At 37.7% G+C, this 66,926-nt stretch overlaps 2 protein-coding genes, 1 long non-coding RNA gene and 1 pseudogene across 6 annotated transcripts in view; 2 read left to right on the top strand and 2 right to left on the bottom strand.

Moving 5' to 3' along the window:
• LOC110713577 (RNA polymerase II C-terminal domain phosphatase-like 4) overlaps nt 1-2,194 on the bottom strand; it is a 2,674-nt gene extending 480 nt beyond the window's left edge. Inside the window, exons 1-3 of the mRNA XM_021892028.1 lie at nt 2,030-2,194; nt 1,903-1,941; nt 1-225 (exon numbers count right to left, since the gene is read on the bottom strand). The exon at nt 1-225 is cut by the window's left edge and continues 480 nt beyond it. Coding sequence (XP_021747720.1) covers nt 1-225; nt 1,903-1,941; nt 2,030-2,173 — 408 coding nt within the window. The 5' untranslated portion in view covers nt 2,174-2,194. The remainder of the gene's footprint in view (nt 226-1,902; nt 1,942-2,029) is intronic.
• A 4,444-nt stretch (nt 2,195-6,638) lies between these two features.
• LOC110714735 lies at nt 6,639-8,099 on the bottom strand. Its single transcript, XM_021893277.1, has 2 exons — nt 7,282-8,099; nt 6,639-7,224 (listed from the first exon to the last, which is right to left on the bottom strand). The coding sequence occupies exons 1-2, from the start codon at nt 8,097-8,099 to the stop codon at nt 6,639-6,641; spliced, it is 1,404 nt and encodes a 467-aa protein (XP_021748969.1).
• A 4,123-nt stretch (nt 8,100-12,222) lies between these two features.
• Nucleotides 12,223-30,058, top strand: LOC110713567 (annotated as a pseudogene).
• Nucleotides 30,059-31,225: 1,167 nt separating this feature from the next.
• On the top strand, nt 31,226-43,898 carry LOC110713552. 4 transcript variants are annotated; one of them, XR_002509991.1, is made up of 7 exons: nt 31,226-32,371; nt 33,582-33,730; nt 34,050-34,135; nt 34,259-34,371; nt 34,718-34,898; nt 43,103-43,537; nt 43,619-43,898. It is a non-coding gene; the product is annotated as an uncharacterized LOC110713552 (long non-coding RNA). The 4 variants fall into 4 exon arrangements; XR_002509990.1 differs by having other exon boundaries at nt 31,271-32,371; nt 43,103-43,898; XR_002509986.1 differs by lacking the exons at nt 43,103-43,537; nt 43,619-43,898 and having other exon boundaries at nt 31,778-32,371; nt 34,718-35,134.
• Nucleotides 43,899-66,926: the final 23,028 nt, after the last annotated feature.

The following is a 66,926-nucleotide window of genomic DNA, read 5'->3' as shown; positions in this document are numbered from 1 at the left end:
GACTAAAAATTTGCCATGCTGAAGTGCCCAACGCGACTTATCTGTACCAGCATCAGTTGACACAACATGTGTAACGGAGGAATCAACTTCAATGGAGCACTTTGCTCCTAACTGTTCAGCCATCTTCCACAGATGGTGGTTTGCAGCTTGGTATTTTGTTGAAAAAACTCTACTGAATACTATCTTACAATCTTTGAGAACCTCCTTCCGTATTTGTTTCAATACCTGCACCATCAATATGATATTCACTTAATTTGATGGTGGTGAGATTCAGGTTAATAACAAAATCATATCAAAGGCGCCAGCAAAGAAGCTCAATTAAATCCTTCAGAAAAAGTCTAGAACAACATTTAAAAAGCATCATCAATGTAAATGTTACATTGTTATTCTTGATTGACACATACTCACATACAATGCACATGATCAAATAATTGAACTCTCAAATATTTAAATCCACTTACAAGAACAAAACTACGAGGGACAATCAATATATGACATTTCATTCTTAGAGGCTAAGAGGAAACTACAAACGAGACAAAAATTTGAAACCATTTTGAAGATAATAATGATGGTATTTTCTTCAGAATTGCAAGATCATATGAAATATATAATTTAGAGTAACAAGGTTAGACTAACAAAAATCGAATCATTGCAAAGATAAAGGGATGGTGAGAGTACTAAACAGGAAAATCAAATTCAAACAAGGTGAAGCCATGGTGCTGATGCACTATGAAGAGATGTGTAGACTGAGTCCAAGGTTGCCAAAAAAAGGCATACAGTGGCAGAACGCTGAACACTGGCAATAAGATTGTCTCTTGTTTATCAATTTACGCTGATGGCATTAATCTTACTCCGGTTACATTAACCAACCAGTGCCAGCCAATGCACCTCAATGATATCCCAGTAAAACAACAAGTACTGAAAATCAAACTCACTTATCTTGCCAACATCAACAGTTCAATCTCACCCTCTACTACACAATTGCAAAAAACATAAGATCCATCTTACCTCATAACACGCAAAAGGAAATGTAGAAAAGGGGAAAAAAGGGAATATTGAGTCTCACACCTATGAAACTAAAAACATTCTGACAATTCACCTGCTATTATGCCAATAAGTAGTGATGCAATCCATTCCCACATGGATTGAAGTTACTTCAACTCCAATCTGACTATACACCTTACATACAGTAAAAGATCCAACAGAATCAGAAACGATGCTCTACTATACAGCTCTACTATACATGATGCAGAGAAATAGGATACAAATGCTTCATTGCATGAAATAGTCTTTGTATTTGAGGAACGATACTAATAATCAGGTACATCATCTCATTGACTTGGCAGGGTTAAAAATCAAGCTAGGTAGTGCAATTCAGCAAGCAGCCAAGCATACTAGCAAGCTCAAGCAGATGAGCTTTTTAGCTAGCACGCACTTGATTTGTAAGTAATTTGACGCGAAGAGAGTATTAATTACTTACAACCAATATCTGCTAGGATATACTCAAAACTGAAGACAAGACAATTCATATCTCCCTCTGCACTTAAACCCCCACCCCCAAAAAAAAAAAAAAAAAAAAAAAAAAGAACCTTGTAAAGCAACATGTTTAAGCTCATTGTCAAAACAATCTACATTGACCCTAAAACCAAAAAACATATAGTTAAAGTGCAAAGTCCGCACATAATTACAACAGCTTAGGCGCTTAGCAGAATAGATCTTTGCCATGCTGCCACCACCACATGCATATGCAAGGGAGAAAAGCACAAGACAAGTAAAATTAGAAACACGAAAAGAATAATGGTTTTCACATAACAGCTTACATCAATAGCCAATTAGCATAATATATAAACCCCTGAACAAAATCAAAACAGAAGAGGCACATAACACAAAATAGGATTTCACCTGTCTCACATCCCTTGCAGCAAAGTCATCTCCATGTTCCTACAAGAAAATTACAAGATATTATGTCATTAAGCACATTCAAGTAGATAAAACAAGCAACTATAAACAGTAAAACAAAAATGCTTACAGGATCAAAGAATTTTTCATGAATGCTTTTCAGGACTCCTAGAACAGTTGCAAGTGCTCCACCTGCCTCATTCTCATCACCTTTCAACTCTGATAACGACCCAAATTGGCGACAGCTAGAGGAGAAGTAGTGATATATTTCCATCAAAATCAAATTCTCCTTGTGCTTTTGCCAAGCCTATAGATATTAAATATACCAAATTTTCAGGCTTCCAATATACACTTTCAGAATTTCCATTCTACAAGCAGTAAAATTAATTAAAGAAAAAGGAAACCAGAAGTTATGTTCACATTAGGGATGGCAATACAACAACAACAAAGCCTTAATCGCAAAATAAATTAGGGATGGCAATACAAATAACAATTGTGAATACAACATTCTGATCATTATAAATGAAGATTGTTAGTCTTTAGTACCCCTCATAACCTTATCAGACTCCAAGTTTCAAAAGAACATGGTTAGACGGACTTGGCCCAGGTTTAAATTGATAAAGCAAAATACAAAATTTTGACAACAAACTAACATTTAGCATAAGAAATGAGCATGTTGTGTTGGAAATAGAAAGTGAACAAGTATATATAGAAGATGGTTGCAAGTACAAACAATAAAAGATATTCTTAACAAATGATACTGTATATTTTCACAAGGGAGTATGTTTTATCTCTTCCATCAGTGTGGCATATGTTTTCCAGTTACAAATAAGCCGATTGATGCTCCATGAGTAGCCATTAGACAGACTACTTTAGACAAGAAACATATTATTTAGAAGAAGAAAGAAGAATACAACCAGGAGGCAAAAAGTCCTTGCAAACAATAGCAATCAAGAAAATAGAAACTCAAACCCTATTCAGTGCACTTCTATCATACTTCAAATTTTAGATACCAAGATGACTTGTTCCATATCAAAATATCCTACTCATATTCCGGGTAAAACCTATAATGTTGTCTTGAAAATATTCTGCATACAGTATAAGGGTAACTAAGGCTTTCCCAAAATGCTAAAAAGGGCCTTTGCAACCCAAGGGTATGCCCCTTCTTAACTGCAAATAAGTAAACAATGTCATTTAAAAAACACATGTTAAGAAAAATAACCTGTAAAGAATAAATAAATAAATAAGAAACAAGAGGTTTTCATCTGCATAATAAAAGAGACTTAAGGAGTTAAGGTTCTTAAAACATCATGCTCTTAAGCTATTGTGTAACAATTTATTAATAAAAAGGAATTAAAGAACATGACACAACTTATAATATGGGGACTAATTCATAATGCATAAAGCAACATCAACAAAGTTTACCAACAGATTACAATCAAAACCGTCCTTATTTCAAAGCAACAAACACATCTTTGTATTAACAATACACCTAGAGATCAATAATTTGTCTATGTCTCGACATGTCATATTTATATTTATAAGAAGGGAATTTTTCCAACAACCTAAGTACATTGAAATAATTTGCAAACCCTGCAATTCAAAATATGCACCGCTAAGCTACGATTAATTTCTCTATATACCTTAATTGCTCCAACTGCTTTATTCCTTAAAGATTCTACTTTGTTCAAAGACGTTTGCTAAAGTTGACCTCAACAAAAAATGTGTAGCTAGGCTCAATTTATGAACAAGTGAAAGGAAGATGCCCTAAAACAGCTAATATTTATGGCTATTCTTTCATTTTTAAACTGTAACTTAGTAAATATTTGAAATAGTGGAGGTGCATTGTATATTACAAGCAACTTAAAGAAAAAGAATACATGCCATAATTATGCATACCCACATAGCCAGGACACCCATGGTTCTAATTATTTAGTTTGTGCCACTTTTAAGAAGGTGCCAACATTATCAACAAAGTTTACCAACAGATTACAATAAAAGTGTTTCTAAGGCTAGCGAAAATAAAACTAATGAAAAACTTACTTTAAACTAATGATAACAATGGGTATTTATACCCACAAAAGATAGAATTTCGGAAAACTATCAAATTACACGTTCTTGAGCATTGCCCGGTCTGCCCGGGCGGACCTCGCCTGATCGGGCGGAGGAAGGCTGCGTAAAGTACGGCGCTTTTCCTTCTTTGCCCGATCAGACCGGGGAATCTCGCCCGGTCGGGCGCGCGTAGCACATTTCTAGAATTGCAATCTTCAAGACTTTGATTTCTTGCTCTTCATTGCCCGGGCGAACCTCGCCCGGTCGGGCGGATTTTGCCCGGGCGAACCTTGGACATTGCCCGGTCTGACCGGGCGAAGAAGAAAAATTGCATTTCTCGGCTATCAACTCTTCCGAATCTACTGAAAACACGTCCGATTGCCTAGAAACGCTTCACATTCCTGAAAAGCTTACTAAAACAACCAAATACACTAAAGAAGAGATTGTTAGCAAGAAATGGCTCCGTAGAGCTCAAAACCAAATAAAATCACTTAGTAAAACCGGGGAAAAACATAGCATAAAACATGTATATCAAATTCCCCCAAGCTAACTTCTTGCTTGTCCTCAAGCAAGGCAATCAAAAACAACAAATAACTGGGCAACATACTTCACCCCATGATGCATTTTTAAAACAACGAACTCAAAGTCGAAATCAAACAAACATGCATCCTATCTAACCAATCAAATCATTTAAACCATCTATCAACCTAAGAAGTTGTCAAACCAAATCAACCATGCATAACTCAAGAATCAATGACTAGAATATCTCTCTTGGTGGTCACTCCGCACAATTTTATGTGGCAAGCTTAAGATGAGCTCGATCTCTCTCCATCCCCACCAATAATCAAGAACCCCCCATCTCATAACACTCGCGTGTTTAAAGGGTCATATTAACGCTCAACCTAGTCAAATGTCGACTCGAAATGCGATAAATATTCCAGCATTTTGACAAAAGACTCAATTCACATATACACAATACCATGCACGAAGATCGGAAGGTCTTTTTCAAGCTTGTAACGTAGGCCGGGTAAAAGTGGGTAGGATATAAATTTGGGGAATGTAGGTAATCAAAAGTCTAACCGGGAAGCTATCAAACATAGTTAAACAACATCCACAATCTATCTTTCATCAACAATGAGAACAAAATCCCAAACACAACTTAAAACACACTTCTACTTCTCAATTTGTTGTTCTTCTTTTCATTTTTCAAAGAGAGTTCATGCTTTCAATTTTCTGCATTTTCAGAATTTTTCTTTAAATTTCCTCTCTTTTTTTTCGTTCTTTTTTTTCATTAACCTTCATTTTTTATGAATCCTTCTTTCTCAAACCATTTTCGTGGCTCTCCACATCGAAAACCAATTTTTGATCTTTTTTCTCTTTTTCATAAAACAACAAATCAACACCAACATAATCAAAGCTCCCCCAAGCTAGGATTGGGAAAAATAACCAAATTGAGGTCAAGGGGTTAATTTATGACTTTCATGAAAAATATGGTCAAGGCTACAACATGGGTGAGCAAGAAAGGAACAAATGTTTCTAAAAGCATCTGAAGGCTACCTTAAGAACATGGCCTTCGTCCTTTCCAACGTACATGTGCAATGTATTATGACACACTACTTAGAAGTCTAAAGCCAAAACTAAGAATCAATATCACACCAGGAACTAAACACTCATGAAAAACAATTAAGGCTTAAGCCTCACAGCTAACACAGTCAAGTTCCAAATTCATGCATGATCAACAAAGTCGACTTCTAATAGATATCAAGACAATTTAAAATCAAATCATGGTCATCTAGATTGCAATGTAAGCTTTTCATTCAAAATCAAGCCAAAAACCTTTTACATCAAGGATAAGGGCACAAGGAAGTAGTTTACTGGCCATTCATTATCATGATTCTCGTATTCTTATTTTTTTTGAAAGCATTGAAATAAACCTAGAAAGCAATAAAATCTATACTATGAAAGTAAAAAAACTAAACTAAAACACATCAAAAACAAAAGGAGAGAGAAAAGAAAGATGCCTTAATCCAAAAATCTCCCCCAAGCCAAAATCAGACAATGTCCTCATTGTCTTAAAGGGAAACTAGTAGTCAATGGTGACTACTACTCATCATCATCACCACATCAATGTCACCAAAGCCTAGAGGGTTGCAATGCATCTCTTTGGAACAAATTTTGGGCAAGAATGAAACAGAGTGTTAGTGGGAAAAAGATAAAAAGGTGAGTCATGTGCACTATTCTGATCATAACTTTTGATTTATAAATGATAATGAAATGATTCTAATTGGGTTAGAAAGTAGACTTGAAGATCTTTCCAACGATAGGTCACACACAAAAATCCGATAAGAAAAGCAAAGTTACGGCCTGTCGAACTTGAGCAGTTTTGCTGATCCGTACGCGCGCCCGATCGGGCGAGCTCTGCCCGAGCGAACCCGAATACAATCCAGCTTTCTTCTCCTTTTAAATCGAAACCTTTCTAGATCAAAACCTACACAAATAGAAACTCCCACTAGCATAAGATATACTCTCCTTACCTCTCTAAAATAAAAAAAAATAAAAAAATAAAAAAATAATAAAAAAAATTTAAAATTTAGAAAAGACTAAATAATAAAAAAAAACAATAAAATACGGGTAGCCTCCCGCGAAGCGCTTTTTTAAAGTCTTAATCTTGACCTTCTTTTATTAGCTCAACCTGGGTCACCACACAAAGAAGAAACTCCGCGATGTTGCCCATGAAAATATCCCCCTCCAACTGACTCCTTCATTTTATATTTGACATGCTTTGTATCCGAACTTACTTTCATGTAGCTAAACACATCATTTGGTGGAATATTGTCCTCGTTTCTCACAAGAATTATATCAAATACACACTTATCAACCAAAGGGTTAGTAGCATCGATTCTTAAACAAGTACCACCATCAAATATAAAATTATGTTCATTAAAGAGCTTAAACACTACTTGTTTATCCTGGGCCCTAATGGTCACTTGTCTTTTAGGAAAATCTATTAGAGCTTGACTTGTGGCAAGGAATGGACGGCCAAATATAATCGGGATCTTATGGTCTTCTTTCATATCCATAACGACAAAATCAACAGGAAAAACAAGTTCACCAACTTTAACTAATACATCTTCAACCACACCCTTAGGGAGTCTAGCAGTCCTATCAGCCATTTGAAGAGAAATAGGGGAAGGTTTAAGTTTTTGCAAACCTAATTTTTCATATAATGAATAAGGCATTAAATTAACACTAGCACCTAAATCACACAAAACCCTATCGAAATATATTTCGTTTATCATACAGGGAATAGTAAAAATACCAGGATCTTACAGCTTAGATGGTAGGCTATCACGTAAAAGAGTAGAGCATTTCTCATTTACTACTTCCTTATCATCATGTTGATCTTTAATTTCCTTCACAAATTTTGCGAATTGAGGCATTTGAATTAAAAGATCAGAAAAAGGAATTGAAGCATATACCTTCTTAAGAGTTTCGCAATATTTCCCAAAATGTTTATCGAGCACGGCTTTTGACAACCTTTGTGGGAAGGGCATCGGTTCCTCATAGGCCAGTGGAGCAACATATTTGGAACTTTTTTCATTTTCACATTTTTCACCTTTTATTGACTCCACACTGCACACTTTCTCATCTATTTTCCTCGAAAATAATTCATCTCTTCTCAAGAAAACTGCATTGCATTGTTCCTTTTGGACTTTTGCTTGATCATGAAGAGTTGATAAATGACTCACTTGTTGTGAAAGTTGATAAAGGTGAGTTTCTATCCTCTTGTTTTGAGCAATAAGCATTTGAATCGAGCTTTCAAAGTGTTCATTTTGCTTTGCTTGTAGCTCAAATTGCTTTGTCATAAGCTCTTGCTGTCGAAGTTGGGAAGTAGTGAAAGTCTCCATAAATGAATCAAGATCGTATTTTGAAGTTTGCGATGGCAGTTGGTGATTCATGGGTTGGTGATTAAAAGATTCCCTTGCTTGAAAGGTAGGTGGTGGTGACGGAGAATTCAATTGAGCTTGAGTGTTCTTGTAAGAGAGGTTCGGATGATTTCTCCACCCTTCATTGTATGTGTTTGAATGAGGATCATATAGCCTTTTAGGTGCCGTAGTATAGAAGGAATTTACTTGCTCGATTGACATTTCGTCAGAGGGAGGTTGACATTGTGATGCAATGTGGCCTTGAATACCACATAATTGACATGTTTCGAATGAAGTGGAAGAGGATCCAGCTTGGAGTTTATCAAACTTGCTTGTTAATGCTTGTACAGAACTTGTCAAGAGAGTTAAAGCATCAACATCAAATTTTCCTCTAGTCTTCACAGTATTTCTGCCCCTGGATGATAATTATCATTGGCTGCCATCTTCTCAATTAGCTCTTTGGCTTCAGTTGGGTTCTTAGTCATGATAGAACCCCCGGATGCGGCATCAATGTATATGCGGAACTCGTGGGTTAGACCATTGTAGAATGTTTGGATCAATATCCACTCTAGGATACCGTGATGAGGGCATTGTCTCTGTAAGCGCTTGAATCTTCTCCATGCCTCATATAAAGACTCATCATCAGATTGACGAAAAGTAGCTAGCGCGTTCCTTAACCTTGCAGTCTTCTCTTGCCCTAAAAATCTTACTAAGAAAGCTTTGGCAAGCTTATCCCATGTATCAAAGGAACCTATACCTTCGTCTCGGAACCATTCTTTCGCTCTATCCCGTAGTGAAAAAGGGAATAAACGAAGTCTGATAGCATCATCAGGAACACCGTTGAGCTTTATGGTGTCACACTTCTCCAAGAAACTGTCTATGTGACTAACAGGGCATTCATGAGGTGTGCCTGCAAATGAGTCATTGGAGATGAATTGTATGAATTGAGGTTTTAATTCAAAGCTCTGAGCGGTAATAGGTGGTCTGACAATGCTAGATAGGAGCCCGGTTGTGGTATCAGGAATGCCGTACTCCAATAAAGATTTGATTCTTTCGGTCATTTTACTTGTATTTTGATATCTCCTTCTTCTACCTCTTCGTTTCCTTGCAGTAGCTATTTAAACCTGAATGTCGAGTTTGCATACAACAAAGAACTAAAAAGAGGAGATAAAAAATACAAGGGACAATAGCCGAAGCAACAAATCAAAAGCTTAGTAAAAACGAATCACGAATAATTAAAATGAAACCGTTAGTCCCCGGCGGCGGCGCCAAAATTTGATAGGCTTATCGCGTACCTAACAAAAATAACCTAACTATTCAATCTAACTATGTAGCAGGGCAAGTAAGGATCGAATCCCAAGAGACTATGGTTCACTCAATTAATCAGACTCAAGTAATCAATAAGCACGTGACCAATCAATAATGGATGATAATAATCAACTAAGATATTAAATAACGTAATTAAACTATCAAAGATGTAATCAATAGACTAAGACATCCAAGATCAAGCATCACCACGTTTATGATCGATAACTAATAAATCTACCCCCAATATATAAATCAATTGACAAGAAGAAAGGCAATCCCTAATAATACCAAAGGTCTCTTCCGAGTTATCAATGGCTTCCCAAATTAACAATCAAACCTACTTCCGTGTAATCAAGCGAATAAGGGACATTAAACACCACGCCTAGATTCCTAATTATTCAATCATCTACTTCTGTGATGATCTTCAAACCCTTAATTGAAATAATCTAATCTCGTTATCACCCAACTTCCGTTGATCTAATAACAATGGGATAATAACAATACTAATTATCCCTAATCTAGCATTGGCATGAACACAATCAATTAAGCATGTCAATTGGGATTATTATTGGGGAATTTAAAGATCTACTTTATACATCAATCATAATCGGGCTTAGCAAGATCCCGGATTAAGGAACTACTCACACATAATAACGAAATCGAAATCAAGATCAAGAAACAATAAAGAAAACATAATTAAAGAACAATGAATAATAAAGAGAAAGAGATAAAATAAATATCAAATACTCCAATTGAAGAACTTGAATTCTTGAAGAACAATTAACAAATCTAGGATAAGAATTAAAATGCCTAAATAAAATAAACTAGGGTTTAAAAGTGTTTCTAAGGCTAGGGAAAATAAAACTAATGAAAAACTTACTTTAAACTAATGATAACAATGGGTATTTATACCCACAAAAGATAGAATTTCGGAAAACTATCAAATTACACGTTCTTGAGCATTGCCCGGTCTGCCCGGGCGGACCTCGCCTGATCGGGCGGAGGAAGGCTGCGTAAAGTACGACGCTTTTCCTTCTTTACCCGATCAGACCGGGCGAACCTCACCCGGTCGGGCGCGCGTAGCACATTTCTAGAATTGCAATCTTCAAGACTTTGATTTCTTGCTCTTCATTGCCCGGGCGAACCTCGCCCGGTCGGGCGGATTTTGCCCGGGCGAACCTTGGACATTGCCCGATCTGACCGGGCGAAGAAGAAAAATTGCATTTCTCAGCTATCAACTCTTCCGAATCTACTGAAAACACGTCCGATTGCCTAGAAACGCTTCACATTCCTGAAAAGCTTACTAAAACAACCAAATACACTAAAGAAGAGATTGTTAGCAAGAAATGGCTCCATAGAGCTCAAAACCAAATAAAATCACTTAGTAAAACCGGGGAAAAACATAGCATAAAACATGTATATCACCTAACCTTAAATAATTAACTAATTAATTAACCTAACCTTAAATAAGCCAACCCTCAAATTCCATTTTCTTCTTCCACCAAACCAACCCTAAACCTTGAATAAGCTCTAATAATGGACTTTAAAACTTGGTTTATTAATTTAATTACATTGATTAGGGTATATGGTCCATGCCGCTAAAATTGCAGTCAATGCTAGAAAACTCGCCTGGGGTTTTATCTTGCAAAAAAGTCTAAGTTTAAGGTTTCATCTCGCAAAAAAAAAATATTTATAAGGTGTTGTTTTCTCACAAAATAAAAAATTTATATGGTTTTTTCTGATAAATTTTCGTGTCCTTTCGTGATTTGTTTAAAAGGTATGGGTATATATTACCTGAATCATTTGCCCCTCAAAAAGACAATTATGCCCATGTGCTAAGGGAAAATGGGCTTTTGACTCAATCCCTTTCTTCATTAGGTAGCAGTTTCTAGCTGACATTTCCACAACAAACATTTTAACGATCTAACAGTTATGGGCTCGCGATTTCGGCATTTCGATTTAAGACCTCTAATTTAAGGAAAAATGAACTTTCATTTTTCAAATTCTAAGAAGATCGGGATTTATATCACGAAAAACTTTCGTGAAGGAATCACCCTAAAACCTTAAACAATCTACGTAGTAGAAGATATGGGCTCGTAATGGCGCCATTTTGATTTAGGACCTACAAAGTATACTTTAAGGAAAAATCAACTTTGTTTTTTCAAATTAAAAAATCCCTAGTTTTATATCATGAACCCTAAACCCTGAACCCTAAAGCCTAAAGCCTAAAGCCCTGAACCCTAAACCTTAAACCCACACTACGATAAAAAAATATACTTCATTTGTATTTTAATGAGTGATACACTTACGAAATATGACTGTATTTTAACAAGTGTTTCACTTTATTTTTGGCAAAAAACTACATTTTAATATATACTTTTGTCCTTTTTTTTGTCCCCACTCAAATCCACTATTACTTTTTTATTATTTCTTTTCTCTTGTAAGCATTAATTTTTCAATAATGTATCAACCCTACTATTTTTTTTTTAACTATTTTTGATACTCCAACCACCCCATTTAAGTACCTCTTAATTTATTTAAGTCAATTAAATTACCGAAAATTATATGCCAGTTTAAGTGTAATATGTATAAAAACGCAGATGGAGAGACAGAGCAAAACCATACAGCTAAAATGAAAATTTGTGAGTAGTTAAAACTTAAAAAGTACGTCGTATACAAACATGTTATGGCCAAAAAAAAAAAATGTTGGCTTCACTTCACCTACCCATCCCCATCCAGTGACGGACCCACATGTAGTCATTGTGGGGTTCAGAACATAGTGTTATTTTAACTATTTTTTGATACTCCAACCACTCCATTTAAGTACCTCTTAATTTATTTAAGTTAATTAAATTACCGAAAATTATATATCAGTTTTAGTGTAATACGTATAAAAACACAGAAGGAGAGAGAGCAAAATCATACAACTAAAATGAAAATTTGTGAGTAGTTAAAACTTAAAAAATACGTCGTATACAAACATGTTCTGGCAAAAAAAAAAAAAAAAAAAAAAAAGTTGGCTTCACTTCACCGACTCATCTCCACCCAGTGATGGACCCACATGTAGTTATTGTGGGGTCCAGGACACAGTGTTATTTTATTAAAAAAAAAAAATTTACTAACGGACACAGAATTCCTGATCTTATTTTCTTTTTTCCCCTTTAGATCTATTTCACGCTTTGCGCTTTCTCGCTGTACTCCTCCTTCTCTCTCTCCTCCATTGAAGCGTACTCGAAATTCTCCGGCTTCTGAGCTTTCTCTCCTCCATTAAAGCAGTCTCTAAGGTTAGATGCTTCTTTTTCTTTAATCATCTAATATTAATTTTGACAATCTAGTGTTAATCGTGTATTTAATTGTCAGTATATACTCAATTTAGGGTTCTTCGAAGTTGGATAATTGAACTATTGGTTATTGGTCAATTGAGATTTGTGAATTGTAGTTTATTTATTTTATTTATAGGAAAAACACAAATTCACAAATTCCGAGGGGTGGGGTTTCAGGGGTAGGGGTTTCGAGTCTACGGCGGTTTCGGGTCAGGGAAAGGGGTGGGGGTTTCGGGTGGGGAAAGGGATGGGAGTTTAGGGTGGTATCGGGTTGGGCAATTCAAGTTTTGGGCGGTTTCGTTGGTGGGGCTGGGGCGGGGGGTGTATTGCGCTCATGTGGCTCTGGAAGGAGGGTGGTTTCGGTGGTGGTGCAGGGGGAGGGGGTGGCTGTCGGGGCTGGGCTGGGGAGTGGCTGTCGGGCTGGGTGGGGAATTGTTTGATTAATTTTTTTGATTTTAGGGTTTTTGAATTTTAATTAGATAATTGAAATTATTTTAGATTTTGGGGTTTCATTGTTGTATTATCGAAGTTAATATGTTGGATTTTAGGGATTTTTGAATTCAAATCAAATGAGTAAGCAATTTAATTTTTATTTTGAATTTAAATTTTATTTATTTGTAATTTTATGTAATTGAGATTGGATGAAATCAGTTTTTTAGTGGTAATTCGATGAAATTAGGATGAAATCAGTTTTGGGAGTTGATGTTCGAGTTGTTATTGTTGGGGTATTGTTTACTTGTTGTTGTTAGAATTGGTGTTTGGATGTTGTTTATTTGTTGTTTGAGTTGTTGTACGGGTGGGTATGTTGTTTACTTGTTGTTATTCGAATTGGTGTTGGGTTGTTGTTTACTTGTTGTTCGAATTGGTTTTGAGGTGTTATTGGATTGTTGTTGTTCGAATTGTTGTTTGAATTGGTCTTGGTATTGTTGTTGTACTTGGATTGAATTGAATTGTTTGAGTTGGATTGAATTGAATTGTTTGAGTTGGATTAATTTGATAAAAATTGTACTACTTTTGGATTGTAATATAAATTTTTAAGTACTATTTGGTTGCAACATATATTCATGTGTTCTATTGTACTGTAATATGAATTTTTAAAATTTTTGGAATAAAATCAATTAAGAACTAGACCCTAAAATTTTTTGGTGACCCACCATCCTAGCAACCACTGTCCCCACCAACCCACACTACGATAAAAACATAACAGAGCAAAACTGTATAGCTAAAAAGAAAACATATAAGTTATACTATTTAAAAAGCACTCCGTAATCCGTATACAAACATATTCTGGCCACACGCACAATCAATTGGTACCTACTTCCATCAATATTTCCCAATACATATCCACCACCATACATGTTATAGTAGACAACAAATCCAGAAACAAACACCCCAGAAAAAAGTTTATCAAATTTTTCATCCAATTTAAGTCTAATGTATTTTTAACAATTACATAACAATTTATACATAAGATTAAACAATAAGGGGAAAAGGACTACGTTAGTAAAGTCACGCTTCACATAGCAATCCCAATTTCGATTTCATAAAAATTGAAATTGCTAGTGTAATCAAACGCATACACAACTAATTACTTGCTCCACTTTACTTGCTCCATTTCCTTTTTTTTTTTTTTTTTTTTTGGAAACTTCAAACAATATTTTACTATTTTCATCCCTACTTGGGATATACGAAGTACGAAGTAATCAATTACATTATACTAAAAGCGAAATTTAGAAGGACACTTGGCAACATGATGTAAAAAGTTTTTCCTTCAAAATTACTTACTAAAAAAAACTTATTGTTATACTTCGTACAAAAGTAAGGTTTGTATCCAAATTATGACTTTTAGTTTGTACAAAATCTAAAAAAAACTTCCTTAAATTTCAAATTGCCCATTTTAATGATTACATGTTTTTTTTTTCTTTGACATATACTTCATCATTTTTAATATTGAGTCTATTTATAGTACTTTATATTAATTTTTTTGATTCTGTCAAAAGAAAAAATATTAATTTTTTTGGTAAAATTTATTGTCATCATAATTTTTTAACAAACGCATATTGCATGGGAGTTTAATCTAATTTTCAATCTGTACTCATACTTGAAAAAGCCATCCTGGTGGTTTAATTATGTTTACATGGATTGCCAGTGTGTAAGTATCAAAGGCGTTAGGTTAATTCCATGCATCACCAATCAGATCTTCATAGCCTCTTCGCTCTTGAAAATCACGCCTTTTTTTATTAATTTTATCCCCCTCTCTCTATTCTGTCACTTTACTTTCTCTCTGAGTCTCCTCCCCTCTTCCTGTTTCCTTTTTGATTTTAAACTATGAACTAATTAATCCTTTTCTTGAGTTTACAAAAATTTAAAACCAAACCAAAACTTAGAAAACTCTCAATATTTTTCACCCCCCACGCCAATAGTCCCAAACCCAGACTCCATTTTGCTTGCAAAAGCTTCGATTAAACCTTCTCACCGGATTTGATTTCTGGTCCTCTCAATTTTTCTCATATTCTTCGCTCCACCATTTCAGAGGCCCACTCGGAGCTTGTTGATACTTGATAGGGTAAGTTAGGTTTTGGTATAGAATTTACCAGATTAGTAGTTTCTATCCAATCCGTTCCTAAAATTTTGTTCAATTTTTGAGTTGGAGAGTCAGTTTCTGCAAGAGTTCGCCCAGACTTTGGAGAGGGAGGAGGGAGAGGAGGAAGACGAGCACCTTTCGCCTCGCCATTACCGCCAGAAAATCGGAGCTTATCGCCGTGCTTTGGTGTTGTTGCCTGATGTTACTGCTATTTCTGGTGAGATTGATGGTTCAGTGTTCTACCTTTTGGCTATCGAAAATTTTGGTATTTCTAGTGATTATGATGGTTCCGAATGCGTATTAGTGTTTTTTCCTGTTAAAGTACTACTGTTGATGCAATTTACTCTCCTCTCGTGGTTTTTTATTTTTATTTTAATTTTTTTTATTTTATTTAATTTATTTATTTTTTTGCGGAGATTTTGGTACTATGTTGTGAGTTTAATGGAGTCTTGCTGTAATTAGTTGTGTATGCGTTTGATTACACTTGCAATTTCAATTTTTATGAAATAGAAAGTGGGATTGCTATGTGAAGCGTGACTTTACTAACGTAGTCTTTTTCCCCAAATTGTTTAATCTTATGTATAAATTGTTATGTAATTGTTAAAAATACATTAGACTTGAATTGGATGAAAATTTTGATAAACTTTTTTCTGGGGTGTTTGTTTCTGGATTTGTTGTCTACTGTAACATGTATGGTGGTGGATATGTATTGGATAATATTGATGGAAGTAGGTACCAATTGATTGTGCGTGTGGCCAAAATATGTTTGTATACGGATTACAGAATGCTTTTTAAATAGTATAACTTATATGTTTTCTTTTTAGCTATACGGTATTGCTCTGTTATGTTTTTATCGTAGTTATGTTTTTATCGTAGTGTGGGTTGGTGGGGATGGGTCAATGAAGTGAAGCCATCTTTTTCCATGTTTGTATACGACGTACTTTTTAAGTTTTAACTACTCACTAAGTTTTCATTTTAGCGGATGGTTTTGATCCGTCTCTCCTTCTGCGTTTTTATACGTATTACACTTAAACTAGCATATAATTTTCGGTAATTTAATTGACCTAAATAAATTAAGAGGTACTTAAATGGGGTGGTTGGAGTATCAAAAAATAGTAAAAAAAAAGATAGTGGGGTTGATACTTTATTGAAAAGTAATGCTTACGAGAAAAAAGAAATAATAAAAAAGTAATAGTAGATTTGAGTGGGGACAAAAAAAGGACAAAAGTATAATATTAAAATGTAGTTTTTTGCAAAAAAAAAAAAAGTGAAACATTTGTTATAATATAGCCATATTTTGTAAGTGTATCACTCATTAAAATACGAATGAAGTATGTTTATTTTATCGTAGTTAGGGGTTAGGGTTTAGGGTTTTAGGGTTTAGGGTTCATGATATAAAGGTAGGGATTTTTTTAATTTGAAAAAAAAAGTTGATTTTTTCTTAAAATATACTTTGTAGGTCCTAAATCAAATTGGCGCCATTACGAGCCCATATCTTCTACTACGTAGATTGTTCAAGGTTTTAGGGTGATTCCTTCACAAAAGTTTATATACTTTCGTGATGTAAATCCCGGTCTTCTTAGATTTGAAAAGAAAAGTTCATTTTTCCTTAAATTAGAGGTCTTAAATCGAAATGCCGAAATCGCGAGCCCATAACTGTTAGATCGTTAATAATTTTAGGGTGATTCTTTCACGAAATTCTCTTGATGGGGTTTTTTTTTTTTTTTTTTTTTTTTTTTGAAAGTAAATTAACAGAAATTGAAGATTGAGATTTGGAGTGTTGTGGTTTAAATTGGAAAAGTGGCTCTTAAATTATATAATAGATACCACTAAGTGCTTGTTGTCTTCACCGTATAAAAATAAGTTTCAAGTTTAAGTCAGACTAATTCAAATAAGTTCAGACCAGTTCAAATAAGTTCAGATTAGTTACAATAAGGTCCAATAAGTTTAATAAGGTTTTATAAAATCAATAAGATCTTATAAGTCTCAATAAGGTGTAATAAGTTCCAATAAATTAAATAAGGTCTAATAAGTTCCAATAAGTTTAATTAGGTTTAATAAGTTCAATAAGGTCTTATCAGTTCAGATAAGTTAAGATAACTTCAGGTCCAATAAGATGAAAGAATGCACCCTAACTGCTGAAGCTTATGAAACATCGAAGCTAATTTTGTAATAACCAAACGACCAAAGTTTTCTGAGGTGGTGGAGTAGTGACATCGCTCCCACCTCGTATCCCCGAGGTCTAGGAATCAATCTTCACATGACTCATTTAAGAGATTTTCCTTATCTCCCCCCTCCTCAAATGAGCCCCTTCTTCTTACCATCTATCTATTTATACCTAGTATTTAAAAACACAAACCATTTTGTGGAACAATGTCACATGTCATCTCATTTACCCTATTCTTTTTATCCCCTCCTAACATTTAATAAATAAAAATAAAAAAAATGCCTTAATTCAATACATATACGAAGTATAAAAATGTTGTTTACTTCATTTTCCCTTAATTATATTTCTTTCAATTTTATTCAATTTCCATCTCTTCTTCTCCATTATAAGCTATTTATTTTCCATTAAATTAAACACATATTATAAAACAACAAATTATTCTCCCTCCGTCCCAATATATATTTCTTGTTTGTGTTTTTTCACGGTATTTAAGAAATGGGAGGAAAAAGTGGATGAAGTACATTAAAAAAAGGTGAAAAGTACAATTATAGACAAAAGTTAAAGAAGAGAAAGTGAATCAAGTTCATAAACAAAAAGGTGAAAAGTACAATTATAGACAAATGTTATTAAGAGAAAGTGAAAAAAAGTACAAAGCAAGTAGAAAATTCGATTTAAGGGTAATTTAAGAAGTATAATGAATAGAGTTAAAAAAAATAAGGGTATAATGGTCTTTATATACTATTCAAAAATGAAAACAGAAACAACATTTTGGTTCTCCAAAATAAGAAAACAAGAAGTATAATACGGGACGGAGAGAGTATTATATACAAATGACCAACCTAAAAAAACGACCAAAGTTTTCATACCATCGAATCGAAAGCACTGCAATTCTCTCAATTCACCATTATCCAAGACCCCATCAATAAAATTCGCCGCCAACCACCACTTGAACTTGTAAATTTTACTGCCTACCATCACTAACCACGTATTCAAAGCGCAATTTCCATTGCAAATCATTGCCATAACCGTCAGGTTAGGGTTAAGGGTTTTACGGCTTTGTTTGATTGTATGAATTCATATTTTTCTAATTCTATGATTTAGGGTTTATTAGCATTCATGGAAAAAAATGCATTTGTTGTTCAGAATATTTGATGGAGAATTTGTTCTAAAATACATATGCAAGATGCTTATGTTAATAGATTAAAATCTTTGATTTTGATTCTAAATTTGTTAAATTTGTGTGCTTGCTTATTCTTGGAAATGTTTCGTCGAAGAGTTTAGGGTGGTTTTAGGGAGATATCATTGGCTTAGAAATTTTACTTTCCATTAGTTATTTATTTTATTTTGTGATAATTTGGTGAGTAGTTTTAATTGTAATTGCAAATTTGCCTTTATTGTGATTTGAATGTGTTGATAACTCATTGAATTTGTATTCGAAGAACTTCAGTGGCAATTGATTGTCATACATCAAGGAGTTCAATGTTATTTTTTGATATCATTATTTTTTTCCTCTTTGTAATGAAATAAACGGAGTACACTTGCTGCAATTGCTAACTTACTAAAAATTCAGTTTCAATTAAGCACTTAGTCTATGGACCTTTACTTTAAGATAACATTGTATCTACCATCCTTCTGTGCTAGTTAATCCTGGGCACCGTGCGCCACGGGCTGGTTCGTGCCGTGCCCGTCGTGCCGGCGGGCCCAGGATTTTGTGCCGTGCCGTGCCGACCATTTTCACACGCCAGCCCACGGCACGGCACGGCCCTCGTGCCTGTGGGCTGGTGCAGTTTTCAAATTTTATTTATTTATTTTTTTTTTTTATATGACAACATTATAAATTAATAAGTTTATAATGTATATAAGTTATAAAATTATAATTATAAGTTTTATAAGGTTATAACTTATAAGTTTATAACTTATAAGTTATAAGTTATTAAGTTATGAATTTTATAATTATAAGTTGAATATTTATGTTTTATAATTTGTATATTTACTTTATACTATTACTTTAAAATTTAATGTTTATGATTTATTAGTAATTGGTATAATTTTTTTTTTTTTCTAATATGAATTTACAAATTGTAACAAAACGGGGAAAAAAGGCAAATTGGACTTTGGATGTGAATAATGCGTACTTTATATTATTATTACTTGAGTTGAGAAAATTGTACAATGATAACAATGATAAAAATCATACAATGATGGTATTAAACAAAAATTGGAAAATGATAAAATTGATATTTTTAAAATCGTACAATATACAATAATCGTCTATTCTTCTTCTCCTTCTTCTTGCTCGTCTTCGTCTTCGTCTTCGCCTTCGCCTTCAAGGTCATCGGCTAGTTGCATAGATTGGGAACTAGCCGAACCCGAACCGGAAGCGGAGGTTCCTTCTTCGTTGTCGTTGTGGTCGTAAGAACGGTCTTGTGAGCGATTTTCCGCATCCAACCAATCTTTGAAACACACGCACATTTCTAGTGTTTCGGGTTTTAGACTTGTTCTTCTATCGTCTAAAACCCTTCCGGATGCGCTGAAAGCTCGTTCGGAGGCGACGGAGGAAACTTGGATAGCAAGAATGTCTCGTGCCATTGCCGCCAAAGTTGGATGCTTCGAGCTTTGTTGTTTCCACCATGCAAGGAGGTCGAGGCTGTTTATCTCATCGTCGTCCATGCCTTTGGTGAAGTCGTAACTCAGGTACATCTGCAACTCCGAGACGTGCTTTGCGTTCTCCTGATTGATGAATCACCTGAAAACCTTGAAATCAAGTTAGTAGCTTGTGAAAATAAATGTTTGGCCTTCTTACTTACGTTTTTGGATGGTTGGGAAGGCCCTGAGCGAGGAACGGTGCCATATTTGGCTTCATAGACTCTATATAAAGCAAAAAACTGATCCTTCACATTAGTCTTATAGTTTTCTACATCATCGTCAAGAAACATGCACTGAAAGTAAATGTCAACTAACATAAATGTGTTTTCATACTTTTGCCTAGGATCTAATATGGAAGCAAAAATATAAATCAAAGGAATCTCACTATAATATTTACGCCACTTTTTTTCCATTGCTGGAAGATACTGATCATAATCACTTTGATGGCGATGATCAGCGAAAAGTTGGGCGAGTAAGCATGCATTAGAAAGAAAGTTTTTTGCACAAGGATTGTAAACAGTAGAAAAACAATACGTCATGTTATATAATAACTGTAAAAATTGCATATGTCTTTCACAGTTTTTCCAATCATCATCATACAAAGCATTTTGTGGAAATTTTTGGTTGTAAAATAATGTTAACGGGCCCTTGTACTCAATTGCCTTTGTTAACATGTCATAGGTGGAATTCCACCTAGTTGGGCAATCGGTTCTAATTTTTATTACCCTTATCTTTTGTTGTTTTAGAAAACTCTTCCATTCTTGGTATCTCATGTTAGAGCTATTAATAGACATAATAGCATCTCTGATATTGCTGTAGTATGGGCCAATTGCCCGAACTCCATCCTGTACACATAAGTTAAGTACATGGCAAACACATCTAGTATGAAGAGCTTCACCGTCTAATAGTACATCGGTTAAATTTTGTTTGATAAGATTAGCTGTGTATGTCATAGAGGTTGCATTATCAAAAGTCATAGACATCATTTTATCTCGAAGGTTGTATTCGTCTATTGCTTGCATTAAATGGTGAGCAATGTTAATGCCGGTGTGTGGGTATTCCAGCATTTTGAAATGTATTATTCTTTTTTGGGCTGGGTTGGATCACTAGCTGGTTTTGCACAAACTTTCATGTGTCTAGATAAGTGTCCCGTCCCGTTTTTGGTAACTGCCGTGAATACACTATTACATGTTTTACATTTTGCCCATTGTTCACCATCTTTACTTAGGACAAAATAACGCCATACCTCACTCCTTCGGTTTTTCAAAAGTAGCATCTCAGTTTCGGTTAACCATTCATGATGTGTGTGATGGTTAGTAGTGGGACTAGTGGGAGTGGCTGTAGAAGGGGTAGAACCGGAGGGAATTCGGGTACTTTCTTGGCTACCTTGGCTAGAACAATAGTTTTGTTGATCACCGATATAATTAGGTGGAAATTGGTATGGTGGTAGTGGAAATTGGTTTAGTGGTGGTGCTGGAAATCCCGACGTATTATATGGCTCATAGCCCGGGGGGAAGTAAATGGGGTCATTGGTTTGACTCGTAATTTGGGGGCTCGTTGTATTTGGTGGTTCCCTAGAACTACTACTACGGATAAGTCGGCCTTTCCCCCTAGACCTAGATGATGGGTTGTTCGATGCCATAATTAACAATTAATTTTTTAATAAAAAGTGGTTAACTATAATAATAATAATTAATAACAACAATTTTAACAATAAAAATATCAATAATATTAATTAATAACAACAACTATAACAATAACAATAACAACAAAAATAAATAATAACAACAATTGTAACAATAATAATAATTAATAACAACAATTATAACAACAACAATAATAATTAAACAAGATTATTCTAATAATAACAATAAAACAATAATAAATTTAAGATTAGTTTAGATCTTACAACCGTGCTTCAACGCTCCACTAATTACGATTACGAACTTTTTAATTTTTTCCGATATTAGGAAAATAATTAGAGAATTTAAGAGAATAATTAGAGAATTTAAGAAAATAAGGATTATTAGAGATTTTTAGAGAATATAAGAGATAAGAAGAAGAGATTGTGATTTTGTGATTTGGGAATGAAATGGAGGTGAGTATTTATAGAATTTTTGGGGAGCAAATTGGCAAAAAACTAGCCGTTTTTTAGCCGTTTTTTTGGCTTATTAAGGAGCTAGAATAAACGGTAACATTACCGTTGGCCCGCGGGCCGGCACGACGGGCCAGCACGGCGGGCCATGCCTGTGCTCGTGCCGGGCCGTGCCTGGGAATTCTCAACCCTGTCCGTGGCACGGGAGTTGAACTTCGTGCCGTGCCGGGCTGCGCCGAACAGCGGGCCGTGCCGGGCGGCACGCGGGCCAACCCGGCCCGTGCCCAGGTTTAGTGCTAGTGAAGGTTATCTAGATATTAGCTTGTCTCAATTTAGTAACAAAGCACTTAATCTTTGGATTTCTTTAATTCAATTAAGGTTGTTGGATTGCTTGGGCTTCTACCATGAAAATATAAGGTAACTTCTGATTAAGTTTGAGCATATAGGAAAATGTCTGTTGTGGAAATATCAGCTAGAAACCACTGCCTAATGAAGAAAGGGATTGAGTCGGAAGCCCATTTTCCCTTAGCGCAGGGGCATAATTGTCCTTTTGAGGGGCAAATGATTCGGGTAATATATACCCATACGTTTTAAGCAAATCACGAAAGGACATGAAAATTTATCAGAAAAAAACCTTATAAAATTTTCATTTTGTGAGCAAACAACACCTTATAAATTTTTTTTGTTCGGTTTAACTCCTTCTTAGGTTTTGTTCGTCGATATAATTTTGGGTTTTTTTTGTTCGTCGAAATACAAATATTTTTGGATTTTTCGTAATTGCTAATTCGGCTCAGTCATCAGTATTTTTTGGTAAACTAGCATAATAATTGTTAATTCGGCTCAGATTATCAATTGATTTTTGGCATTAAATCATTTTCGTTGCAATTGTGAATGTTGCAGATGAGTGTTGCAACTGATTCTCCTGTGAATTCATTAAGTAGTGATGACTTTTTGGCAATTCTTGATGCTGAGTTAGACTCTGCCTCCTCTGATCAATCCCCAGATCAAGATATTGATGCTAATGAAGATAATGACGCCGAGATAGAAAGGTAATATGATGTATACTATTTGCATCATCTTTTGTTCCCCTTTTTAATTGAATTTTACTCTAGATTTTATTTTTAGACAATCTGAAATCAAATTATGAAACTTTTCTTCTTTATTCTTTCTTTCTTTCTTTTTTTCTTTCTTTTTTTTTTCTGCCATATATTTTTAGGTATAATTAGTTTGATTGATTGCTCTTATGATACTATGAATTTGGGTAAGCATTTTTTGTCAGAGTTGTTATTCTATTACTTTCTATCAATCTGCAATTAGTTTAAATTTCTATTGAATGATTTAATTATTAGGATCAAAAGGCGCAAAGTGTCGGAAATCGAAAATGGAGAGGAGGTGCAAAGTTCAAGTTCCTATGTGGTGGCTGAAGAAGAGATAGGTCTGTTTTAAAGTCTAGAATTAATTGATAATAAAGCTTTTTTTTTAACAGAGTTTTCTTTGTATATATATTGAATTTTATTGTTGAATTTTAATTTTCTATATACTGAATCACTTATCCAGATGAAGATGTAAAAGATTCATGTCCACATCCGGGTTTCCTGAGAGATATGTGCATTTGTTGTGGAAAGAGAATGGAGGACAGTACTGGTGTTGCATTCGGATACATTCACAAGGTATATCACTACTCCGATCAATTTGAACACACACAAGCGAGGTTGATCACATGTACCAAGAAACTGAAAACCACAATGATACAAAACTTTTGGCTTGTAATGTAACCTACATATATTGAATTCACGATAAATCATTGTAGAGCTATGTTTATAAAAGTATAAAGAATTAAAGAATATATTGGATTTGATCTCTGTCCTTTGTTACATTTTGTTCCTGCTCATTGTCATTGCAGTGTACTGTAGTGCTATGGTATTACTATTAGAAAGCCTTTATTTGTTTATTTTGTTGAATTATATCTTGAAAAGTTTATTGTAGTATATTGAGATCCTTAGAAATTGCAACTGCAGGACTTGAGACTTGGATCTCACGGTTACGCAATGCTGATGTGAGGGCTTTGCTTCGCCGTAAGAAACTGTATTTAGTACTTGATTTGGATCACACATTGCTGAATTCAACTCGATTAGAAGATATAAATGCAGAAGAGGAGTATTTAAAGGGTCAGACAGACTCCTTTCAAGGTTGGTCCGTTTACACTCTTTCTGTGTTACTGTCTTAGTTTCACTAATGGAAAATATTGGCAATGGGCCCCTTTTGCTAAAAATTGACCGCCTTTGGTTAGAAAAACATGTACAATCCAAGACACTTGGTTGAACCAAGGTCATACAATTAAAGCAGGTCATAGCATGGCCTATTTACACCTGTAGCACATAACTAACAATGTAACGATTTATCGATCGTCTCCATTATTCTGTGATCTTCTCTGTCCTGTAAGTTGTCTAATTCTAATGTTTGATGCTGTATTAGATTTTTTTTGTACAGTGGAAGCCACAGTTCTGATTGATTCCAGCCAAACGGCTTCATAGCTCACACAATTTAAAGTTGTGTATACACAGTTTTCCAATCTTGCTCTTGTTGTAGTTTGTTCTGACATGCAAAATATTGACTTCAAGTTTCTCATTTGGCGCATTCACAAGCTATATTATGCGAGTTTCTTTTGAGTCTGACTTTAGTTATATAGCGTCAGGCCGTCAGCTATCTTTTCTGGGGCATGAGATATGTATCCTCGTTTCTTTATTATTTTAATAGAAGATACATGTACATGTGTTGTATTGTTGACTCTATTTTACAAGTCTTCTTTAAGATGGATTTGTTTAGACAAAAAAATCATCAATTCAAATTTTACTTTTATCGAGATTGCACATCTCATGTAGGCTTGAGACTTGTGCTTTTGGGCCTCTCTACTTCCCTGTTGAGAAATGTAAATGGCCAAATGGGCATAGTATTAGTTGCTTTGCAGATTCTGATTAACTGGAGGATGTCTTTTAGGCCTTGGTGTTGATATTGTGAGCTATCATTTGTAGGATAATTTGCTTGTTATTTCAGTTTTTTGTGGTCGTGGTGGTGCTATTACTGCCGTTACTGCTAGTTGTTTATTTGGTCTTATTGTCTACAAGGCATACTTATAATTTTCTTGCCTATTCAGGTATATTGCCCTCCTCATTTCCTCATTTCCTCTTTTCCCCCACCTTCCAGTCTTCCCGTCTCATTATTTTCTCCCATCTTGTCCAAAAAACCATCTTAGTGGTCCTTTTGAGTTTGTCCTTCCTTATCTAATGTGCATACTTCACGTCTGATAGATATCTCAAAGGGCAGTTTATTTCGACTCGATATGATGCGCATGATGACGAAGCTAAGACCATTTGTTCGTACTTTTCTGCAAGAAGCAAGTAACTTGTTTGAAATGTATATTTATACCATGGGTGAGCGCCCTTATGCGATAGAAATGGCAAAGCTTCTTGATCCCGGGAGTGTATATTTTAATTCAAGAGTTATTTCTCAAGCTGATTGCACTCAAAGACATCAAAAGGGGTTGGATGTGGTATTAGGTCAAGAGAGTGCTGTTTTGATACTTGATGATACAGAAGCTGGAAGTGCCTGTGTGTTCTCTTCCATTAAATTTATTGCTCAGTTGGTAGTATCTTGTTCTTCACACCTTATCGTATTGTTCTGTATATATTTATAAATTGTCTCCACAGTATTTTTTGACGTTAATAGTGCTATTGTTGTCTTATCATATCACTTCATGAGTTTCCCTGTTGTTTTGGTTGTTGTCAGTATAAATTGGATTTATTATAATGGCCAATACAAATTTTCATTTTTTTTTCCTTTTCATGTGTGGAATAATGTTTGCACCTTCTTAAAGTGGCACAAACTAAATAATTAGAACCATGGGTGTCCTGGCTATGTGGGTATGCATAATTCTGGCATGTATTCTTGTTCTTTAAGTTGCTTGTAATTTACAATGCACCCCCACTATTTCAAATATTTACAAAGTTACAGTTTAAAAATGAATGAATAGCCATAAATATTAGCTGTTTTAGGGCATCTTCCTTTCACTTGTTCATAAATTGAGCCTAGCTACACATTTTTTGTTGAGATCAACTTTAGGAGAATGTCTTTGAACAAAGTAGAATCTTTTAGGAATAAAGCGGTTGGAGCAATTAAGGTATATAGAGAAATTAATCGTAGCTTAGCGGTGCATATTTTGAATTGCGGGGTTTGCAAATTATTTCAATGTACTTAGGTTGTTGGAAAACTTCCCTTATTATAAACTTAAATATGACATGTCGAGACATAGACAAATTATTGATCTCTAGGTGTATTGTTAATACAAAGATGTGTTTGTTGCTTTGAAATAAGGATGGTTTTGATTGTAATCTGTTGGTAATCTTTGTTGATGTTGTTTTATGCATTACGAATTAGTCCCCATATTATAAGTTGTGTAGACCCTGTGTCATGTTATTTAATTCCTTTTTATTAATAAATTGGTACACAATAGCTTAAGAGCATGATTTTTGTAGAACCTTAAGTCTCTTTTATTATGCAGATGAAATCCTCTTGTTTCTTTTTTATTTATTTATTTATTCTTTACAGGTTATTTTTCTTAACATGTGCTTTTTAAATGACATTGTTTACTTATTTGCAGTTAGGAAGGCGCATACCCTTGGGTTGCAAAGGCCCTTTTTAGCATTTTGGGAAAGCCTTAGTTACCCTTATACCGTATGCAGAATATTTTAAAGACAACATTACAGGTTTTACCTGGAATAAGAGTAGGATATTATGATGTGGAACAAGTCATCTTGATTTCTAAAATTTGAAGTATGATAGAAGTGCATTGAATAGGGTTTGAGGTTCTATTTTCTTGATTGCTATTGTTTGCAAGGACTTTTTGCCTCCTGGTTGTATTCTTCTTTCTTCTTCTAAATAATATGTTTCTTGTCTAAAGTAGTCTGTCTGATGGCTACTCATGGAGCATCAATCGGCTTATTTGTAACTAGAAAACATATGCCACACTGATGGAAGAGATAAAACATACTCCCTTGTGAAAATATACAGTATCATACGGAAGAGATAAAACATACTCCCTTGTGAACATATACAGCATCATTTGTTAAGAATATCTTTTATTGTTTGTACTTGCAACCATCTTCTATATATACTTGTTCACTTTCTTTTTCCAAAATAACATGCTCATTTCTTATGCTAAATGTTAGTTTGTTGTCAAAATTTTGTATTTTGCTTTGTCAATTTAAACCCGGGCCGAGTCCGTCTAACCATGTTCTTTTGAAACTTGGAGTCTGATAAGGTTATGAGGGGTACTAAAGACTAACAATCTTCATTTATAATGATCAGAATGTTGTATTCACAATTGTTAATTGTATTGCCATCCCTAATTTTTTTTGCGATTAAGGCTTTGGTGTTGTTGTATTGCCTTCCCTAATGTGAACATAATTTCTGGTTTCCGTTTTCTTTAATTAATTTTACTGCTTGTAGAATGGAAATTCTGAAAGTGTATATTGGAAGCCTGAAAATTTGGTATATTTAATATCTATAGGTTTGGCAAAAGCACAAGGAGAATTTGATTTTGATGGAAAGATATCACTACTTCTCCTCTAGTTGTCGCCAATTTGGCTTTAATTGTAAGTCGTTATCAGAGTTGAAAGGTGATGAGAATGAGGCAGATGGAGCACTTGCAACTGTTCTAGGAGTCCTGAAAAGCATTCATGAAAAATTCTTTGATCCTGTAAGCATTTTTGTTTTACTGTTTATAGTTGCTTGTTTTATCTACTTGAATGTGCTTAATGACATAGTATCTTGTAATTTTCTTGTAGGAAAATGGAGATGACTTTGCTGCAAGGGATGTGAGACAGGTGAAATCCTATTTTGTGTTATGTGCCTCTTCTGTTTTGATTTTGTTCAGGGGTTTATATATTATGCTAATTGGCTATTGATGTAAGCTGTTATGTGAAAACCATTATTCTTTTCGTGTTTCTTATTTTACTTGTCTTGTGCTTTTCTCCCTTGCATATGCATGTGGTGGTGGCAGCATGGCAAAGATCTATTCTGCTAAGCGCCTAAGCTGTTGTAATTATGTGCGGACTTTGCACTTTAACTATATGTTTTTTGGTTTTAGGGTCAATGTAGATTGTTTTGACAATGAGCTTAAACATGTTGCTTTACAAGGTTTTTTTTTTTTTTTTTTTTTTTTTTTTTTGGGGGTGGGGGTTTAAGTGCAGAGGGAGATATGAATTGTCTTGTCTTCAGTTTTGAGTATATCCTAGCAGATATTGGTTGTAAGTAATTAATACTCTCTCCGCGTCAAATTACTTACAAATCAAGTGCATGCTAGCTAAAAAGCTCATCTGCTTGAGCTTGCTAGTATGCTTGGCTGCTTGCTGAATTGCACTACCTAGCTTGATTTTTAACCCTGCCAAGTCAATGAGATGATGTACCTGATTATTAGTATCGTTCCTCAAATACAAAGACTATTTCATGCAATGAAGCATTTGTATCCTATTTCTCTGCATCATGTATAGTAGAGCTGTATAGTAGAGCGTCGTTTCTGATTCTGTTGGATCTTTTACTGTATGTAAGGTGTATAGTCAGATTGGAGTTGAAGTAACTTCAATCCATGTGGGAATGGATTGCATCACTACTTATTGGCATAATAGCAGGTGAATTGTCAGAATGTTTTTAGTTTCATAGGTGTGAGACTCAATATTCCCTTTTTTCCCCTTTTCTACATTTCCTTTTGCGTGTTATGAGGTAAGATGGATCTTATGTTTTTTGCAATTGTGTAGTAGAGGGTGAGATTGAACTGTTGATGTTGGCAAGATAAGTGAGTTTGATTTTCAGTACTTGTTGTTTTACTGGGATATCATTGAGGTGCATTGGCTGGCACTGGTTGGTTAATGTAACCGGAGTAAGATTAATGCCATCAGCGTAAATTGATAAACAAGAGACAATCTTATTGCCAGTGTTCAGCGTTCTGCCACTGTATGCCTTTTTTTGGCAACCTTGGACTCAGTCTACACATCTCTTCATAGTGCATCAGCACCATGGCTTCACCTTGTTTGAATTTGATTTTCCTGTTTAGTACTCTCACCATCCCTTTATCTTTGCGATGATTCGATTTTTGTTAGTCTAACCTTGTTACTCTAAATTATATATTTCATATGATCTTGCAATTCTGAAGAAAATACCATCATTATTATCTTCAAAATGGTTTCAAATTTTTGTCTCGTTTGTAGTTTCCTCTTAGCCTCTAAGAATGAAATGTCATATATTGATTGTCCCTCGTAGTTTTGTTCTTGTAAGTGGATTTAAATATTTGAGAGTTCAATTATTTGATCATGTGCATTGTATGTGAGTATGTGTCAATCAAGAATAACAATGTAACATTTACATTGATGATGCTTTTTAAATGTTGTGCTAGACTTTTTCTGAAGGATTTAATTGAGCTTCTTTGCTGGCGCCTTTGATATGATTTTGTTATTAACCTGAATCTCACCACCATCAAATTAAGTGAATATCATATTGATGGTGCAGGTATTGAAACAAATACGGAAGGAGGTTCTCAAAGATTGTAAGATAGTATTCAGTAGAGTTTTTTCAACAAAATACCAAGCTGCAAACCACCATCTGTGGAAGATGGCTGAACAGTTAGGAGCAAAGTGCTCCATTGAAGTTGATTCCTCCGTTACACATGTTGTGTCAACTGATGCTGGTACAGATAAGTCGCGTTGGGCACTTCAGCATGGCAAATTTTTAGTCCATCCAAGGTGGCTTGAAGCTGCAAACTATATGTGGAATAGAAAATCAGAAGATGAGTTTCCGGTTAGTCTAACAAAGAGCAAATGACTTTTGTAGCTGTTTTTGTAGGACTTGAGGTCGTATAATATGTGGTGTACATGTAATAGGTTTTGCTGGCTGACATAGGATTTCCTACCTCTTTTGAATTTTGTTGGGAGATGTGTAGGAATCATCCATACAGTGATACGGGTATTTATGAAGATCTCTATACGTTGACAAATTAGGATTTACTTATTGTAGGCGTCAAATGAAGCTTGCGTACCTAAGTATGTGGTGAATATGTATGGCAATCATAGAAAGTAAGATTTGACATTATACGATAAGGAAAAAAAAAAGTAGGGAGTATCTAATAAGTTTGTAAGGAGCTTGTAAACTGTTCATGAATCATTAAAGACAATCACGAAAGGAACAAAATCGAAAGGTAACATTGATTTGATCCAAGAAGGTTACATCCTATTCATAATTCATGAGATTACTAACTCCATATAGCTACAAACTACGAATGAAGGAATAGGGATGTTGGTAAGTAATGAAGTCACAGAAGTAAACTTCGTCCGTATTAGCCTGTACTCAATTGTTATTGTAAAAAGTATTTCTTGCGATTTGAAGACATATAAACAAAAGATTTAATTTGCACCAAACATAGGATTTTGGGAATTTGGGTTTAGGGTTCATGATATAAAGCTAGGGATTTTTTTAATTTGAAAAAACAAAGTTGATTTTTCCTTAATATATACTTTGTAGGTCCTAAATCAAAATGGCGCCATTACGAGCCCATATCTTCTAATACGTAGATTGTTTAAGGTTTTAGGGTGGTTCCTTCACGAAACTTTATATACTTTTGTAATATAAATCCCGGTCTTCTTAGAATTTGAAAAATGAAACTTCATTTTTCCTTAAATTAGAGGTCTTAAATCAAAATGCCGAAATCGCGAGCCCATAACTGTTAGATCGTTAATAATTTTAGGGTGATTCTTTCATGAAATTCTCTTGATTGTTTTTTTATTTTTTTATTTTATTTTTTTTAACGTAAATTAACAGAAATTGAAGATTGAGATGTGGAGTGTTGTGGTTTAAAGTTTGAAAAGTGGCTCTTAAATTCTATATTAGATACCACTAAGGGCTTGTTGTCTTCACTGTATAAAAATAAGTTTTAGGTTTAATAAGTTCAGATAAGTTAGAGACCAGTTCAAATAAGTTCAGACCAGTCCAGATTAGCTACTATAAGTTTAATAAGCTTTAATAAGGTCTTATAAGTTCAATAAGGTGTAATAAGTTCCAATAAATTAAATAAGGTCTAATAAGTTCCAATATGCTCTAATAAGTTCAATTAGGTTTAATAAGTTCAATAAGGTCTAATAAGTTCAATAAGGTCTTATCAGTTCAGATAAGTTAAGATAAGTTCAGGTCCAATAAGATGAAAGAATACACCCTAACTATTGAAGCTTACCAAATATCGAAGCTAATTTCGTAATATCCAAACGACCAAAGTTTTCAGAGGTTGAGGTGGTGGAGTAGTGACATCGCTCCCGCCACGTATCCCTGAGGTCTAGGAATCAATCTTCACGTAACTCATTTAAGAGATTTTCCTTATCTCCGCCCTCCTCAAATGAGCCCCTTTTTCTTACCACCTATCTATCTATACCTAGAATTTAAAAACACAACCCATCTTGTGGAACAATGCCACATGTCATCTCATTTACCCTATTCTTTTTATCCCTCCTGACATTTAATAAATAAAAATAAAAACAATGCCTTAATTCAATACATATACGAAGTATAAGAATGTTGTTTACTTCATTTTCCCTTAATTATATTTCTTTCAATTTTATTCAATTTCCACCTCTTCTTCACCATTATAAGCTATTTATTTTCTATTAAATTAAAAAAAACAAAAATTATACTCCCTCCGTCCCAATATATAGTTCATGTTTGTGTTTTTCACGGTATTTAAGAAATGGGAGGAAAAAGTGGATGAAGTACATTAAAAAAAAGTAAAACGTACAATTATACACAAAAGTTAAAGAAGAGATAGTGAATGAAGTTCATAAAAAAAAGGTGAAAAGTACAATTATAACAAAAGTTAAAGAAGAGAAAGCGAATGAGGTTCATAAAAAAAAGGTGAAAAGTACAATTATAGCAAAAGTTAGAAAGAGAAAGTGAAAAAAAATACAAAGCAAGTGGAAAATTCGATTCAAGGGTAATTTAAGAATTATAATGAATAAAGAAAAAAAATAAGAGTATTATGATCTTTATATACTATTCAAAATGAAAACAGAAACAGCATTTTGGTTCTCCAAAATAAGAACACTATAACACGGGAAGAAGAGTGTATTATATACATATGACCAACCTTGAAAAACGACCAAAGTTTTCACTACCATCGAATCGAAAGCACTGCAATTCTCTCAATTCACCATTATCCAAGACCCCACCAATACAGTTCGCCGCCAACCACCACTTGAACTTGTAAATTCGACTGCCTACCATCACTAACCACCTATTCAAAGCGCAATTTCCATTGCAAATCATTGCCATAACCGTCAGGTTAGGGTTAAGGGTTATACGGCTTTGTTTGATTGTATGAATTCATATTTTTCTAATTCTATGATTTAGGGTTTAATAGCATTCATGGAAAAATATTGCATTTGTTGTTCAGAATCTTTGATGGAAAATTTGTTTCTAAAATACATATGCAAGATGCTTATGTTAATAGATTAAAATCTTTGATTTTGATTCTAAATTTGTTAAATTTGTGTGCTTGCTTATTCTTGGAAATGTTTCGTCGAAGAGTTTAGGGTGGTTTTAGGGAGATATCATTGGCTTAGAAATTTTACTTTCCATTAGTTATTTATTTTATTTTGTGATAATTTGGTGAGTAGTTTTAATTGTAATTGCAAATTTGTCTTTATTGTGATTTGAATGTGTTGATAACTCATTGAATTTGTATTCGAAGAACTTCAGTGGCAATTGATTGTCATACATCAAGGAGTTCAATGTTATTTTTTGATATCATTATTTTTTTCCTCTTTGTAATGAAATAAACGGAGTACACTTGCTGCAATTGCTAACTTACTAAAAATTCAGTTTCAATTAAGCACTTAGTCTATGGACCTTTACTTTAAGATAACATTGTATCTACCATCCTTCTGTGCTAGTGAAGGTTATCTAGATATTAGCTTGTCTCAATTTAGTTACAAAGCACTTAATCTTTGGATTTCTTTAATTCAATTAAGGTTGTTGGATTGCTTGGGCTTCTACCATGAAAATATAAGGTTGCTTCTGATTAAGTTTGAGCATATAGGAAAATGTCCGTTGTGGAAATATCAGCTAGAAACCGCTGCCTAATGAAGAAAGGGATTGAGTCAGAAGCCCATTTTCCCTTAGCGCAGGGGCATAATTGTCCTTTTGAGGGGCAAATGATTCGGGTAATATATACCCATACGTTTTAAGCAAATCACGAAAGGACACGAAAATTTATCAGAAAAAAACCTTATAAAATGTTCATTTTGTGAGCAAACAACACCTTATAATTTTTTTTGTTCGGTTTAACTCCTTCTTAGGTTTTGTTCGTCGATATAATTTTGGGTTTTTTTTGTTCGTCGAAATACAAATATTTTTGGATTTTTCGTAATTGCTAATTCGGCTCAGTCATCAGTATTTTTAGGTAAACTAGCATAATAATTGTTAATTCGGCTTAGATTATCAATTGATTTTTGGCATTAAATCATTTTCGTTGCAATTGTGAATGTTGCAGACGAGTGTTGCAACTGATTCTCCTGTGAATTCATTAAGTAGTGATGACTTTTTGGCAATTCTTGATGCTGAGTTAGACTCTGCCTCCTCTGATCAATCCCCAGATCAAGACATTGATGCTAATGAAGATAATGACGTCGAGATTGAAAGGTAATATCATGTATACTATTTGCATCATCTTTTGTTCCCCTTTTTAATTGAATTTTACTCTAGATTTAATTTTTAGACAATCTGAAATCAAATTATGAAACTTTTCTTCTTCTTCCTTTCTTTCTTTCTTTTTTTTTTTTTTTTTTTTTTCTTTTTTTTTTCCGCCATATATTTTTAGGTATAATTAGTTTGATTGATTGCTCTTATGATACTATGAATTTGGGTAAGCATTTTTTGTCAAGAGTTGTTATTCTATTACTTTCTATCAATCTGCAATTAGTTTAAATTTCTAATTTCTATTGAATGCTTTAATTATTAGGATCAAAAGGCGCAAAGTGTCGGAAATCGAAAATGGAGAGGAGGTGCAAAGTTCAAGTTCCTTTGTGGTGGCTGAAGAAGAGATAGGTCTGTTTTAAAGTCTAGAATTAATTGATAATAAAGCTTTTTTTTTTAAAAGAGTTTTCTTTGTATATATATTGAATTTTATTGTTGAATTTTAATTTTCTATATACTGAATCACTTATCCAGATGAAGATGTAAAAGATTCATGTCCACATCCGGGTTTCCTGAGAGATATGTGCATTTGTTGTGGAAAGAGAATGGAGGACAGTGCTGGTGTTGCATTCGGATACATTCACAAGGTATATCACTACTCCGATCAATTTGTACACACACAAGCGAGGTTGATCACATGTACCAAGAAACTGAAAACCACAATGATACAAAACTTTTGGCTTGTAATGTAACCTACATATTGAATTCACGATAAATCATTGTAGAGCTATGTTTATAAAAGTATAAAGAATTAAAGAATATATTGGATTTGATCTCTGTCCTTTGTTACATTTTGTTCCTGCTCATTGTCATTGCAGTGTACTGTAGTGCTATGGTATTACTATTGGAAAGCCTTTATTTGTTTATTTTGTTGAATTATATCTTGAAAAGTTTATTGTAGTATATTGAGATCCTTAGAAATTGCAACTGCAGGACTTGAGACTTGGTAGTGATGAGATCTCACGGTTACGCAATGCTGATGTGAGGGCTTTGCTTCGCGGTAAGAAACTGTATTTAGTACTTGATTTGGATCAAACATTGCTGAATTCAACTCGATTAGAAGATATAAATGCAGAAGAGGAGTATTTAAAGGGTCAGACAGACTCCTTTCAAGGTTGGTCCGTTTACACTCTTTCTGTGTTACTGTCTTAGTTTCACTAATGGAAAATATTGGCAATGGGCCCCTTTTGCTAAAATTGACCGCCTTTGATTAGAAAAACATGTACAATCCAAGACACTTGGTTGAACCAAGGTCATACAATTAAAGCAGGTCATAGCATGGCCTATTTACACCTGTAGCACATAACTAACAATGTAACGATTTATCGATCGTCTCCATTATTCTGTGTTCTTCTCTGTCCTGTAAGTTGTCTAATTCTAATGTTTGATGCTGTATTAGATTTTTTTTGTACAGTGGAAGCCACAGTTCTGATTGATTCCAGCCAAACGGCTTCATAGCTGACCTTCCAAATCTTTTAGACAGACACTATGGGCTGCCCATTGCCATTGCTACGTTTTTTTCCCCCTCCTAAAGCTGGTTCCTATAAAGCTCCTTTACTGTTGCATCCAGACAGCTACTTGATGAATTTTTCTTTTGTTTGAAATAAAACCATTGTGTCAACATGATCATACGTTTCATATGGCCATCACAAAGATAAAACAAATTCTTCAACGTTTCATTTGCATTTATAGAAATGGGACACAATTTATAGCTGTGTATATACACAGTTTTCCAATCTTGCTCTTGTTGTAGTTTGTTCTGACATGCAAAATATTGACTTCAAGTTTCTCATTTGGCGCATTCACAAGCTATATTATGCGAGTTTCTTTTGAGTCTGACTTTAGTTATATAGCGTCAGGCCGTCAGCTATCTTTTCTGGGGCATGAGATATGTATCCTCGTTTCTTTATTATTTTAATAGAAGATACATGTAAATGTGTTGTATTGTTGACTCTATTTTACAAGTCTTCTTTAAGATGGATTTGTTTAGACAAACAAATCATCAATTCAAATTTTGCCTTTATCGAGATTGCACATCTCATGTATGTTGAGAAGTGTAAATGGCCAAATGGGCATAGTATTAGTTGCTTTGCAGATTCTGATTAACTGGAGGATGTCTTTTACTTTATCTGGAGGAGACTCAGAGATAAAGTAAAAGGACAGAAGTACAGAACAGAGAGGGGGATATAAAAAAAATTATAAAAAAAAGGCGTGATTTTCAAGAGTGGAGAGGCTATTAAGATCTGAGTGGTGATGCATGGAATTGATCTAACGGCTTTGATACTTGCTGGCAATCCGTGTAAACATAATTAAACCACTAGGATGGCTTTTTCAAGTAGGAGTATAGATTGAAGATAAGATTAAACTCCCATGCAACACACGTTTGTTAAATAATTATTATGATAATAAATTTTATCAAAAAAATATTTTTTTTTTTTAGAGAAAATACAAGTTTCTCAACATGAGAAACATGTCATGTATCTCAACTGAACAAATTCGTCATTTTCTGTCTTTAAGTTGGGGTAATTTTGGAATTTTGTATAAAAAACTGAATTTTCAAGGAAAAACAAATCCAAGGTTTCAATGGAAACTGAAGAACGCTAATGTAGAAACAAGGAAACTTTAATGGAAAAATTGAACATGACAAGGTCCGTCAATGGAGTAGGATGGTATCATTACTCTTTGGGGTTAACTTTACCATTTTTCTTAGGGTTTTAGTTCGCCGTCGAAAATATGACGGTAGAATTAGTGATTCACGAAAGGAAAGCTTGAGCAGCTTCAAGGGAGGTGGTCATGGGTTGGGATTGGAGGTAGAAGATGGAGGTTGGTTGGTTATGGTTGGAGATCTAAGGTAGAAGACGAAATAGGAGGAAGAAGGAAATGGAAAAAAGTCAAAATATAGTACACTATGTAGTACGTGTCTCGCATGCCTCGTCTACTGTTCATGCTGAGAAACATCTAATGTTTCTCATCTTGAGAAACCGCGACAATCTCTTTTTTTGACGGAACCAAAAAAATTAATATAAAGTACTAAAAATAGACTCAATATTAAAAATTACGAAGTATGAATTATGTGTGAAAGAAAATAATTAAACATGTAATAGTTATAATGGGCAATTTGATATTTAAGGAAGTATTTTAGGTTTTGTACAAACTAAAAGTCATAATTTGGATACAAACCTTACTTTTATACGGAGTATAACAATAAGTTTTTTTTAGTAAGTAATTTTGGAGGAAAAACTTTTAACATTATGTTGCCAAGTGTCCCTCTAAATTTCGTTTTTAGTATAATGTAATTGATTACTTCGTATGTGCTAAACAACAATTACACTAGTGGGGATGAAAATAGTAATGTATTGTTTAAAGTTTTCAGAAAAAAAGAAATAAAGCAAGTAATAAAATACGAATGCAAAAGTAAAGTGGAGCAAGTAATAATGTCTCGGTTGGTATGGAGCCACAAGCTACTCTTTCTTGAGTTTTCGCTCAACCCATACATAACTGAAACCACTCGTCGGAATACGAATGAAATCAAAAAGGCCATCAATAAGGGGAACAATGCAACAGCTTCACCCTGCTGCGTGCTTTTCTATGGGCTTCCGTCTCCTCTTATGTAACCCCCCGACTAGTCCATAATCATTGGAGGATTCTCACAGTATGCCCAGCAAAAGCGTTGACAACACTCAAACCGCCAACACCAACAATGAAAGTCACTACATAGGGGCTCACACCACTTTAAAGATTGATTGGATCCAGCCAAAAGTTTGAATATTGTACATTAAATTTTTCACAATTTTGATTAAAAATCTTTTGACAACCTTTTACCCAATAAAATTATACTCTTTTTTACGGAGTATTGTTTTATATAGCTCTTTTTCTTTTATTATTATATTCGTGCATCACACGAAAATTGAATTTTTAGTTCCTTTTCTTCTAGTTTCATTGTTTCATTATACATAGTAAAAAAAAATTATAAAAATAATCTACTTTTCAGTATGTTTTGTTATATTATATATAGTACTTTGTATTGTTGTTTTCAAATTATATATTTAATTAATTTTTCTAACTAGTGCATTTTCCTAAATACTAGTGGACTTAGAGGTGTCAAAATCACACCAGACTCGACCCGATCTGAAATCGACTTAAAAATATTTGATTCAAATTTCGACTCGCATGGACATAATAATTTAACATGACTCAATTTTTAAAATTGACCCGACCCAATCAGACCTTATTCAACTCGATCCAAACATCTGAATTGACACCTTTAACTGGAATTGTGTTTAAAGTTGTCGTTTTTCATCATTAAAAAAAAAAAAAAGAAATAAAAAGTACGTGGTTGAGCTTTTAAGGCCCACGAAAGTAGCTCCAAGAGTCGAGGGAAGGATAAAACCACATCAAACAATTGTCAAATTTCATATTCATACAATCATACCATATAGAGTAGATAGAACCTCTACATCGCCACCTCTCTTTCAACACCCAATTTTTTTTTTTTCGTTCTTATTACAATAAAATAGTTTAAACTCCAATGGAGAAATCATCCATATACATGTCAAAGTGCTTAAAGTCTCCTTCATGTTGCATACCAAGACATGAAGAGTACTCCCGCCTTCCGCCGCCGCCACCACCCTTAAACGGAGCAAACCGAAACAACAGTACGAACAGCAATAGAAACTGGTGCCGCCGCCGCCTCTGGAGGAGGGTGCTATGGAGATTAATGAGAGAAAGTAACAAGTGTATAAATGGAAGTGGTAGTAGTAACAGTAATAAAATGAGGCCTCCTGCCTTAACGTTTGAATATGATGCTGTTAGTTATTCTCAAAACTTTGATGAAGGCTGTCATACTGAAGATTGTCAATATTTCCAGAGGCTTTCCCCTGTTATCATCAAATGAGGGTTAGATTTTTTTTTTTTTTAATTAATTACTCCCTCTGTCTCTATAATCTAAATTTGAGATAATCATTGTCCACACAATAAATCTTTTTAGAGACTGAACTTCTTAAGACGAAAGGAATATTTTTTTTCTCTTATTTTGTTTTGGTTGTGTCTGAGGTATGAAATCATTTTGGGGTAAATCTCAGGGATACCCAAATCTTACTCCAGGAAAATCTTAATCATGTTTTTCCTAATGTATCCCTTATTTATAAGTTTGGAAAATCACAAAATGTCCAAGTGTAGGTGTAGTAGGTCTGCAATATGAAACTTGGTATTGGAATTGGAAAATATTTGACAATCTTAATCTAGGGAAATTTCAAGGATATTTGCTCTAAAATTATTAAGATTGTTTGATTTGTTTCACTAGAGGATTACTTTGAATGGTAAATACAATGTATTTCATTAAAAGAATAATTTGTGTATTTATTTACAATTTTTTTAAGAGATACATTAAAACTGTCCGGTTATTAATGTCGTTATTAAAGTCTTAACCAATCAAGATTGTTAAAATGTTTAACATAGCTCCATAGCTTCAAGAAATCCTACTTTGGATGTCATAGTTAATTTTCATTTTGATAAGCCAAAAATGAATTTGAGTAATCATTATTATGATTAGATAGTGCATCAATAGTTATGTATACCACTAGAACTCAGTCATGGATTATCAAACATGGTATCAGAGACAGTCACAAATTACACCTTATTCACCATGGTCCGTAATATAGTGGTAGGAAAAAAAGAAAAAGAGGGGGAGGGGGGGGGGGTGGTCTTACTTGTATGATACCTGTGCTAACTCGTACTCCGTTACTAGGTAACTCCTAAGATCTGTTTTATATTTATTTACTTAATCATAAAAACTAATCTGTGTACAGTATTTTTGGCAGCATGTACGGAGAAAATATTCGTTTTGAAAATACCACATGACTTGTGTGACTGTGTCGATACTTTAACTGACCTATTGGCCCATGGTGGTCTCAATCATTATTTTTTTTTTTTTTTTTTAAGGAAAACGCTCCAAAGAGTACTAGTTAGTAGTTATCATTTATAGGGAGATCAAAATATCAATTGATTGTTGGTGTAATGGTGATTGAAGCTGTATTAGGAAGGATTGCGCGTTCGATCCCATAATAATAATTGGTGGGTGGGTGGGGGGAATGAAACCTAATTAACCACTCAAAACTGAACCCTAAATTCATTTTAGTCCAAAAGGTGAAAAAGATAAAAACACCCAAAATTTAAAATAAAAAATAGAGAAATCAAGGTTCGAGCAATACATAACGGAAAATCCGACACATACTGATACCTACATTCCATGGCAAGCCATGATAACCAAATAGTTGTTGAAATTATAATGGCGAGTGAAATTATAAATGTTGGCTGTCTTTTCATTCAATACAAAGTTTTATATATATAATCGTCTTACCATTATAAATATGTATCTGTTGTGATTTGTGATATGTCTTTTTATCAATATTAATACAAAGTTGTTAATATAACCGTCTTACCATTATATGTATCTGTTTCAAATAGTGATCCAATAATAAAGCTAATGTTGATAACATAATTTGTTGCTTAATCAACTTTTCAAAATACATGTACATAGAAAGAATTGAAATTTGAAAATTGACTTAACAATTGCAAAACGTCATCCAAGCAAATGGGCTCTGATCCATTGACAATGAGGATGACACTACAAAAGATAAATGATGTGTAAGTTTTCTCATTCTATAAATACATTAGTTTTATTATATTCTATAGTTTGGAGCAAATCAAACCATTACATAGAGGAAGAGCTTCCGCAATTAGAGGACATCAGGGCAATAGTTTTAAGACTAGAGTATCTTCAATAGTTAGCTAATTGTTAAAAAGAATATATTGGTTACGGACTATCGTACGAAAATTTGCATGCGGCAGACTTGGCTGATATATTATACGTTGCTAAACATCGTCTGCAAATCTCTACATAAAGCCCACAAATTTTAAGTGAATTGACATTTTTGTCCACAAACTAAAAAAACACACTCTCATCTTCTCTCTACTGTTTACTCTCATTTTCTCTCTCTAAAAAAAAAATTTCAAACTACAATGTCAAGGCGGCAAGGCAAGGAAGTGGCGGCACCAGAGGAGGAGGGAGGGCGGTCACGCGGTGGGAAGGTATTTTTTTTTAAATAACAAAAAAAAATTTTAAAAAAAAAACCGATGCGGCAGCGGCGCCCTAGCCAGACGCCTAGCCCATGGCAGCGGCGGCTGGGCGAGAAGCCAGGGCCACGGTGGTGGCGTCTTGCGTGGGTGCCTCCACCGTGGCCAAGGCGTCCTGCCCACGCGCCGCCGCCGTGGGCCTAGCGTCTGGCTAGGGTGCCACCACCTTTCTTGGATTTTTTTTTTAGAATTACTGTATTTTTTTTTTGTTTTTGTTTTTTTTTTTTTTTTTGTTTAATTTTTTGTTTATATTTTTTTTATGTTTATATTTTTGATTTTTTTGTTTTTGTTTATATTGTTGATTTTTTTGTTTTTGTTTAGATTTTTTGTTTTTTGTTTTTGTTTATATTTTTTTGTTTTTGTTTATATTGTTTTGTTTGTTTTTATATTTATTTTTTCAAATTTGTTATTTTTTTTGGTATGTTTATATTTATTTTTCAATTACTTGTATATTGTTTTGTTTATTAGTTTTTTTCCAATGTTGTTATATTTTTTTTATGTTTATATTTATTTTGTATGTTTTGGTATTTTTTTTTTATTTTTGTGTGTATTTTTTTTTGTTTATATTTTTTTTTCAGTATTGTGTACCTTTTTTTTTATGTCAATTTGTTAGTATTTTTTTTGTTTATTTGATATATTTTTTGGTTAAATATTTCTAATTTTTGTTGTTGGTACTTAAAAATTTAGATTATTAATATAAATAATAATAACAATTGCTATTATTATTTTTCGTTATTTAAATGGAGTTAGGTATCGCATTTTCGACCTGGTGCGGGGAAGAGTATGGATGTTATTAAAAGTAGAATCTATTCAATGGAGAGCTTGGGGTTCAAACACGTTAGATCCCGTGGTATTTCGGCCTCGGCTCGCAGAGAACGGGTTCACCATCCTGAGGAGTATATGAAGATGATGACGGTGATGAGGAAGAGGAGGAGGAGGAGGACGCAGATGAGGATGTGGTGCTTGGGATGGACGATTAGAGTGGACCATATGATGATTACGGTCCATTCAGTCAGAGGGTTGATGATATGTATGAGACGCATAGGGTAGATGTGCGTAAGGGTAGAGATGGTAGATTTGTTAGTAGATCTGGCACATCATCTACGTTCACTATGTCTGCGGGAATCAAAAAACGGTCGAGGGGCGTTAATGATTCTTGGGTGGTAAGGGGTGAGGTGGCTGGGGGACCTGTAGACGGGAGTGTGATTCCTAGCTTTCTAGGACACATAGCTACCCGTATATGGGAGGACCAGGGAGGGCTTTGGATACGGGCATTTTGAAATGCCAAACCCGGGAAAAGACTTGTAACTTTTTGCGTAGTTGGGCTGAGGCTTGGCCGGAGGAGAGCGAGATGCTCGGCCGATTGAGGGGCACTAGAGTGAGTTACCTTCCTGCCACCATGCACGATAGGATTGACTCAACGCTGATCACGACTTTCGTTGAGCGATGGCAGCCGGATACGAACTATTTCCACCTTCCGTTCGGTGAGATGAATATCATGTTGCATGACATCGAGACCATCCTTGGGACTCCCGCAGAGGGAAAACGACTTTCTGTTGTGACTGATGCGCATCAGACAAATTTACTAGCGGAGTTGTTGGCGGTGGACAGGGGTGCGCTGTACACCGCGGGGGCTTGGTGTTTGGGATCACAGCGATGTGAAGATCGCAGTCGTTTTGCGGCGATGTTTACACCCTACTGCACGTAGGACGCATGACACACAACTGGCTGCATATGTTTTTCTTCTCCTCGAGTGTACCTTGTTTCCGGATAAGAGCGAAAACAAGCTCAGGCCACGTGACATAGTTGACGCGTGTGAGCCTGACGGAGTAGGCCAGTATTCTTGGGGGTCGGCTACGTTGGCATATCTGTATCGCCAGTTAGGATTCTCGAGTCGGGCTGACGCGACAGGTATCATTGGATGTCTGACATAATTACAAACCTGGATATACGAGTATTTTCCTGCGTTCAACCACATCGCGACCCGGTTCCTATTGGGGATGGGATGGCACGTGTCTCTGCGTGGAGTCCGTGGTTCGAGAAGAAGTCCGTTGACTGCCTCCGATCGATACGGTTATTGCTTGACAGGATGTCCCCCTTAGAGGTAAAGTGTATAAATTATTTCTAATTTTATATTTTGATGCATTTATTATATGAATCTTACTGATTTGAAAAAATGTGCAGGTGAACTGGATGCCTTTCGGCCAGAACCCTAGTAATAGGGTACCCAAGACCCTTTACACGGGACTGATTCAGTATCGTGAGATCGTAGAGGCTTACATGCCCCAGCGCTGTCTTTGCCAGCTTGAATTTGTCGAAGTTGTCCCTCCTTCGCCAGCATGACCCAGTAAGGCGGTCCGATCTGCGTCGTCGAAGGAGTACGTCGTCCAATGGCCGGAAAGCATGGTTGCCACGTGGGAGCATTTTTCGATGATTGCCCGCCTATGGACTGCGGAGCTGCAGCGGCCTCCAACTAGGGTGACTGACATGTGTGACCAGCACTACATGGAATGGTACAGCTAGTATTCGCATCCGAGGTTGATCAGAGACCTCCACCATGACGACGACATCGATGATGATGTGCCACTGCCCACTGCCGTGGATGCGATATGTCTCATAGTAACATTTATTGTTGTATTTTTTTTTTCTTTTTTTATATATTACATCGATGTTGAATTTTATGTCTGCCTTTGTGTGTAGTGGATGGAAAAGATGATGCATCTGGGACAAAGACTCTTTCAGGAGAGGGACAACATGACGACTGCATCAGGAAGAGCTGTTATTGATGATCTGGAACGGGCCCTTGAGCAGTGGCAATGGGTGTCACAGAGGGATTACTGATCTGTAGACAGTTTATTTATAGAACATTTTGTACATTATCATAGTAGTTTGTAATATTTGACAATATCTTTTTAGTTTGTACCATTTGACATTATTATTTTAAGTTTTTAAAATTTGACATTATCTTTTTAGTTTGTAACGCACAAGTACTAATTAGTTTGCATGAAAGATATAAATTTAGTCAAAATTAGAGTACGAAATATAAATATATGGAATAAAAATATAATAAAAATACAAGGTTACATAGAAAAGGTAGGTATACACGTGAAAAACTAAAATGCAGCTAGGTTGTTCCAATTCTGCATCCGGCTATAATACAGCGCATCCCAACCCTCTACGCTTGTTCTGCAAATGGTGTACCACTGAGGTATGATCGGTGGCACCGGAAAATGGGATGACAGGTCCAATCGGATGAAATGTTTGTATGACGACCCCAGAAATGCAATAGCTAACTCTTTTACCGGTGCGGTGACGGTTGCACGCGAACACCAAGGGAGAACCGTGGTACATGGATAATAAGCTCGACTATGCAAACCAAGCCCAAAATGCATGACTGCACACTTGTAGATGTTTGCAACGACAAACAGATTAAGTGGCGCGTCGAACCAATGATTTTGACCGCAAGGTCCTCCTCCCCACCAGATACGCTGCAGAGAACTATCCAAGTATTGGTCGTACACATGGTGATAAACATCTCGGTTTGAGGCGATTTCACTGTACATCAACTGACGCACTAAACCGTAGTTGTCTTCACCCATCTGAAACACATCAGCCACGACCCAGAATCTGCAGCTACCATCTGCAACCACATCATTCCACCAGTCCAAGTATGCCATGATGATGTTAGGGATCCTGTTCTTATATGGAAACTGATCGATATCCATTCTTCCTATTGCACATATCAATAAACACAATTAACAAGTCAGCAGCAAACTAAACAAACATTCTAAAAAGTAAATTACAGTAAAGTACTATACCGGTGCCGGGCATATTCACCGACGAAGAAGATTGGCTACAACTAGATGACGATGAACGACTACGGCCACGACCACGACCAAGAATGTACTCAAACGCACTCCTGTTCCGCCGTTCTTGTTGACCTCTAGGTCGCTCGACCCATTCAGGTTCCTCATGATCCAAGTATGACGTGTTGAACATGTCATGAAGTACGTGGGTAGCATCACGAATGATTGAAGGGTGACTAGAGGACACTCGGTCAAACATCGAACGAAAGTGCCCCAACTCCTCTTGTTCACGGTGGACCGTCTGTGGAACAACATGCTCTCCAATAATGAGCGTCCGCCAGAATGGATGAACTTGATCAACATGTAACGACGCCCTATCTTGCGTAATTACGCGCTGAATGGTGCATGCACAAGGTAGTCCATGAGTCACTGATATAGCACATCCGCACCGAATTTCCACTTCATAACCCAAGTCCTTCATCCTATTGTGCTCGCTCAGAATCAACCCCAAGCAGTAGTGTGACACACGACCATGGAGAATCTTAAATATGAGATGACAATACATCATGCCATGGCGCCGTCTAGAGTCCTCGAGAGAGTTCTTGATGCCGTTCTTTTGAGTATCAATAGCCTTGTTTATTCTCTCGAACAGTGTATCTAGAGCAGAGGTGGAAGAATCAATCAAGTCCTTCAAAGCTCTATGAGCGCTCTCAGCTCTACATGTTGTAGTGTTTCCAAAATGAAGAACTTAGTTTGTCCAATATTTGACAAACTTTTCCTTCTGAGGTATCCACTGCTGCATACATAGTTTACCATTGCCGGACACCATTGGTATGCATCCTTCAAGTTATCCAAGGTTTGATCGTACTCTGCCTCTGTGGTAGCTTGCAGGATCCTCTGCCACTTACCATTTACCAATCCCTCTGCTGAATCCAAAGTCTTGTTGAAAAAGTTGTAGGCTTTGACTTTCACACAGTTGTTGATGTGCCATGTGCACAGTAAATGCTTCGACTCTGGAAACAGCTCCGCTATAGGGGCAAAGAGACCTCCCTCACAATAACTGACGATGGCTGATGGCTGAACATTAGGGCCGATGTAGTTTCTCAACTTCTCCAACACCCAATAATAACTCGCAGCCGTCTCATCCTTAATGACTGCATAACTAATCAGAAAGTTCTGGTTTGTTGGAGCCATCTCAACCATCTCAACTAGTGGGAACTTGTACTTGTTTGTCTTGTATGTTGAATTGATCAAAATCACAGATGGTCAAGACTTGATCATATCAGCACAATCAGGATGTATAAGGAATAAATGAGTCACCTCCGATGTCTCTTCATCAGAATCAAACCAGAATAGGTAACCACGTGCTTGTGCCTGATGCAGAAGCTGCTGAATAAGGTTCCGTCCCTCTGACCGTTCAAACCTCAGTTTCTGTCTAACGTTGTAGATGTGTCTTCTGTTCGGCTGGTCTTCAGGAAATTTCTCTAACACAGATGCTAATATTTTAGCAGGCTTCACTTGAGCATCACTCATTTGTTTGACAACTAGTTTTGCAACAGGACTTAGGCCGCTTAATTGTCGATGACCCACTTCATATACTATTATCTCATGGTTGTTGTTTCGGGGTTTTTTATGTGTCCTGCGGGAGAGTTACAATTCCGAGACTGGCTTGCTGGCCGGCTGTGTACCTGCAAAACAACGAAACTCCGGTTGGGTGGAGTTCCGCCTCCGACGATCAAATTAGAATTCGTTCGAAGTGAATAGTGCGGAATTAAATGGTTTTTTCTCTGATTCAGAGAGAATAAGTGCTAGTTTGGTTTTTGTGTTTTTTGTGTTTTAAATTTCTGAATACCCAATAAATGAGGTATTTTCCTCTATTTATAGGGTTGGGGAACTGTGTCCCTACCAGTAAGGGTGTGCCACGTGTCAGCCTGGGATTGGCTCCCACTTGCCCTCTCTGGGACTGACACGTGGCACTCTTTGATTGGGCCACGTGGCGTGCCACGTGGCATCTGTGACATGGCATGCCACGTAACATCAACGTGACAGTTGTCACAATGTTGGGAAGGGGATGGTTGGTCTCCTTCCCTCCATTTTTTTTTTCCGGAAAGGGGAGGTGACGGTTCGTCATCCTCCAAAATTTTGAATTTTGAACCAGGGAGATGGCGATTCGCCTTCCCTGATCCCTATATAAGGAATCCCTCCTTAATCATTTGCAACATTTGCAAATTTCAAAAAATCGAGAAGAGCTCTGATACCGGCTAAGTGTAAACACAAATCATTCCTTTTTCTTCACATCCGGCTTTGCTTCCTTTCCTGACTCAAGACGCCTGCTATTTTTCGGCTGAGGTAACTTTCAAACCTCTTTGCATATTCATCCGGTGATCCTTGGAAAACTTGTTATATCTTCTCAATAGACCCCCATCCGGTATAAACCGCATGGGGTGCTGTCGAGTAATTTCTGGGTTGCTTCTCACAGCTCTCAAAGGACCCCCATCCGGTTAGGACCGGCTGAGGGATCTTTGACCCCATTTTTTCCAAGGCTCCTCAATGTACCCCCAACCGGTTTTAGCCGTCTGGGGGGCATTTGAGTAGATAAAGGACTTTCATAAGACCCTTTAATAAGCCCCCATCCGGTTTTAACCGTCTGGGGCGCTTTTGGGTGAAATCTAATTCTTCCCAAAAGCTTTCAATTGACCTCCATCCGGTTTTAACCGTCCGGGGTGCTTTTAGGTGAATTCTGATTTTTCCCAAAAGCTTTCAATAGACCCCCATCCGGTTTTAACCGTCTGGGATGCTTTTGGGTGAATTCTGAATTTTTCCAAAAGCTTTCAATAAACCCCCATCCGGTTTTAACCGTCTGGGGTGCTTTTGAGTCATTTTATTTTTCCCAAAAGCTTTCAATAAACCCCCATCCGGTTTTAACCGTCTGGGGTGCTTTTGAGTAAGTTTGACCAAAGACGTTGACCAAAACCGGATGGGGTGTTTTTGGGTAAGTTTGACCAAAAACGTTGACCAAATCCGGATGGGGTGTTTTTGGGTAAGTTTGACCAAAAACGTTGACCAAAACTGGATGGGGTGTTTTTGGGTAAGTTTGACCAAGAACGTTGACCAAAACCGGATGGGGTGTTTTTGGGTAAGTTTGACCAAAAACGTTGACCAAACCCGGATGGGGTGTTTTTGGGTAAGTTTCTGAATTCTGATTACTTGATAATTTTTGCAGATATTTGTTGAGACCGTCTGCAGTACTACCAATTAGCCTTCAACTTTCAACTTTCAATTTAGTACCAAGGTACCGCCTGTATTTCTTACATTCTTTGTCAATTTTCCGGCTGAATAGGTAGTTAAAATGGACTCACCCAACACACACTTGGCACAACCTAGAACTGATGTCAACCGGTCACCAAGTACGGCTAAGTCTAGGACTGGGGATGCCGCCTGGAAGTGTTTGGTCCATCCTTGTGATAAAAATCCGACCATCTCTGCTCATGTGCAGGACAGAATGGCCCGCACAAGATGGACGGCGGTCGATCCTGAATACCAGTCCGAAGGTTCAGTCGGACCTCCGGTTGAAGACATTCCATACGACCGACCGGGTAACCCTAGTACACCCGGGGACCATATATTAGAGGAGCCAGAGAGCTCCGGGGCAGAAGGACCTGCCCAGTCATCCGGCTCAGAATCAGCCGGGGTACCGAATGCCCCAATTGAGGACGAAGAGGCCTACAGATGGCCATCAGTAAATAACCCCCAGGATGCGTCCGTCAGCGCGCGGGACCAGGTCACCCTAAACGCCACCTTCCCGGCATTTTTGGCGAAGCTCCGGTAAGGGACGGATAGGAAGTGATTGTTCCGCCAGCAAACTCAACCGTCGTTTGGGACGACTTGATCCCCCATGCGGAAAACTACTTCGACTGCTACGAGGCAACATTTAAGGCAGGCCTCCGGTTTCCCTTACACTGGGCCATCCGGGCTATCTTGAGGGGGTATGACCTGGGAGTATGGCAGTTGACACCCAACTCCTAGGTCAACATTCTTGGGTTCATCGCCGCCTGCGAGATGCAGGCAGTTACGCCTAGCTGGGAGGCGTTTGCCCACATGCATTATCTCAGCCGGGCTCCTGGCGGATGGAATGCGTGGTACACTCTCACCACGCATCCGGAGTTCCTAATGACGCTTGACAAGCCGTCAAAATGGAGCAATTGGAAGAGCAAGTTCTACTTGGTCTCGTCTCCCTCTCTTCCGATGAATCGCCGGCTGAGATTCTACAATAAGAATCCGGCACTTCTGGGGAGGAAGTGTGCCTTACCAAGGGTCCCGGCAGACGCCTGGAACCAAATAATGGAGCCGGGTCTTTTTAAGAAGACAACGGTGCCCCTGGCTGATGGAACCGAAGCCATTGTACCCAGCCGGTGGGTACCGCATCCGGAATGGCTAAAGGATGACGCCTTCTTGTCCACCTGCGGCCTGAGTACCATGTTTAGCAGACGTAGGTTTATTTACAACCGGCCTCTTTTTAACCGTCTGTATCACTCCTGCATATTAACTTATTCTCTTCTTTTTTGCAGAGAAAGGTCTAGACATGGTGCCTCCAGAAAAAACACCAGTTAAACCAGCATGGGAAGTCCGCAAGGATTTCCTGGAGAAAAAGAAGGCCGAGCTGGCGGCCAAAAATGATGGGGTAAGCATCGGCTAAGTATTTCCGTTTGCATGCATTTTTAACAAACACCGGATGTGTATCTTTGAAACAAATGCCGGATGTATATCCTTTTAGAAAATGCCGGATGTATATCCTTTAAGCAAATGCCGGATGTATATCCTTTTAGCAAATGCCGGATGTATATCCTTTTAGCAGTTACAATTTCATCTTTTGTTGGCTCAATACTAACTGTATACTTTATTTTTGCAGTCGGGGAGTCAGACTGTTCCCCGTTCTTTAAGGGTTCTGATGAAGAGGCCGGCTGAGGTCTCAATGCCACCGCCTCCGAAAAGTAGACGGGTTGAGACCCCCGCCTTGCCTCCTGCCCAACCCTCAGCCGGGAGGCCAACAATAGGTGGAAAATACCTGTCTGCCACTCCCGGTTCAAACACCGGGTCTTCTGGCCGGATGGTTGCTGTGGCATCCGGTTCTGGTGCGGCTGGGGGGGTTTCAGCCCCTCCACCTGAAAATCAAGGTATGGACTTTGCCTTTGAACCCCCCTGGCCGCTTGGACCTGCTAGAGTCAAGTCCCAAGCTACCTAGTCCGGGGACCCTCCTGTCAGCCGGCAGAACGTAGGAGGCGCTTATGCTCAATACTTAACCCATACGTCTCTTAATGCAGATGTCTCTCGTTGGCCGGATCTTCAAGGATACACCAAACGGATGGTGAGGACCATTACCCGGTCCGAGAAGGAGGCGGTACCGGGTATAAACCAGGTCAACATTGACAGGATCAATGCCCTGGTTGCTGAGGTAAATACCGGATGGGGTATTTCCTTGCAATTGTTGCTTCTGCCTAATTTGATTATGCAAATTGTCTAACATTTTTGCCGGGTGCATTGCAGGTCCTACTAAGGGTTGATGGACTCCGTACCCCTCTTCGAAAGAAGCAGGACGAGGTAAGGGATGCCTAGAAGAGGGCAGCTGACCTTATTGATGTCCATCAATACAATACACTTATGTTTGACCTTGAGATTAAACGCCGGGAGTTAAAACAGGAGGAGATTGTCACCCAACTAACGGCTGCTGCTGATGCCGCGAACAAAAGAGCTGATGAGGCCGCCCTCAAGATAACTGAGCTGGAAACAGCCGTTAATGACTTGAAGGAGGCTGCCAGGGAGTGGGATCACCTCAAGGCTGAGGTTGACCGGGTGAAGGAGGAGGCGGCTAGAGCCAAAGCTCAAGCCCAGGCGGAGTTCAGCTAGCAGCTGACGGCTGAGAAGATACGGCTGATCGCTGAGAATGAGCATGACAACGAAGAGCGCTTGAAGATCGCATGGTCGCTGGTCCATCCGGAGCTCGACTTTGCTTATTTTGATCTGAGGTACAAGTATGCCTCAGAACTCTTCGATGCTCAAGCTCATGGCTTGGAGAAGCCGGCTCCTTTCGAGGAGTGGGCAGGCTTGGGGGATGATCAGGTAGAAGACCTGACAACGGACGAAGCTGAAGTCCACGTCCTTGATGAACAAGTGCCTCCCCCAACCGTAGCAGCTCAACCGGCCCTAGCCCAGCAACAGCAGCAGCAGCATTAACCTTAGTTTTCTCCTCTTTTTTCTCTCTTCTTTGAACAACCGGCCTGCGTGCCGTGTAGCTATTGCATTTTTTCCAGGACATGGGTCTGGTTAACAATTTGATGGTTAATATATTTACAGGTTGTGCCGGGTTTCTGTGATATCTGTTTCATTTTTTGCATTTTACTTTAATTTTGCAAGTATAACGAGTAGTTTTCCGGATGCATAGGGTCTGCTGCCCCTGGACGGGTGCTTGGATGAAGTAAATCCAACTTCAATCATGCAGCCGTCCACATAACCATCCATTTGTCTGATCCGGATGCAATAACATCTGTAGGGCCTTTAGATAAAGACCGACCACATAGGATCTCAGAAAGTTGAACCGTCAGTATTGCTCTTGGGCAAAGATCAGGTGTGATAAGAGCCGCCTGTATTACCTTTGGGTAATAGGCGCCTGTATCTTGAATTTGAAGGATCATTCAACTGGCGTTGAGTTATGATCGCCAGAACAATGTGCCACCCAGATGGGACATTTCTTCGACGACTGAAACTAAATTCAAATCGCCGAATGTCTGTCTTTGTGGACAGAAGGTTTAAAAAGTTGGGCAAATTATGCGCTTACCCCCGTAGGACTTTTTCTTGAAAGCCGGCTACTTTTGGGGCTTCAAGATTTTAGACGCCGCCTATATCAGCTTTGGGTAATAGGCTCCTGTATCTTGAATTCGAAGGATCATTCAACTGGCATTGAGTTATGATCGCCAGAACAATGTGCCACCCAGATGGGAGATGTTCTCTTCGACGACTGAAGCTAAATTTTAAATCACCGGATGCCTGCCTTTTTGGACAGACGGTTTAAAGTAGTTAGGGAACTTATGCGCATGCCCCTGTAGGGCTTTCTTTGAAAGCCGGCTACGTTGGGGGCTCCAAGATTTAAAGCGCTGTCTGTATTACCTTTGGGTAATAGACGACTGTATCTTGAATTTGGGAGATCATTCAACTGGACTTTGAGTTATGATCCTAGAACAATGTACCACCCGGATGGGAGATGTTCTCTTCGACGACTGAAGCTAAATTCAAGTCGCCGGATGCCTGCCTTTTTGGACAGACTGGTTAATTTTATAAATGCCCGGATGCGTATTACGCATGGGACTTGATCATAACGAGTGGATGAGTATCCGGCTGTGCTTTGCACAGTTACAAACGAATATATACAAGTATTGAAACAAATAAGTGCCGGCTGTGCATTGCACAACTGGGACATGATAAAAATTGAAAATAAAGCTTTTTATTAATACTTTATTACAAATCATCAGAAGTAGTACTTTTTTAAGTTATCTACATTCCAAGTTTTGGGTAGTTGTCTACCGTCTGGAGTTTCCAGACGGTAGGTGCCACCTCTAACTTCTTTGGTAATCCGGTAGGGCCCTTCCCAATTTGGGGTTAGTTTTCCTTGCTCATTTGCCCTACCGGTTGCCTCCATTTTTCGTAGAACAAAGTCACCCACTTTGAGAGGCCGCTTGTACACCCGTTTGTTGTAGGCTCTCGTCATTCTCAGACAGTATATCTCATGACGCAAGGCAGCATTGCCCCTGCGCTCCGGGAGAGAATCCAATGCTAGCCGCATGGCCTCCAATTAGCCTCTTCGTCATAAAGCATGACTCGAAGTGTTGGCTGATATAATTCAATCGGCAGGACGGCTTCAGTGCCGTATGTCATAAGGAACGGGGTTTCACCGGTTGCCCCTTTCTCAGTTGTTCTGATGGCCCATAGAACATGTGGCAATTCGTCTGCCCATAGACCACCAGCCTTTTCTATCTTCTTTTTTATGCCGTCTGAGATGAGTTTGTTAAAGGCCTCAACTTGGTCGTTTGCTTGAGGACGGCCTACTGATGCAAAACAGTGGGTGATTCCTTGATCCCCTAGCCAGCTCTTGAGCATAGAAGTTTCAAACTGAGGACCGTTGTCAAAGACCATGGACAGAGGCACCCCAAACTGGGTGATGACGTTTCTCCAGATGAAGGAGATGACGTCCTTTGTCTTAATTCCCTTGACCGCCTCTGCTTCCACCCACTTGGTGAAGTAATCTACAGCCACCAAGATGTACCTACGCCCGCCTGGGGCTGGCGTGTATGGTCCTAAGATGTCCATGCCCCACTTTAAAAATGGGACCGGGCTGTAGATGGCCGTCAGGTCTGTTGCCGGACGGTGGATGAGCCAGCCAAATTTCTGGCACTTGTCACACCTTTTCACCAAATCCATGGCATCTGATTCAAGATTCGGCCAAAAATATCCCTGCCGCCTGGCTTTGTTGGCTAGGGATCTGCCGCCTATGTGTGATGCACAAAACCCTGAGTGCAGATCATCCAAGACTTTCTTTCCCTTTTCAGGAGTTACGCATTTTAAGAGCGGCTGGAGATAACCTCTCCGGAAGAGTTCTCCCTGGAATATTTCAAAACTGGCGGCCCATTTTTTCAACAAAGCCGCCTCAACAGGAGCTTCCGGCAGAGTGCCGTGTGCTAAAAAATCCCGGATGGGGTCCATCCAGGTAGAGCTTCGGTCCAAAACTCCAATGGGATCATGCTCAATACTTCTTTTTTCCATGACTTTCCAGAAGACTAACCTAGGCGCATCAGATGTGGCGGATGATGCCAGTTTGGACAATGCATCCGCCTGATTGTTTTCTGACCGGGGCACCTGACTTAGTTTGAATTCGTCAAGTGTCCCAACCTCTTCTTTTACCGCCTGCAAGTATTTGATCATTTCCGGATGGGTGGCTTCGAAGTCACCATTGAATTGGCTGACGATCAATTGAGAATCCGAGCAGGCGTCAATCTTTCTTGCCCCTGCTGCCTTACACATGCGGATACCGGCTAGCAGGGCTTCACATTCTGCCTCGTTATTCGAGGCTTGAAATTTGAACCGCAGTGCGTATTCATAAGTATCCCCTTCCGGGGATTTGAAAATTACGCCTGCACCACAGCCGTTCATTGTAGAGCTCCCGTCTACATGCACCTTCCAGACCTGATCTATTTTATCCGGCTGGGGTGGCCTTGTCATTTCCACAATGAAATCGGCAAACGACTGACCCTTCACTGCCTTTCTTGGCTCGAAGGTGATTTCTAAGCTTTGAATGGTGATTGCCCATTTCAGAAGCCTACCGGATGAGTCTAGGGTTGTCATTGGCCGTTTGAGGGGTTGGTCGGTAAAGACCACCACCGGATGTGCCAAGAAGTATGGTTTTAACTTTTTGACAGCCATGAAAAGAGCAACGCCAAACTTTTCAACCATGGGATATCGGAGTTCTGCATTCCGGAGGACATAGCTTATGAAGTAGACCGGGAGCTGCATGCGGTCTCGTTCAGCTAGGAGAACGGCACTGAGGGCATGATCCGAGGCGGCTAAGTACATGTAGAGCACTTCACCGGTTAAGGGACTAACCAGCCGGGGTAACGAGTGAAGGTGTTCCTTTACTTTCTGAAATGCCGCCTCGGCATTCTCCCCCCATTCAAATTTGGTCTTCTTCTTGATAGCTTGATAGAAGTAAAGGCATTTGTCACCCGACCGGCTTAGGAATCTTCCCAAGGCAGCCAGGCAACCGGTAAGTTTTTGGACTTCCTTGACGGTACGGGGTGACTTCATGTCAATCACCGCCTGTACCTTGTCCGGATTTGCCTATATTCCCCTTTGATCAATCAAGAAACCGAGAAACTTTCCAGAATCAACACCAAAGACGCATTTCTTGGGATTTAACATCACTTTATGCCGCCTCAGCGTTGAGAAAGTCTCCCGGAGGTCAGCGAGGTGATCCGCCTGTTGCTTGGATTTGACTATCATGTCATCAATGTACGCCTCCACATTCCTCCCGATTTGATTAATGAAGACCGTATTAATCATCCGTTGGAAGGTGGCAGGCGCATTTTTAACCCAAATGGCATCACCGTATAACAGAACAACCCTTGATCAGTGACGAAAGCCGTCTTTTCTTGATCTTTTTTCCACAAGGGTATCTGATGGAAGCCGGAGTAGGCATCCATGAAGCTCATAAAGGCATGACCTGCTGTTGAGTCCACCAGACTGTCAATCTTAGGAAGTGGATAGCTATCCTTCGGACATGCCTTGTTAAGATCTGTGTAATCTACACACATCCGCCAGGTACCATTCGACTTCTTAACAAGGACAACGTTTGCTACCCAATCCGGGTAATAGCATTGCCGAATGAACCGGGCATCAAGGAGCTTCTTGACCTCGGCGGCTGCCGCCTGAGATCTTTCCTCGCCGTGGTTCCTTTTCTTTTGCCTAACCGGATTTTTCTTTGGATCCACGGCGAGCTTGTGAACAGCAAGATCCGGATGTATACCCGGCATCTCGTCCACTTCAAAGGCAAAGATGTCTTTGAATTCTTTGAGAAGTTGGTGCAATGCTACGCCGAACTCCCCTAAGGCAACCGTCCCCACCTTGACGGTTCTCTCTGGACGGCTGACATCCAGGATGAGGTCAGTGTTTTCACCAGCCGATTGGGGACGGAACTCATTTGATCGCTCCCCAATCAGTGATTGCTATTTCTTGCCTTTTTTGGCGGCCAAAGGATGGTCCGCCTTTCTTTTCTAGCCGGTTGTCATGGGAGCAGTCCCGTCTTCCAGGCTATCTCCAACGAGGGTGGGTTCCTCATTCATACCGGCTGAGTGTACAGTCTGTTTGACGGCTGTGAGGTAGCACTCTCTTGCCGTCTTCTGATCACCGCTCATGGAACCCACCGTCCCGTCATCCCTCTCAAATTTGATCAACATGAGAGAGGGAATGATGACTGCCTTGGACTCATTGAGGGTTGGACGGTCCAAGATTATGTTGTAGGCGGTCAGCTCTTCAACCACAAGGAACCTGACCACCATATTCCGTCCTTCCCCCTTCTCGCCCATCCGGATGGGTAGGTCAATCCTCCCCACCGGATGCACCACTCCTCCCCCAAAGCTAACCAGGGGGTGAGGAGCCGGCTGCATGCTACTAGGCTTGTATTTCAGCTTTGCTAGGCCCTGGTAGCTGATGAGATCAGACGAGCTCCCGGTATCTATAAGGATACGACCCACTCGCGGATTGGCGACCTTGCACTCTACGACCAGGGGATCGTCATGAGGCCGCCTGACCTTGCCCCGGTCCCTCTCAGAAACGAGGACTTCGAGGAAGGTATCCGGCGACGCCTGGCCCTCATCAACTAAGTTGACCAGACGCCGAATGTTGTTTTTAGCCCCCCGGATGGTTGGACCCCCTCCGGCGAAGCCGCCTGCTATGGTGAAGATTTGTTCTTCATCCGTGTCAGAGCTGGCAGCCGGCTTCTTGGACGGATGCCCTTTGCTTTGCTTGGCTCCGCCCTTGGGCTTCACTACATAGGACCTCAAAGCTCCCTCATCAGCCAGACGGTTCAGTTGCCGCCTGAGGGTATAGCAGTCACTGGTGTCATGGCCAATGTCCTCGTGGAATTGGCAATACTTGCTCTTGTCCCGGCTGCTGACGGGACTTTTCATAGGAGTCGGCTTCTCAATGGTCATCCGGTTCCTGACCTCCACAAGGATGGAGGATGGGTCTTTGTTGAACTCGTACTTTGGGACGTACGGTTTCAACTCTCTCGCTTTCTTCTGGGACGGCTGACCAGTACGGTCGGCTGCCCAGACTTCCTTTCTCTTGCCCTTATCTTTGGCAGCCGGCTAGGCAGGCCGGCTGTCTTTTCTGTCGAACTTTTTAGAGTTAGACGGCTTCCTGATGGAGCACAGCTCTGTCGCCTGTATATAGGCTTCAGCCTCCATCAGGGCTTCTTGAAGGGTAGCAACCCTTTTTCGGACGAGGTCAAACTTGAAAACTGACCCGTCCTTTAGACCCTTGAAGAAGTTTGTATATGCAACCTCATCCGTCAGGCCGGCTATCTGAATTCGTGTCAGATTGAACCGCCTGACGTAGGACCGAAGTCCTTCCTTTTCCCCCTGTTGTACTACCCCTGGATCGAGGCTAGTTTTCTTGGCGGGAATGTTTATGGAGAAGTTGGACGTAAAGAGATACGCCAACGTTCTGAAGTAGTTGATGCACCCGGCTGGGAGGTTGCCAAACCACCTCTGGGCTATGCCCTTGAGGGTAGCCGGGAAGCACTTGCACCAGACGGCATCGTCCAACCCCTGCAAGTACATGAGGTTGGTATATGCCATAAGATGGTCTTCCGGGTTGGTGGTACCGTCGAAGTTACCAACCAACACGTTCTTAACCTTGGCCGGCTGAGCCGCCTCGGCTATTTCTCGAGAGAAGGCTGACGGCTGCTCACCTAGGTTGAGCAGCCGAAGCTGCCAGTCGGCTTACTGGATGGGTGCCGCCTGACCTCCGAAGAGACCCGGCTGCATGTATGGGGATCCATAGGGCATGTATGGCGGCTGGGGCGCATACAGTGCCGGCTGGATCACTTGAGGGCCAGTGCGCGCGGACACTCCGAGCGACTGACTTCCTCGATTTGTCTCTGAATGCTTCATTGAAGTATTACGGAAGCTGTCAGGGAAGGTCGACGTGGAAGCCGACCCAGACAGCTGCTGACTTCTCCTTTCCTGGATTAAAATCCGGGCGTCGGAGTAAGTCTTCTTGGACCCATCCGGCTGTACTTGCCGGATGGCTTTCCGTTGCCCTGATTCAGGGAAACGGAGTCTTGAAAGATCGATTTGTGGCCCGTCCACCCCCTTCAGCTTAGGGTGCGGAGTAGGCACCCGGTCTTTTACTTGCTTCTTCCCGGAGGGAGAAGCTTTCTTTGCCGCCTGCCCCCTCTTTGAGGGAGAAGGCTTCTTGTCCGCCTGACCCCTGTTGGAGCCAGTAGACCTTTTGATGATGTCCGTGATCTCCCCCTTGAAACTAGTCATGAATTTCATGAGTTCGTCTCGGGTGATGGGGGCTGAGCCCTCCGCCGCCTGGGGTACCCAAGCAGGCTGGCCGGCTGGGGGGTCATGGACTGCATCCAATCCTCGTTCCCTTATTTCTCGAGAACGGGTGTGTCGCGACCTGAATGACCCGTCTGGGGCCATATAGGTGTCGACATCATTATCGTCACCACTGCTTGGGTCCGTGTAGACCTCGGCTTCGACCATAGGCCGTTTGCCATCAGCAGGCGGTACATAGTCGGAAGTCATCTTGGAAGTACTCTCCCCACAGACGGCGCCAAATGTTTCGGGGTTTTTTATGTGTCCTGCGGGAGAGTTACAATTCCGAGACTGGCTTGCTGGCCGGCTGTGTACCTGCAAAACAACGAAACTCCGGTTGGGTGGAGTTCCGCCTCCGACGATCAAATTAGAATTCGTTCGAAGTGAATAGTGCGGAATTAAATGGTTTTCTCTCTGATTCAGAGAGAATAAGTGCTAGTTTGGTTTTTGTGTTTTAAATTTTTGAATACCCAATAAATGAGGTATTTTCCTCTATTTATAGGGTTGGGGAACTGTGTCCCTACCAGTAAGGGTGCGCCACGTGTCAGCCTGGGATTGGCTCCCACTTGCCCTCTCTGAGACTGACACGTGGCACTCTTTGATTGGGCCACGTGGCTAGGGTATTTTTACCCTAATCAGTTGTGATACCCCCATTTAGAGTAACCGTACCCTTCACTTCCCAACCGTCACGACTTTGGTGTTGTCGAATGATGAGTGACATTTATGTTACCCTTAGGGGTAGTGTATTGGTCTCTTTTCTCCTGTTTTTCTTAGGTTTTCTACCTCTTTTCTCCTCTTATGGCTTCCTTTTCTTTTATGGATGAAAAGTATGCTTATTTGCGCTTGTTTTGATAATCTTTATGCATAATTTTATCATCCCCATGCTCTCGTGATCTTTGCTATCTTTTGCAGGTTCCATGACGGTCCTAAGCACGGTAGGAGGCCCCTTGGCCAAGTATGGAGGCATGGACAAAGACAAGAGGAGCAAAAGGGAAGAAGAGGAAGCAAGAAGAGGAAGTTCAAGAGGAGGTGTGGCCGAACCTCTAAGAGGTTCGGTCGAACCAAGGTGTGGTCAAACTTTTGAAAAGTTCGACCGAACCTCCAAGGCAGTTTCAACCAAGTTTTCAGCATGTTTACAAGAGGGGTCGAACCAGGAAAGTTCGACCAAACAAGGATCAGGGAGGTTTGACCGAACCTACCCTGAGTTCGGCCGAACCTACCCTGAGTCCGACCGAACCTACACAGAGTTCGACCAAACAAGGCAGTTTCAACCAAGTTTTCAGCATGTTTACAAGAGGGGTCGAACCAGGAAAGTTCGACCAAACAAGGATCAGGGAGGTTTGACCGAACCTACCCTGAGTTCGGCCGAACCTACCCTGAGTCCGACCGAACCTACACAGAGTTCGGTCGGACCTTTTCCCGTTTCAGCTGACTTTTTTGCGGAGCTTCCTAAGCAATTTTGTAAGGGGTATAAATAGATTTTTTTGCTCATTAAATAAAAAAAAGATTTTTCAGTTTAGAATAGTTTTTAGGTTAGTTTTAAGTTTTTAGAGAGAGAAACTCTCAAATTTTGGAGAGAGAAAGTGAGGAGCACAATGGTTTTCATGGATTTTGGATAATCAAAGGAGGAATTTGATGATTTGAAGATCTCCATTTTATATCAATGAGCATTTCTTACTCTCTTCTCTCTTTATGCTTTATTAATTGCTTTGTTAATCATGTTTGAGTAGATTTCCTTCTACTAGGTGTTGAGTGAAGCTTTGTTATGGTTAATTGAGTTATTTGAGATAAATTTGATGATAATGGTGTGATTAAATTGATTGAATTGATGATGGCATGTTGTTTGTTTTAGATTGGATTGATCTCCCAAGATAGCAAACTTAATTGCATGTTAGTTCTAGTTTGACAAGGGATTGTGAATTAGAATTTATATTTTTGATTGCATTTTGGGTAAATTTCTTCTATGCACCTAGTCAATGAGGGATCTAGGCTAGGAATTTGAGAGATTGCTCTTGATGGTAATTAATTCCCATTTTAATTCTTTCTTTGCATGATTGATTATCAAATTGATTCCCATTAACTTGTTAATTGTTCAAAGTGGATCTTTGCCCCTAGTAGACTTTGTAATATCTTGATCTTTATATGTGTGTTAGTGCAGTTGTAGTGTCCACTATCCATAAACCGACTTCGGCGTAGCTTAAGCATTAGATCGAGAACAATCCAACATTACCGTTCCTTGTGGTTCGACTCCGAACTTACCACTAGACTTGTTTAGGGGTTAGTTTAGGATTATAATAAATTTTGTTTGGTCGTGAGGAGGTTAGTCAACGACATAATTTCCCCGCGCTCATCGAACCTTTACTCTGAACTCACACCCACAACCTTTCTGCTTTGTATCAAACCGAATCGCTGTACTGAAATTTCGTTCCTCCCTTTTGCGATAATGGTCGCATCTCAAAATGCGATCCATTCTACCATCCCGCTGAGATTTATGAGATACTACTACTAAGCAAAAACCAGATTTAATTGCAACCTGTTTTGCCCAATCAATCGCTTGTTGAGCATTTTCGAAGGGACCATTACGTACAAAAATCCCGCTGTAATCAACACCGTCTCCACCAAAATCCTACAACAATGACATATAAATATAATTATATAAAGATTAATTTAATACATTTGACACAAAATTAACACATAATTAATTTCTAATTTTTTTATTTGTAAATTTCATTTCTATATTTAACGCATAATATATTTAATTTCTAAATTTACACATAAGTAACACAAAATTAACACGCAATTATATATAAAAGTATTCATACACATACAAAATTAAAACATAATTTTTTTTTGAAGTTATTAAAACATATTAATTTCAAATTAAAACATAATTTTGTTTTTTTTTTGGACATTATTAACACATATTTAAAACATAATTTCAAAATAAAACATAATTTTGTTTTTTTTTTTTTGAAATTATTAACACATATTTAATTTCAAATTTATCAATGTTAAAAAACACAAAAAAAAAAACAAAAACAAAAACTTTAAATAAAACTAAAAAAACAAAAAAAAAGGACGAAATGGTGGCCGACGCATGGCCTGACCGCCGCGCCTAGCCAGGAAGCTGTCGCCACGGTGGCGGTGGTCAGGCCATGCGCCGACCACCATTTCGTCCTTTCTATATCGCAAAGTACCTCATTTTTCGACGACGATGACGGCTCTCTGGTGTAGCTCGGCGATCCAGTGCTGCTCCGCATTTTGGGTGAGAGAGAATTTCGTTTTGGGTAAAAATTTAAAAAAGGGCAAAAGTGTTAAAGTTTTAAAAATATTGGGCTTTATGTAGAGAATTGTGGGCGATTTTTAACAACTCCCGATATATTTCACTTGTTGGTTGATATGTTTCATTTGTTGGTTGATATGGTTTTTGTGTTGGCTAATATATTCCTTTTGTTGGATGATAAGCATGGTGGTGTGTAGGCTGATATGTTTTTTTTTAAAATTTTTTTTGATATGTTCATTTTATTGGCTGCTATCAGACATCAGTTGGCTGATATGTTTCTTTAATTGGCTGATATTTTTATTTTATTGGCTGATATGTATATTGTAATTGTTGGCTTATATGTTTCATTTTATTGGCTGATATGTTTATTTTGTTGGCTTACCTGTTGCTTTTGTTTGCTGAGTTTATCCTTTTGTTGGGTGACATGCTTCATTTGTTGGCTGATAAGTTCCTTCTGTTGGCTGATATGTTCCTTTGGTTGGCTTATATGTTTCATTTGTTGGCTGATACGTTTTTATTAATGTTTGATATGTCTCTAATGTTGACTGATATTAGATATCATTTGGCTTATATATTCCTTTTATTGACCGATAAGCATAATTTGTTAGCTAATATGAACCCATATTCATCACAGCTCGTATATTTGTTTTAGTGCCAACAAATGACGCATGTTCATTTCTCTCTCCTCTTTCCTCCTCTTCCTCTTTTTGTTTCTCTCTCTTTCAGCAGCCTACACACCACCATGCTACGCCAATTGAACACACTCTGCCCTACACAACGCTTCTAGCAGCCTACTGATACGCCAATTGAACAGTCGCGCAACCCAACTCCACCAGCCACACACTCACACCACCATGCTGCAACCCCCTACTCCATCCTTCAAACCAAAACAAAGCAGCACACGCAGCCACCAGCCTCGCCACCAGTCTCCACACCTCCGCGTTCCCCAATTGCCGCCCAATAGCCACCATTATACCACCACCACTGTCGCCCAATTGCACCCCCATAATCGCACCTCCTTCAACCAAAATCACACCACCTCCAACCAAAATTGCAGCCCAAACACCACCTCCAACCAAAATCGTTGCCCTTACTCGACCTCCACGCAGCCCAAACACCACCTCCAACCAAATCGCACCACCTGAAATCGAACCACCTGAAATCGCAGCCCAAGCGAACTGAAATCGCAAATCGTTCATCGTCATCTTCGTCCTCCGTCCATCGAAAATCGCACTTCGTCATCTTCATTTTGAGGGGTTTTCGATTCAATCAGAAAATGCTCTTCGATTGTTGCCTGATTCAAGCATAATGATTTTTGTTTTGTGAATTATGAGCCCTAAAATCCCAATTTTCTTTGACAATTGAAATGAATGGGTAATGCGTTTGAAGGGGAAAGGGTTGCCGCACAAACTGTTGGTGGGACTGCCGCACCCTATAGTTTGTGATTGTTAAATTAGCTTGTCATGCTACATATGATTTCAAGCTAACTCTTTACCCTCTTTGTATCTAATTTGTGCCTCAATTGTTAGCTACTAACTTGCTAATTAAATAAGTTTGACTTTCTCAATTAGGTTTATTAATTTGATTATCTTAATATATTGATCTCCAAAAATTTTGGAAACTTTTCTCAAGCATATTATTTTGGGCAAGCTAATTTACTTGGCCAAACTAATTGTACTTTTTAGCTTCAATGGTCAAGCTAATAGCTAGAGACTTTGGAAAATTGCAAGCAAATTCCTAGCTACAACCATTGAGTTGTTCTAAAAACAACTAACAATGTCTAGATAATCGTGTATAAAAATAATAAAAAAAAAAGTAAAAAAAAAAGTTAACGTTTTAGGTACCTCGTTCCGGATTATGTATATTGGCGATTGGCCTACGTCTGAAAAGATTTACCGTCTGTGTTATGAATAATCCAAAGAATCAACGAAACAACTATGATTTTTTCATTTATCAATTACTTGTATTTATTATCACTCATTTAATTTATGTAAAGACCATACTTCATGATTAATACTTTGTAATATATACTTGTCAATGAAGAATTAAATAATAATTAATTAATTATTATGATAAAATTTAATATATATATATATATATATATATGTGTGTGTGTGTGTATATGTATAGGGTCGGGATCCGGTGAGAACCACCCTTTATATGAGAACTCACACCTTATGTGAGGACAAATCTCAGTCGCTAGATTACATCAAATCCAACAACTAAGATTTTCTCTCTCTCCCTCCAAGTTCTCTGATTTTCACGCTTTTCCATTTCTCGCGATAATCTGTTAAGGTATGTAAATTTCAGTTAAATGTTGAATTTTATCGATTTGAAACATGTTTTTGCGATTTTGATTTCGAAAATTATGTTTTTTGCCAAAATCTGGTTATGCGATTTTCGATTGGGAAAATTCAAAACATCACAAAATTTTCATCATCCTTTGCTGTTGTAAGTTAATTTGATTTTGATTTTTGTTGTTGTCTATGATTTAATTCGAATTTTAAATCAAGATTGTGCGATTTTGATTACAAAAATTTGGGTTTCACATTTTTTAATTTCGATTTTAGTATTCTGGAAATTTTTGAATATGAATGTTAGTAGTGGTTAGCAAGAATTGTACATACTATAATCATATTGAGCATACTATACAAACCAAAAAGTGATTGTTATAAGTTCTGTCAGCATAGATTTTGGTTGATGTTAGTAGTGCAATATGCTTGACTCCTGGATTAAATTTCAATTCATGATATTCTTTGTGCTAAAAAGTATTCTTTGTTCATTCTGTAGCAAGTCACTGACAATACCTGGTATCGAGTTTGCAAGTTAGAAAATTTTTGAGAATTACACACCTTGTTGCTTTGTTCTTGGAAGATGTAAGTGTACATATATACAGTATATGCTTGCGGACATTGATAAGCGAGAATATTTTGGTTGTTGATGATATATTTAGTCTACATATATGTACTGATATTGCTTCATACTTCATGTTAAACAGAGATTCAGGATTTCAGACTTACAATTGCAAGTATTATTGGTGTTTTGATTGTGTTTCCTACCATTGTTGTTCTGATAGAATTCAATAACTTCTCTAGTTAGATTGATTCTTCCAAATAGTGTTGATTACAAATTTTGTAAACAATTTCTGATTTAGTGGTCTGCCATTATTGAGATGTTCTTGTTTGAGATTCTTTCTCTTCATTAGAACAGTTGTAATCTAGGAAAACTCAAATGAAACATGCTTTTTAATTAGATATGATTATCTATACGAATGATTTTTATTGTTTAAATGTGTACATGCATAGTGGGAAACTGGAAATGTGGGGGTGTTAGCTAATAATGAAAACTGAAGACAACAAATCTATCTAGAACATAAAGTGATTTTTGTTTCAAGGGTATTTCATGTTCTTACTCATAGTGAGAAGTATGTCTTTCTCAAGTGACTGCAAACTGAAATGGAGTTTGTGTTCATATTTTCAAGAAGTCTGGTTGAGTTAGTGTGACTATTTCATTCGTCAGATTAGTAGGTTGTTGGTGGATTCATCCTTTTTCTGTAAGTAAAGTAGCTTTGATTTTGCGTTGTTAATATAAATCAGAACTTGAATTTTGCTGTAAACAATTGATAATCCTGGTTTGTAGTTGTTGTAATTTTGGATTGTTGTGTTGTATGGATTATGCTAAATTAATGAATTATTAATGTAATTAAACGTAATTGAACCCTATGTAATTGGATAAGTAATGCATGTTTTGGTATGTTGAATTGTTTATTGGTAGAAGCAGCAAGACTTATTTGTTGTGGCCTTGGGCGTTGTGTGAATGGTGTGGGCTATCTGTGATGGGTGTGCTGTTGTGTCACTAGTTGTTGTTGAGTGCGTTAGGCAGTTGGGCGTGTGGTGTATTGCAGGGTAGCTGAGGCTAGCATCAAGTGGGTGGTAAAATGAGCACCATTAGTTTGCTCATTTGTCAAATAAGCAAATAATTAGTTAATCATTTGTAAAATAAGCAAACATTTCTTTGATCATTTGGGAAATAAGCAATCAATTTTTTGATCATTTGGGAAATGAGCAATCAATTTTTTTACTCATTTAGCAAATGAGCAAATAGTTAGTTGCTCATTTGTCAAATGAGCAAATACTTAGTTGCTAATTTAACAAATGAGCAAATAGTTAGTTGCTCATTTGTCAAATGAGCAAACATTTCTTTAATCATTCATTAAATCAACAAGTATTTCTTTGCTCATTTGATACAATTCTTTGTTCATTTTATCAAATGAGCAAACAATTCTTTGTTGATTTATCAAATGAGCTGATTAAAAATTTATAACATAGAAAATGATTTAAAACATATGATAAACCTATTAGTTCAATTGGTAAAGCACTAAGAAAATACATAGGGGATGTAGGTTCAATTCCTACATAGGTTATCTCTATAAACAAAATTAATTAAAAAAAAAAATCAAATTCGTACTAAATTATATGAGCAAAAAAATGGTTTGAAATGATTTATAACTATATAAACTTTGTTAAAATTAAATTCTCATACAAAATTGTGTTTCCACATTACATAAATGAACCTACATGGGATTCGGATCCACATCTTTTGTGCATTTGCACAATGCTCTACCCTTGAGCTAGTAGGCTAACATATTTAAAACATTCAAACACACTTACAAATGAGCATTAATTTGACAAAATGGGCAAGAATCATTTGCTCATTTGACAAATGAGCATTAAATAGTTTGCTCATTTGACAAAGGAGCATTAAACTTTTTTGCTCATTTGACAAATAAATGCTCTAATGAAGCTAGATATGCTCTGATGATCAAAATTGTTTAGTTTGTATGCAAATGAGACTCGATCTTAGGCAGTTGAACAAATGATATTTGCTTGTAACTTTGTGAGTAGTATATAATATGTTCTGATACAGTAGTATGTTGTGTTTGCTCTTACTATTATACCAGCTAAGAGCATGATTTTCTTCTCTTTTCAGAGACTCAACAAGTAGTCAGGATGTAAGAGGACAAAAGCAACTTATAATTAATCGCTACGAAATGTGCTCATGAAATTGCTCAGAAATCACATAAATTCGATTAAAAAAATCGCTAAGAAATCGCATAAAATCAATTAAAATCGAACATAAATAAAAAATCAAGCAAAAATCAAACATAAAAAGAGCATATAAATCACAAAAATCAGGGAAAAAATTGAGAAAAAACGCATAAAAAATGCAACAAAAATCATGAGAATATATAAAATAGAATATAATGAATAGAAAGAATTGAATCATAAGAATTGAATAACAAACCTTTATTTCTTGAAGTAAACCCTAATTTCTTGAAGGAATTTGCACCCAAAATCATGAGAGGAGCGAGCTGTTTGATGTAAGTCTAGAGAGAGAAAAAGAAAGGGGAAAGAAACCTACGATCGTGAATGAGGAGAAAGAAAGGGGAAAGTGTGCATCAAAAGTTACAAAAGTGTCATTACTAACCATTTCATTTTGAGTGGTCAGATCAAATCTAATCCTACGGTCCAGATTAGTTCTTACATATAATGGGTTCTCACATAGCGGAAGGGTTCTCACATGATCCCATTTCTATATATATATATATATATAGTTAAAAGTCATTTTGCATATTTACAAATTACAAGTTTACAACTACTGGTAAAAGATACTCCTTCCTTTTCATAATGTTAGTCCCATATGAAATCAATCACATAAAATAAGAAAAGAAGAATATTTGAAATCTAACATTAAAGTACAAAATAATT

Source organism: Chenopodium quinoa, unplaced genomic scaffold (genome assembly GCF_001683475.1).
Source record: "Chenopodium quinoa cultivar QQ74 unplaced genomic scaffold, ASM168347v1, whole genome shotgun sequence".
NCBI classification, from domain to species: domain Eukaryota; kingdom Viridiplantae; phylum Streptophyta; class Magnoliopsida; order Caryophyllales; family Amaranthaceae; genus Chenopodium; species Chenopodium quinoa.
This window is presented reverse-complemented; position numbering and strand designations above follow the sequence as displayed.

Bases quoted from the DNA above. Each gene is read 5' to 3' on its own strand.
- LOC110714735 (XM_021893277.1), bottom strand. From the start codon at position 8,099: ATGTCAATCGAGCAAGTAAATTCCTTCTATACTACGGCACCTAAAAGG. The intron at 7,225-7,281 runs GTAAGATCCTGG...ATATTTCGATAG, and splicing joins GATAGCCTACCATCTAAGCT to GGTTTTGTGTGATTTAGGTG.